Source organism: Scardinius erythrophthalmus (genome assembly GCF_964197995.2).
Source record: "Scardinius erythrophthalmus genome assembly, chromosome: 14".
In the NCBI taxonomy this organism is placed as follows: Eukaryota; Metazoa; Chordata; class Actinopteri; order Cypriniformes; family Leuciscidae; genus Scardinius; species Scardinius erythrophthalmus.
In genome coordinates this window covers 16,189,330-16,261,418 of record NC_138234.1, presented here as the reverse complement: position 1 = coordinate 16,261,418, position 72,089 = coordinate 16,189,330, and the positions used below count along the sequence as shown (strand labels likewise).

Genomic DNA, 72,089 nt, shown 5'->3' with positions numbered 1-72,089 from the left:
TATACGGCCTACGCTGTCCTCGTCAGCGTCCTCACCGTTAGGTCCACCAAACCTAGCTCCTGGAGCAAATTGTGAAACTCCTGAAACTCTCCGGAGGGTCTGGTGGACCCGAGTACAGCGACAGTGTCCCCTACGCAGCTGTTTCTGCTCTCCAGAGCATATACGAGCGGTGACTCTCTCGCTTAATGCTAATGCTAATGCTCAATAGACATCTAAAAAAGATGGCCGCCAACGGGTTTCGAAACTTTCGCCCTTGACATGCGTGACGCGCGTACATTTCGCTTCAAACTGTTGTTTTTACGCGCGTTGATTTCGCTCTTGACGCGTGAATGAACATAAAGTGGTCACGCATATAACTAGACGTGGCAGGCGCGAATTTAGACACATATTCGCGTTTGGTGTGAACGCAGCATCACAGACAACCATTAATCAAAGTGTTGCATGTGTAACGTATAACTCCTTGTGAAGATCAGAAGAATATCTATTAGCCTACCTGTTTATTTTAGTATGATCATTACATATATAGATGATAAAAAAACATAAGAAAAATAGCATTTCTCTAGAGCAATATTATATCGCAAGAAATATTGTTATCGCAATACTCAACAACAATATCGCATATTTTCCCAGTATCGTGCAGCCCTAGTACCGAGCATCATCATCTCCAGGTGCTCCCTTAAAAACCAGACCAAAAAAGTTATGTGCACCCTTGGTTATGGGAGTATAACCATGATGATAGTATCAAATTTATAGAGGTTGTTGTTAACTCTCTCCAGTTTATCTCTACTGGTAAATCACCTACCCCTATTTACTGGAATAATTATACATTAGGAAAGTAACAAACAAAACAGGACATACATATCTGAATTAGTGTTCACCTCTAATGGCATGTTATGTCACATAAATGTGTCACAAATCATGAAGCAAGTTATCCTACCTGTGAACACTGTAATCTGTGAACTCGGTGTGAATCAATCCAGGGTGTTTCCCTGTCTATGGCTAGAGATGCTGAGATAGTCTCCAGGATTACTGTGACCCTACAAAGGACAAGTAATTTGGGATTGGATAGATATCAGATTTTGTTTTGTTGGTAAATGTAGTTATTGGTTTCTTTCTGATAAAATATCAAGGTTAATTTCATGTTCTTTCCCTTGTCATTTCTCCAGTTCTTTATGATTTACTGAAAATTAAACCTTGTTTCCTTTTAGATCTGATGGATGACAAGGAGAGTGAAGAACTTAGAGAAGCAAAGGAGAAACATCATGTCAATGCTGGTGAAAAATCAAGTCGCTCACAGACTGAAATTAATTTATTGAGAAAATCTTTCACCTGCCCTCAGTGTGGGAAGAGTTTCACAGAAAATGGAATCCTGAAGAGACACATGATAATCCACACTGGAGAAAAGCCTCACACCTATGATCAGTGTGGGAAGAGTTTGGCACAACAAGGAATCCTTAAAATTCAGATGAAGTTCCAGACTGGAAAGAAGCGACAGACATGTGATCAGTGTGGGAAGAGTTTCAAAAAAAAAAGAGGCCTTAATGTACACATGAAAATCCACACTGGAAAGAATCTGCACACGTGTGATCAGTGTGGGAAAATTTTCTTAAAAAAAAGAGGCCTTAATATACACATGAACATCCACACTGGAGAGAATCTGCACACGTGTGATCAGTGCGGGAAGAGTTTTACGTATCTAGATAACCTGAAGAGTCACATGAGAATCCACACTGGAGAGAAGCCGTACACGTGTGATCAGTGCGGGAAGAGATTTGCACATGTAAGCAATTTTAAATCACATGTGCTTTCTCATTCTGGAGAAAGGCCATATAGCTGTGATCAATGTGGTAAATCATATTTTTCAGCATCATCCCTGAAAAGCCACCTGAACGTTCATTCAAAGGAGAAGCCTCACATGTGTTCTTTGTGTGGAAAGAATTTTAGTCAGCTGAGTGCTTTGAAATTACACCAGAAAAGACACAGTGGTGTGAAGAATTATATGTGCTTTGATTGTGGAAAGACCTTTGTTACAGAAGCTGTTGTGAAAAAGCATCAGAGAATTCACACTGGAGAAAAACCTTACAAGTGTTCACACTGTGACAAGAGATTCAGTCAGTTAGCATCTCTGAAAACACATGAGAGGATCCACACCGGAGAGAAACCTTACAAGTGTTCACACTGTGAAAAGAGATTCAGTCAGTCAGAATATCTGAAAACACATGAGAGGATCCACACCGGAGAGAAACCTTACAAGTGTTCTCATTGCGACAAGAGATTCAAATGGTCAGAAGCCATGAAAAGTCATGAGAGGATCCACACTGGAGAAAAACCTTATAAGTGTTCTCATTGTGACAAGAGATTCAAATGGTCAAAAGTCATGAAAAGACATGAGAGGATCCACACTGGAGAAAAACCTTACAAGTGTTCACACTGTGACAAAACTTTCATTCAGTCAGGAAACCTGAAGGCACACGAGAGGAATCACACTGGAGAGAAACCTTACAAGTGTTCACACTGTGACAAAACTTTCATTCAGTCAGGAAACCTGAAAAGACATGAGAGGATTCACACCGGAGAAAAACCTTACAAGTGTTCACACTGTGACAAGAGTTTCAGTCAGTCAGTAAACCTGAAAAGACATGAGAGGATTCACACCGGAGAGAAGCCGGATCACTGCCCTCCTCCATGAGGAAAGAGTTTCACTCATTTATCTTCTTTACAAGAAGCGACAGGACAACAAAACATCATCTGAAGTTTTTAGAGTAAACAGAGTTCATCTTTAAGACCAGCGGTTTCAAGTTTTACTTCAAATCAACTCAAAAGCTGCATCTCGATTCAGTGGCTGCAAAAGATCTTCAGATTTTTACTCAACTCCACTTCATCTCAGAGGCAAATATTGTACATTTTACGAAAAACTGACTTTACACATGGAAATTAGATTTTGATATTAGATATTGTATAAATAATATAGATACTCCAAAATATATCTTATAGATCAGGGACAGGTAACGAGTCATAGGTTGGTAAAAATATAAAAAATTAAAAATCATTAAAAAAATTTTATCATAAGTCATTAACTCAGGGGCCGCTTACATGACTTTTTTCTACTGAAAAAGAAAAGAAAAGAAAAAACGTTTAATGTGTTCTGGCCATTCAATTCAATTCCAATTTATTTAATTTTCCTGGTCCTCACAGACAATCAATCATAAAATAAATAAAGTATATCCTTATATATATATTCTGTGTATATGTGTATTATGTATGTACCTTTACACTAAAAGAGCCGGGCGTCTTTTTCAAGACGCCCCCTTTTTCCTAGAGGATCTCGCAGCTCTCGCGCTCGCTAACGGCGACCGCCCTCACTCCGAGCCGATTGCCTATGGTGACTCTGAGGACTCACCTGGCATCCTTCTCCGAGGCTGCTCCTCCTGGAAGCGGACGGTCGGGGTTAGTTTTTCTTTACGTTACAAGAAAAACTACCCTGCCTCTGCGCGTCATTCACCGGCGAAAGGAGAAAAGTGTGTTCGTAGTTACCGGCCTCTTTTCTCTTACATTTCCCAGTCCCCTGTCGGTGACTGGAAATGTCACAAATGTCTCACGCATACCAAAAGCCTGTATCCCCCTGTGGCTCAGTGGTGGAATGAAAGGTTTTTCGCATGGGAGACCGGAGTTCGTTTCCCGGTCTTGCGGCATATATTTATGCCGCCAATGCTCCGCTCGGTCAGTCCCCCGGGGGCGACTGCAGAGGTGCATTTTTGCAACCAGCAAGCGCGTAGTACCCGCTTGCCTGCAACCGAACACCGTTTCTACGGTTCCCATGCGTCACTGGCGAAAAGAGAATGGAGTGTTTTAGCCCCGCTTGAAACCGGGCGATATCCACTCTTCTCACATTCTGACACTTTTCAGGCGTCTGAAAATGTCAATATTGCATGTTGTGCTACACGCATGCCTGCAACAAACGCTAGTGTGGTTAATACTTGTGGTAACTGAAAGGCTATTGTCTGCCTCTGTGGTCCAGGGGTACATTCATAGCCTTTCGCGCAATCGACCCTAGTTCGATTCCCAGGTCCGACGGCAGAGAAATTTATGCCGTCACATACAATTTGCTCTATCAGTCCCCTGAAAGGCGACTGCAGATGTGAATTTTTGCAGGCGACGAGCACGTGGTACAACCCGTGCCCGCTTGTCTGCGCACGAAAGCCGTTCTACGGCTACCTAGAAAAATCCCATTGTCGAAAATGTCGATATTGCATGTTATGCTACCCGCATGCTTGCAAACGAATACTCGCGTTAACTGTAAGTCAATGTGTCTTCCACTGTGGTCCAGTGGTAGATTCTAAGGCGTTCACGCGGGCGACCCGGGTTCGATTCCCAGGTCTGACAGTAAAAAGTTTTTATGCCGCCAAATACAAATCGCTCTGCCAGAGCCTTGAGAGGCGACTGCAGATATGTATTTTGCAGCCGACGACCACGTGTTACAACCCGTGCCTGTTTTCCTGCACACAAAAGCCGTTTTACAGCTACCCAGAAATATCCCATATGGATGTATTTTCTGGTGCCACGGCCGATGGTGCTATAAATGTAGTGCTGATGCCCACTGTCCAGTGCCCATCACTACACACAAGCACAGCCCCTCACACGGGGCTCGCGCCCATAAATTCGACTCAGGTCGATCGCGCACCCAACATAGTAAATGTGCACATTCCCCAGTGCCACAAATACTATGTCACACGTGTCACGTGTTTTCTGTAAAACGAAACCTGTGCACACTCGCTCTGCTCAGGCAGACAGCGCGTCAAAAGCAGTAAATGTGCCCGCTTCCCCCCCACACTTACTCACAGACAACGAGTCCCACGAGACTCGCTCAGCCCTCCCTCTCTCGGTTAAGCACCATAGTGGGGTCAAGGACGAGCGCTCTGCCCGCTGTGATCAGCGCGCTCCCCGCCTCGAATGTCACAGGCATAACACCTATGTTACAGCACGCCGAAGCACCTCTGTCGCCAGAGGTTTCGGAATGGGTGCTAGACATTATAAAGAGAGGCTACTCGCTACAGTTTTGTCGACGCCCTCGCTGCTTCACAGCGCGCGTCGAAACTACGGTGAATTCAGAAGTAGCACACCTACTTCGTGCCGAAATATCAAAACTAATGAGCAAAGGGGCTATAGAGCCTGTATCTCATGCTCAAAGTGAGGAGGGGCTATACAGCAGATACTTTCTGGTTCCCAAGAAAGACGGAGGGTTCAGACCCATACTAGATCTGAGACGGTTGAACAAAGCATTGATGAAACGCAGTTTCAGGATACTCACGACCAGAAAAATTCTCGCGCATGTTCGCAGGGGAGACCGGTTCGTCTCGATAGATCTAAAGGACGCGTATTGTCAAATACAGATAGCGTCAGGTCACAGGCGATTCTTGAGATTCGCCTTCGAGGGTCAGACATAACAGTCAATTGGACAAAGAGTTCACTGAATCCCAGCCAAGTGACTTTGTTTCTGGGCACAGTTCTGAACTCACAGTCTATGACGGCACGGCTGTCGCCACAGCGCGTGCTAAGTATTCAGCGCGCAGCGAGCTCTTTCCGCTGCGGCGCGACCACCCCACTCAGGGAATATCAGAGGATGTTGGGTCTCATGGCCTCAGCATCGCCAGTTCTTCAGCTGGGTTTGCTCCGCATGCGCCCTCTGCAGCTCTGGCTGAGAGCGTGGATACCGCGCGGAGCATGGGTATCCGGTCGGCTGCGTCTCAAAGTCGATCAGAGCTGTGTTACAGCTCTGATGCCTTGGATATCGAACGGCTGGTACCAATCAGGTGTAAGCCTGGGGACTTCCTCGAGGGTGAGGGTGGTGTCGACGGACTCCTCCACCTCAGGATGGGGAGCGCTGCTCGAGGGCAGATTGTTCTTCGGCCTGTGGTCAGAACGAGAGAAGCTCCAATATATCAACTGCCTGGAAATGATGGCAGTGAACAAAGCGCTGATGCGCTTTTGTCCCCGAATCAAGGACCAACACGTCTTAGTCCGTTCGGACAACATGTCTGTGGTGTCCTACATAAATCGCCAAGGCAGTCTCAGGTCCAGAGGCTTGTGCTGTCTGGCAAAACGCCTCCTGAAAGCGGTGCATGTGCCTGGACTCCAAAAATTTTGCTCCAGACAGACTGTCCAAGAACAACATTCCCATGAGCGAATGGTCTCTAAACCCGCAAACAGTCCAGATGTTGTGGGAGAGATTCGGCAGAGCGGAAGTGGACCTATTCGCGTCCCGCGAAAACGCTCACTGCCCCGTGTTCTTTTCCAAAGATGAGAGCGTGCTGTCCCGAACGTGGCCGCGCTGCCCGCTATACGCGTTTCCCCCCGTCTCCCTCCTTCCTCAGGTGATAGAGCGGGTCAGGGAAACAAGATGCTCAATACTGCTTGTGGCACCGTTATGGAAGAACCAAGCGTGGTTCCCAGTCCTGATGCAACTAGCAGACATCGCTTCGTGGCCAGTGCCATTGAGGAGGGATCTCCTCTCGCAGGCCAGAGGTTCGATTTGGCATCCTCACCCAGAATTGTGGTCCCTTCACGTGTGGGCGCTCAACGGGTACCCGCTGATCTCGCAGAGGGAGTGATGAATACTATCACACAGGCTAGAGCACCGTCGACTAGGCGGCTTTATGCCTCGAAGTGGTCGGTTTTCTCCGGCTGGTATACAGCTCGGGGTCGATCACCCCTCGATAGCGACGTGACGGAAGTTCTCTACCGGGATCAAGTGAGGAAGGGGACTCGAGTTTTCTTTGCCCCATTAGGGCTTTAAGAGCTTATGTGTCTCGCTCTACTGTCTTCAGACAGACTGAGCAGCTCTTTGTCTCGTTCAGTGGACGTTCCAAAGGAATGGCTGTTTCGAAACAAAGTTTATCCAGATGGATAGTTGACGCTATAGCGCTAGCATACACTGCCAAGGGCCTCCAGTGTCCGTTGGGTGTTAGAGCGCATTCCACGAGAGGTGTTGCCTCATCGTGGGCTTGGTCTAGCGGGATTTCCTTACAGGACATATATATGGCGGCAGGCTGGGCCTCGCCGTCTACATTTATTAGGTTTTACAACCTAGAGGTTCCTGCTTTACAGGCTAAGCTGTTGTCGGTGTAACGGAGTCAGTTGTTTGATCAGAACTCTGACATCTCGAGCGCAGAGCGCTGCCGGCTGTCATATGGGCAAAATTATGTAAGACCCACTTTTTCCCACATTAGTTCAGGCTATCCGCCTTATATATGTGATGACGTGTTGCGTCTGCGGACGCTATAATATAGGAATGAGGGATCCCCCTTTCATTTCCAAGACTCTCTGTGAGTCTATATGGTGGTTGAGCACTGTATATCTGGACATTGCTTCCAGTAACCGGTGTTTTCACCCCAGTACACACGGCGTTTTACAATGCGTACAGTTCACTTGGTTCGCTTCGGCGATAAAAATCAAATGAATCAGCCTTTTCGAGCTCCCTTTATAGGGATAAGCCGGCGGGAAGTGGCAAGGAGAGCACGAAGCGCACTCATTGGCCTGACGTCATAGGCTTATGCAGTTTCCGCAGAACAGCCAATGAGCGAGCGAGCCGTCTCGCCATAGCTGTGTGCTGCTGCAACGCGTTTTACAATAATGACAAATTAAGGATAATTTTTTGCTTCAGTATTTCGTGAAAAAAGAGTTTTTCCCATAGCGTTTTTCAAACGCAGTACTCGTTCCCTCTTCTAGAGAGAACCGAGGTTACGTTAGTAACCGAGTACGTTTAATGTAACATTGCAATGGATTGTGACATTTTTCTTTTAACATGATTAATATGTGGTTTCCAACATAATTTATGATCTATTATAATGCCTAGAAATTTATTTTCATATACTCTATCTATTTCCTCATTGTTAATCCTAATTTTAACTTTATTAATACTCTTTCAATTACCAAATATAATGAACTTTGTTTTACTTAAATTCAGTGACAATCTATTATCATCAAACCATTTTTTTAAGATCATCAATTCAATTTCCACTGTATTCAGAAGCTGTTCCAAATTTTTCCCTGAACAATATAAATTAGTGTCATCAGCAAACAAAACCATTTTTAATATTTTTGACACTTCACAAATATCATTTATATACAGTACAAACATTATGGGGCCTAACACCGAGCCCTGTGGAACTCCACAAGTAACTTTCATTAAATCTGATCTAACATCATTTATTTGGACAAATTGATATCTGTCATCAAGGTAACTTTCTAACCAAAAACTTGCCTCTTATACCTCTCTAACCTTTGCCTCTTATACCATATCTTTCCAGTTTCCTCATTAATAGACCATGATCAATAGTGTCAAAAGCTTTTTTTAAATCCAAGAACACCCCCACAGTATATTCATTATCCATTGAAGTGGAAATCTCTTCTACCATTTCCATCACTGCCATTAAAGTTGACCTATTTGCTCTAAAGCCATACTGATGTTCACTCAATAGTTTATGTTTGTCTATGAAGTTGTCTAGCCTATGCACAAATAGTTTCTCCAAAATTTTAGAGAACTGGGAAAGCAGAGAAATTGGTCTGTAATTGGAAAAAAGATGTCTATCACCGCTTTTAAAGATAGGAATAATTTTAGCTATTTTCATATTGTTTGGAAATATACCTGTTAAAAATTATTGATTACAAATATATGTAAATGGTTTTACTATATATTCTATAATATTTTTTAATAATGACATGTCAATATCATTACAATCAGTTGAATTTTTATTCTTACAATTATTAACAATATCAAGTATTTCCATTTCATGAGTTCCCCTAATAAATATTGAATGGATATTACTAGGGATATCTACTTCATCTGGTCTTTCCTCATTTCTCTGCTCCACAATCTCTTGTGCTAACTTATAACCAACATTTACAAAATACTCATTAAATGTATTGACAATATCATTCACTTTATTTATAATTCCTGAGTCTTCATTTACAAAATAATTTGGGTAATCTACTTTTCCTCTATTCGTTTTAATTATACTATTAAGTACTTCCCATGTTTTTTTTAGTATTACTCTTATACTTATTCAATAATGTATGATAATAGTCCTTTTTACTAAATCTTATAATACTTACTAATTTATTTTTATAAATTTTAGAATTATTTTCAGCTTGTTTTGTCATTGTTGCAATAAATTTCCTGTATAATGCATTCTTCTTTTTACATGCCTTCTCTATTTCATTTGTAATCCATGGTTTGTCCACATTTTTTCGCTTCCTTACAAACTTCTTGAAAAAACAATGTTTTTCATATTTTTCAATCAGTATGGTTAAAAAAGAATCATAGGCTCTATTAGGATCTTAATTTTCATAAACCTCACTCCAGTTAAGTTTCTTTAAATCCTCCCCAAGGGCAGCAATGGCTTCTGGTGTTCTATGTCGAATCATTTTAACATTGTTTGTCTTATTTTCATTTGGTTTTGTAATTTTTTTTTTGAAAGATCGCAAAAACTGGAAGATGATCAGTCATATCATTTATAAATAATCCTCCTACAATTTCCCCTCCAATTTCATTTGTATATATATTATCAATTAGTGTAGCAGTGTCTGGTGTTATTCTACTTGGTTTTGTAATCACCGGAAATATACCTTTACTATACATTGTATCAATAAAATCAGATGTTCTCTTATGTCCATTTGGATTTAACAAATCAATGTTAAAATCTCCACATATAATTTGTAACTTGTTCTCATTCCATTTATTTAACACACCTACTAATCTATTCATAAATGTTTCAATACATGTTCCTGGTGTTCTATACACACAACTAATTATTATATTTTTAGATCTTTCAAAGTCAATTTCTATGGTTAAGCATTCCAGAATGTTTTCTATAGTCCATGACATACTTTTAATCAAAAGCTTTTAACGCTGTGTCAACATATAAAGCAACTCCTCCTCCTTTTTTGTTAACTCTGTTAATCGTAAACAAATTATATCCATCCAATTCCACATCTTGTGCTTTCTCATTATCAAGCCAAGTCTCTGACACAGCAATCACATCAAATTTATTAAACTTGCACAAAAAATCCTTAATTTGTACGAAGTTTTTATAGAGACTTCTACTATTAAAATGTATTATTGATAAAGCCCCTTCCATTTCCACATTTCTATTAAATTGTTCTTCTGTATAGTACTCACAACAATTATTATTTACATTATTGAAAAAGTGGTTTTCTGGGTCTATGTCATTATCAATCTCATACATTTTATAATCTGTGTGATTGAAAGTTTTAAAATTGAAATGTTCATACTTACAGTGACTTTGTAAATGACCAGACACACAGTCCTTATGAATATTAACAAACTCCCCATCGTCAATATCTCTAAATGGAAACAAGAAATCCTGATCAAGGTCCATCATTTTATATTGTTGATCCATATGAACAGTCCACATAGTTCACCCTTGTAGCCACGATTTACACTTATCATTTTAATATATTCCTCCAAGCAATCCTCACTTATCCGTACTGTTCCAATTCTTTAAGTTCTCTTATTGTGAGTACTTTGGCTTCCTCAGGTGTTCCATTTAGCCGTATCATCACTTTGCAATTCCTTGTCCATGTAGCTTGAATCTTGTTCTGTTTCCTCAGAGTACGTGCGTGTCTTGCAATGTCGGCGTTCTTTTTTGTAAGATGTTCATTCAGGTATACCCCCGTTCCCTTCAGCTTCTTTGCCTGCTTCAGTAACTCGGTTTTATGCTTGCGATTCATAAACCGAACAACTGGCGGGCTTCGTTCCGCTGTTTCTTCGTGGAAGGGTATGACAGGCCACAACATTATCGCAGTGGATGTACATATGTTTACTTTAAAAAAACTTGATAACTTGATTTTCCAGCGTTTGAAGTTCCTCTGGCAGGGCATTTTCACCAACTTTGTCTCTGGCCAATGCACTAGCATACGTTCAATGTTTTGTTTCCAGTCCGCTTATAATTAAATCATCCATTCTTGTGTATTGTTCCAAATCATCAATCCTTCTCTCTAGTCCTTCAATTCTCTTATCTTTCTCTTTCACAAGGTTCTTCAGTTGTTTGACTTCATCCATCAGATCAAGTAGCATAGCTTGTTTAGCAACTTTGCTCAATTCGTCCGACATGAAGTTTAGAGATTTCCTAATCTCCTCCAACTCTTCTTCAACTGCGCTACTGATTTTCTTTGGTGGCATTTTGTTTCTTTTTTTTTTTTTTTTTTTTTCAGTACAAATCAGCTATATCAATTTAGTTTAGTTTAATTATTGTCACTTTGTTCTTTCTGAAGTAACTGCACGCCACAAGGTGCCGCCATCTTTGAACACATTATTCATTTACATGATAGCAGCTTTTTGGTGACCTGAGAACACAATCTTTAATGTTGGTTTCAAAGTGCAATTATCATTTGTTCATCTGTATTATATGTGTTTTTTATTTGTTGACCATCAATTAAATTTTTACTCTTAAAGTTGTTTGAGTGTTTTTGTATTTACTAATTCTGGAAACAGACACAGTCTCTGTATGACGATATCTAGGTGAAAGAGTCGATATGTGATGGGTTTATCAAAATTCTGTGACGTGAGACATCAAGTGGACAGTCGGTTTAGCCAGTCTTTCTGCTAGCTGAGCCCCAGTTAGTCAATGTTTAACACTCAGACTATGTGCCATGTAACTAGAGAAGAGCGGCTGCATCCCTAGAGGGATGCCCGTTTGCCCCAAAAAACTTTTCTAATTATCAATGAAGAGGCTGGTATGTAACAGACAAATCTTTATTCTTGTTAATTTTGCATTCAATTTATAGTTCTATCTGCATAATTGTTCATGTTAAAATCTGACATCTCATTTTCTTTGAACTGTAGGGATTGAAAGGATGCTGTTTAAAGAAAGCCAATTTTTGTTTTGTTTTGTTTTTCAAAAGCCAAAGTAACACAAGTTTTTTTTTTTTTTTTTTTTACAAGTAACATTAATTGTCGGCAGATTCTACCTTTTGGAAGGTTGACATGGTATTTAATCATGGTTCGAATCAGTCTGCTGGTGTCACTATATACATGAACAAATGCCCAGGCAAAATCATTACTCACAAGGCTGATATAGTTTGCAGCGGTTGTACACTTAAAAAAAAAAAAATATATATATATATATATATATATATATTAGGGTGCATCAAAAAACACAATTCTTGAATTTTGATATGGCTGGGTGCTAAAAATGTTCCAATATATGTAGAAACAACACATGCAAACTAATTTTCCAGTACATGATGATTTAGGGGTGCCACCACACATCTGTTTTTGTTGGATAAAGTGCTTAACAGTGCTCAATGGTCACAATGGAGATCTGAGGTAAACAATACTACAGCTCAAGAAAACTGAGGTGATCTTTCTATTTGAGGTGCTCTTTCTGTGTTGGGTATGTATTATTACATAATTATTATCATATCTGTAATTGTGTGTTTGTATACTTATTTATCATAAGTCATTTAAGTCATATTAATAGGTATTTGGTGCTCATTACATCTAGCTAACGTTAGCTAGCAACAGTTTGCTAACCACAGTTAGCTATCTATGTTAGCTAAGCTATTAAGCTTAACATCAACAGTATTCTAGAGTGGACAATGTCATATTCAGGGTATACAGTGAGGATAACAAGTATTTGATACACTGCCGATTTTGCAGGTTTTCACTTACAAAGCATGTAGAGGTCTGTTATTTTTTATCATAGGCACACTTCAACTGTGAGAGAGGGTATCTAAAACAAAAATTCAGAACCGGTATAAAAGACACCCGTCTACTCACTCAATCAAACAGACTCCAACCTCTCCACAATGGCCAAGACCAGAGAGCTGTGTAAGGAGATCAGGGATAAAATTGTAGACAAGCACAAGGCTAGGATGCTAGGATGGGTGCGATTATTAGAAAATGCAATAAGGTGACGGTCAATCTCCCTCGGTCTGGGGAACCACGCAAGATCTTACCTCGTGGGGCATCAATGATCATGAGGAAGGTGAGAGATCAGCCCAGAACTACACGGCAGGACCTGGTCATGACCTGAAGAGAGCTGGGACCACAGTCTCAAAGAAAACCATTAGTAACACACTACGCCGTCATGGATTAAAATCCTGCAGCGCACACAAGGTCCCCCTGCTCAAGCCAGCGCATGTCCAGGGCCGTCTGAAGTTTGCCAATGACCATCTGGATGATCCAGAGGAGGAATGGGAGAAGGTCATGTGGTCTGAGGAGACAAAAATAGAGCTTTTTGCTCTAAACTCCACTTGCCGTGTTTGGAGGAAGAAGGATGAGTACAACCCCAAAAACACCATCCCGACCGTGAAGCATGGAGGTGGAAACATCATTTTTTGGGGATGCTTTTCTGCAAAGGGGACAGGACGACTGCACCGTATTGAGGAGAGGATGGATGGGGCCATGTATCGCAAGATCTTGGCCAACAACCTCCTTCCCTCAGTAAGAGCATTGAAGATGGGTCGTGGCTGGGTCTTCCAGCATGACAACGACCCGAAACACACAGCCAGGGCAACTAATGAGTAGCTCCGTAAGAAGCATCTTAAGTTCCTGGAGTGGCCTAGCCAGCCTCCAGACCTGAACCCAATAAAAAATGTTTGGAGGGAGTTGAAAGTCCGTATTGCCCAGCGACAGCTCCGAAACCTGAAGGATCTGGAGAAAGGTCTGTATGAAGGAGAGGGCCAGAATTCCTGCAGTGTGTGCAAACCTGGTCAAGAACTACAGGAAACGTATGATCTCTGTAATTGCAAACAAAGGTTTCTGTACCAAAGTTCTGCTTTTCTGATGTATCAAATACTAATGTCCTGCAATAAAATGCAAATTAATTACTTAAAAATCATACAATGTGATTTTCTGGATTTCTGTTTTAGATTCTGTCACTCACAGTTGAAGAGTCAACTTTAGAGATCAAAATGACAGACTTCTATATGCTTTGTAAGTGGGAAAACCTAATAAATCTGCTGTGTATCAAATACTTGTTCTCCCCACTGTAGATGTCTCATGTGTATTGAGAGTAGCATTGTAGTTGTTACAGTAAATTAACAGGGTAAGGCCACTTGAACATGTCCCATTGACCTCCATTCATTTTGTCTATAGGACAACTGAATGGACAATCCTATAGAACATGTTACTGTATAAAAGTTCACTGTACTCAACATTTCCAGGTCAACCTTTTGGCAATTAGACTAAAAATTGCACATTTTTCGAAATTTCGCCAAAGTTCATGTGTTAGGTGGCACCCCTAAATCTCAATGGAATCCCTCAAAACTTTGCAAAAGTCATTTTTATGTTAATTGGAACAAAATGCAATGCCAGCCAAATTGATATTTTGAAATTAAAATTTTCCATTCAAATTTGATGCACCCTAATATATATATATATATATATATATATATATATATATATATATATATATATATATATATATTTTTTTTTTTTTTTTTTTTTTTTTTTTTTAGTTAGGGTGTATGGGTATAATGTCCACAACCAGAATACGGATTTATTGGTGACAGAAACAAAAGTCATAATTGAATGGCCTCAAAGCTAACTATCCTACAAAATGTATTTTTATTCAAGGGGATTTTAACACGACAAAGAATGAATATACCGTATGTACATACTTCGTTAACTTGGAAAAGGCGACAAGAAAGAAATTTGATTAACAGTTTATTAGTAAACCTAGTAGAACATTCAAATCATAATACAAATTAGCCAATGAGGGGTTTAAATTTAACTCTACAGTGTCCTACTACATCTTTTTCTTTTTTCAGATGATAAGAAATAGCATCCTATCAACTGATAGTGTTTAGATAGTGAACTTTGTGAATTAGACATAACCTTACTAGAGCTAAAACAAAGCAAATCTGATAAATCACTATTTCCTGATCGATGCTTTAATCACAGATATTTATAAAAAGAAAATACACTATTTAAGTGTATAGGGACAATAGAAGAATATGACTTGAAAAGTATACCCTAGGTCCCTTTTCCTTTTTTTATTTAATCATTTATTTTTCTTTTCTGTAATGCCCTTTTGCACCTGTTCCTATCTTCATATTGTGATTATATATATTTTTTGTCGCAATGTTGTTAGTACATGATATTGAGGAAAAAAGTGCAAAGGGGCGATCGTCTCGCAGTGATGACGTCACCACCAGCGTTCTCTCACTCAGTCGAGGTGAGTAATTCACAGCGCTATGTTTATTTACACAATCTTGACAACAATAAAAAAAGTTTTTTTTTTTGCAACATTTTAGTGCTCATTTCTGTCTTCCCCCATCAAATTCTGTGCTATGCTATTTGTGTCTTTCTGGCGTCTGCCTACTGTAAACATTTAGCGTAGTAACGTTAGCTGGTCATTTTTTTTGTCTGTTCGTCTGTATGATTGATTTAAGGCTTGATGTAATGTTAACTTACTCATGATCTAAAAGTCAAGTCACTGTGTAAATGTTAAAGAAATTACTAAAACGAAGCCAAAACGTTATGTATTTTTATGTTTTGCTCGTCTCAGATTGTGGGTGAGAAATACTACTAGTATAGTGCAGTTTTATCGTCTTTTTCAGAATTATACCGACTCGTATTATGTGAAGTTATTGATAAAACGATAATCTCTTTATTTCATGACAACAAGTTCCGTTTTCACCTCAAGATCTCTTGAAAATTGTCTTTAGATCACTTGTAAATGGTCACAAGTAATTTCATTGGTGCAACAGAAAGGCAAAGCGATCAACACTTTTGAGATATTAAAGATACACCTCTTTTAACTCTATTAATTTTGTTATAGTCTGCGAAAAGACAAGTGAAAAGCTGAATTAATTTAAATATAAAACAATGTCAGTTAATTTTACATTCTGATAGATGGCTGGTTAAACATCCAATAAATGCTTAAAGTGTGAAACTCAATAAACTGTTTTTTTTTTTATTTATTTATCAGATCTACTTCTATTCTCCACAGGCATTCGCCAATCAAATGTTGGAATATTTTGATCATCTTACGAGTGAAGAAATAGAGTTTAGAGAACATGGATGATCCAGAACCCTGCAGAATAAAAAATGAAGAGACAGAAAATCAAAGAGGTTGGTGTTTATTCTTGATTAATGATTAATTATTGATACTGAAGAATATTAAGATTATAAAACTTGAAGTAGTTCATCAGATTTAGTGGTTGTTGTTAGAAGAACAGTTCTAAGAACTGTGAAATAACCTTTAAAGTAGCAAATACTATGGGACGAATTGGAAAAATAAATTGAAGGGGTGGATTTACTATCCCCTCTCTTATTATGTAATGAATAGGGAATCATTGCTTATATCCATTTATTCTGGAATGAAATGTTACAGGTAATGTCTGTAGTTTAAATCTGAGAAGTGACTAAGAATCTGGGAAAATGTACAATATACCCACTAAAACATATGCATACTTGGTGTATGAAACTCTTTTGGATTTACAGCACCATTGTTTGTCACATTATGTTGAAATGTGACTACAAATCATGGGTGGAAGTCTTTTTCTGTTAGATCGTGCCAAAACGTTAGTTTGGATGAATCTCCACATCAAAAAAATCAGATCTAGATTCACCAGGGCACCAAATTAATGCCAAAAGATATAATTCTTCTATAAGCCTGAGAGTTTGACTGAGAAAGCCAGAGAAGAGCAGAAGCAGAAGATAAAGTGATGACAATAAATCACTTTTAAGAGCAGTTTATTGAATAATCGTAGTTGCGTTTGTTTCAATGCTCAGACTTCTAAATATCAATCTAAATATCAATCAATCTAAATATTACTCTACTAAATGCTCTGACTTTGTTTGTCCAGTGCAATTCCAACCAGTGTTATTATACCAAGAAAAAAGCATGTAAATCGACTGCTTCACGACATTGTCCTGTGACTTTAAAATCCTTGAAATTGAGATATTCTCTTTTCTCTAAATCATGAAGACAAACACCCCTTCAAACCACACAATCATAAGATTGAACAAAAATAGCGAGCATTGCAAGAGCAAGGAAATAACAAGTAATATAAAGCAGATAATGACATAAATGATGAATAATAATACAATGATAAAATGAGTAAATTATGTAAATATAATAATATGAATACATGATCAATCAAATGATAACTACATGAATGACTAATGATCATAAATGATTATGAACCTACATATAAAAAACAAAGAAATTTAATCTACACCAATCTATGTTTGCTTAAAGTACAACACACAGGTTGTTATTGAAAACTCTTCGATCCTTCAGCTCAGGTTTGCTCTGTGTGGATGTATTGTTCTGTTCCACTGATTTGCTTTGACTCCAGAGAGTCAACAGCTGCCCAGATGAGTGTCCGCGCAGGATTTCTGACTCCCCTTTGACCCTTAAAATAATTGCTTTTAGATGAAAATTTAGTCTGTCAAATATGCTCTCTTTAAAATAACCACATGCTTAAAGATACACCATGTTTGGACATTGCTAGAATGGTCAATACTGTTAACCTTTCAGAACCTGTAGAAATGACGTCAACTGATTATTCGTGCCTATAAGTACTAATGTTTTTGTATGCTGAGTTAGTTCGAGGATGGATTTTCTGGATTTTCTTAAGGCCTCATTATACTTCTGCGTCGGACCTACGCCGGAGCCTATACGCCGTAGGCAACGTGTTGGTTTTAATTTATACTTCTGTGTCGTTGTCCGCGTTGACGCACACCTAGGGAGCATGTGAAACCCCGAGGGAGGGGTTCTGGCAGACCAATCACCGCGCTTGTGTCCGCGTAGAATTGACGCGTTGTTACATTTTTGGAGAGGTGCACGTCAGGGTACGCCGTAGGGTACGCGCGCTACACACAGCCTACGACGTAGCTACGGCGGCAGTTCGACGCAGAAGTATAAAACAGGCTTTACTCATTTTCTGCGGCCTTTGGAAATTTGGTCTTCAGTAAACTCTCTGTCAACTGATTAAACTTCAACTTTGACTCCTGGTCTAAGCTGTCTGCCCGAACACTGTACAAGAACCAAGTTAAATTCACTTCTTAATCAAGCAAGGCTTAAAATAAAAAGGATAAACTTTCGTGGCAGTGCAACATTTCAAGGTTTTGTGAGCGTAACCACGATGATAATTAAAACATTTGTCAAATTTCTACTTATCACTTATTTATATGGGTAAATTACCTATTCACTGGAATAATTATAAATTGTCAGGAAAGTAATTAATAAAACAGTTCATACATAATTGAATTAGTGTTCACTTCGAAAGGCATGTTATCAGATTTATACTTTTTTTTTTCTTTCTAGGATTTTATCACAAATACATGCTTGCTGACAGCACTATTTTTTAATAATTAAAGCAATACAAGTTATCCTACCTGTGAAGAAGAGCTGCACGATTCTGGATAACTTGGAAAAAAAATTAAAATTATTTCATTTTTTATTTTTTTTTAACAGAGATCACGAATCTCCCACGATTCTGAACAGACATCTAAATAAAATTACATTTTCTAGAGGTTCTGACAAATGTTTAATTTCTACAGTCAATTAAAAAAAAAATATTTAATTGTTTTTAAAAAATAGGTTTGAGTGGAAGATTCAATGAATCACTCTTAAAGATGATGTACTGGATTCATTACAGCCTTTTTTGAATGAATCTCTTGAATTAATGATTAAATGACAAATACTTTTTTAACAGTTACTTGTTGCCACCTACTGGCATAACAATGTAATCTATACAATTGTAATGTGAAGCGCCAAGTTACTTTCAAAAGGTAAGTAAATGATGATTTTTGGGTGAACTATCCCTTTAACAGAAACAGGCACATTAATGTAATTTATGAGATGAGATCACAATCTTTGAACGATTAATCGTGCAGTTCTACTGTGAACACTGTAATCTGTGAAACTGGTGTGAATCAATCCAGGGTGTTTCCCTCCCTATGGCATGAGACTAGGGTGACCAGACATCCCGAAAAATTCGGGACAGTCCTGATATCTAAGCTGTTGTCCTGAATCCCGCCCTAACTGTCCAGAAAATTATTATACAAAAGCAAAATCAGCAAAATCCTGCAGCCAGCCCCTGTCGGCTGCTCATTGGCTGCAGCATCTTTTTTTTTTGTTTCTTATTTTGAAGTTCTACAAAGATACTGTAGGTCCGAATTTAGGTATGCATTGATAAGCTAATTGACATGGCTGATGTACCGGAACCCCAACACGCCGCTAAAAAGCAAAAATATTTTTTTTTTCACTATGACATTTGTGAAAAATGCACCAATTAATGACTCGTTATAACGTAGTACAAACGTCTTCTATAATAAAATGATTTTGTATGATTTGTAACCAGGCACTAAAGCGATTACCCATAAATCGTGCTTTGAACCAATCGGATTGGTTGGGTCCTAAGCCCGGACTCATCACACCAAAGTGACCGGATTATTCACCACACCGGGTCTTCTAACTTGTTTTACAGTATTTACTGTAAGCTGTCTGGGGCCTGCAAATCTGATCGCTGTGACCCTAAATAGGACAAGCGATTTGGAAATGGATATTTATCAGATTAAATATAAATGGAAAAAGAAAGAAATAAGTAATATATGGAAAAAGTACTGGTAAAGGCAATCAATGGCCGATTTCTTAAATAAATGCATCAAAATAATCAATTTATAGTGGTTTACTTCATGCTATTACATCAGGGTTCACTTTTTAATGTCACAAATTTTTTATGATTTACTGAAAATTTAACCTTTCTTACTTTTATTTTAGACCTGACGAAAGAGAACAAGGAGAGTGAGGCGGAGGTGAAACATCATGATGTCAAAACTGATGAACATTTTTTGTGTCACTTTAATTTGCTGAAAAGAAGAGACAAAAAATCTTTCACCTGCCCTCAGTGTGGCAAGAGTTACACAGAACAAGGAAGCCTGACGAGACACATGAGAATCCACACTGGAGAGAGGCACACATGTGATCAGTGTGGGAAGAGTTACACAGAAAAAGGAAACCTTCAGGTTCACATGAGGATCCACACTGGAGAGAAGCACACATGCGGTCAGTGTGAGAAGAGTTTCACATACATACAGAGTCTTAAACTTCACATGAGAATCCACAGTGGAGAGAAGCCACACATATGTAATCAGTGCGGGACGAGTTTTTTACAAAAAGGAGGCCTTCAGGATCACATGAAAATCCACACTGGAGAGAAACCACACACATGTGATCAGTGTGGGAAGGGGTTTGCAAAAAAAGGATCCCTTAAGGAACACATGAGGACCCACACTGGAGAGAAGCCGCACACATGTGATCAGTGTGGGAAGAGTTTCAGAAAGGTATGCAGTTTAAAATCGCATCTGCGTTCTCATTCAGGAGAAAGACCGTTTCACTGTGATCAGTGTGGCAAAACATTTTTTAGGGCAGATGCGCTGAAGGACCACATGAAAGTTCACACAAAGGAGAAACCTTACGTGTGTTCTTTGTGTGGAAAGAGTTTTAGTCACTTGGGCACATTAAAATTACACCAGAAAAGACACAGCGGTGTCAAGAATCATGTGTGCATTGATTGTGGAAAGACTTTTGTTAGAGATGGTGAACTGAAACTGCATAAGAGAATTCACACTGGAGAAAGACCTTACAAGTGTTCACACTGTGACAAGAGATTCAGTCGATCAGAACATCTGAAAAACCATGAGAGGATCCACAATGGAGAGAAGTCGTATCACTGCCCTCCGTTTGGGAAGAGTTTCACTTAGAGGAAGTTGTGGGCCTAATGGTTAGTGTTGGACTTGTAACCTGAAGGTCGCGGGTTCGAGTCTCAGTACAGGTGGGGGAGTGAATGAACGGTGCTCTCTTCCACTCATTACCAACTACTGAGACATACCGGTTTACACCTGGTGTCTCTTTTGTAAACTTTCGACTCTGATCTCTTTGAGGGGATGGTAAATGTGTGAGCCTTTTTTTAGATCTTTCGATTTAATGGACAAAATAAGCTTGCTCAATTTACAAATGAACGTGAACGGAGACGATACATATGAAGAGCAGCAACTTTAATTTGCTCTGACAGCCGCATGACCACGCTGAACAATGTGAGTGTGTGTTAGAAATCAGCAATGGTGAGAGAACATTGTGCTTGGTACATTTTTCGTTTTCAAACCAAACTTGGGTCTTTAGCCAACAAAGTTTAAATTCTGTTTGGCTAGCATGCTTCCCAAAATGTTTATGCATTAAGTCAGTGGGCGGAGAGTAGGCAGTCTTTTGTGGCTGTTCGAATACATTTGACCACATGAGCGTTTACCAAGCGGCAACCTCCCCGTCTCTCTCTTGAAACCAACACGGAAGTGAGTTAAACTGCAATTCATTAACTGGCCGCTTGGCCTGGCTGCAGAAGTGAGTCAAATCTGTATCTCCCCATGTTAAAATTACCAACTTTACAGCAGAAAAAAACATGTTTACAGCCTGGATCTCTATGTGGCTTTGGTCTATACAGCTAATTTTGCCCTTCATAACAACTGTGAGGTGGGTGAATTATTTTATAACTCGTCCGTTCAGTTGATTAATATTTAAATTTAAGGGTGTGGCCAAGCCACTTGAGTGACAGATGGATTGCCGCTGTCAGTGCTAGCCGTTTGTCTGCTGTTACTAGCCGTCACTTCACCTCAGCAAATGTTAGCTGCTAACCTTGCCATCTCTGCAGTGTTTGTGCTTTTTTTCGGGATTATTTCATACAATTTAATACTTGGGTAACGTTACAAAGCCCACGTCTTTGGATTCCGTCGTTATCGTTCGAGAGAACAACCAGCGCTGTATTTTCTGTTGTTTTCCTCTATGAACATGCACTAATGGATGTCTGACAATTTCGTTGCTTTTTGGAGTTTTCAAATTTAAAACGTCAATAAATGCTCGTTCGTTCTGCTCTCACGGAACAGATGGATTACAATATGCTTATGTACCGTCAGATGAAATCATGCAGGCGTCGGCGCTTTCTCCGTCCGTGCAATAAATGCACATGAATGAGCGCGGATTTTCTAGCGCATTTACTGGCACTTCAAAGGCAATTATCTATGGTTTAACCCATTTGAGAGACGGCCAAAATCAGAATTTAAAATGGACTGAATAAAGCTCTCTACGAACTTGAGCGATGCCGCGCTGACGGACCATGAAAGAGTGACGGACATGTATGCACATAAATCACTGTCACACACAAACCCTCTCGAAGTAATACACAGTCTAACTTGTAGCCATGTCTTTTAACTATTATAATATTTCGAAGGGCAAAAACAGGAACTTTTAATTGGCTTTACATCATCAGCTAACTCGATCACGTCGAGCTAGCTGATTTCAGATAGCCAGGCTCCTAAGCTCCACTCACGCCCCGCCTGTTTGCCTATTTTCTGTTATCCGGGAGTGACGCAATGCCAAGATGGCGACGGCCGGCTCCGCCCACTTTAGGCTTCAAAAATGCTCTTCAGAAACCTACGGGTGACGTCACGGACACTACGTCCATATTTTTTTACAGTCTATGGCGTTTACACGACGAAAGCAATCTGGTCGAACTCATTTTCGACTACCTTTGGAAGTCGTGGAAAGTGGACAAACATTTTAGACTCTGTTTACACCCGTATTTAGCATAGTCCACTTGTGATCGGATTGATAATACCAGATGTAAACAGAACCTATGTGTTAACCATTTAGAGTCCTGTGCTCTTGGGACTCTTTCATAAATCACTGCTACATGTTTACTGTAAGTATTTTCTGAATGAGACTGTAAAGCAGAAACGGCCCATATACTGTGCTATTGATGTTGCAAACAACTTTCTTTTAAGTAAAATTATTGATTGAAATCCTTCACTCCTGGTCTATCAATCTTAACTGTACTTCCCCCTACAATATGCATCTTAGTTCATTTACTCTCTTTCATATAGGAAAGTATAGCATATTTTTATAGGCCTACATGTAAAAGTTCATTTTCATATCAGCAGAAAAAATCTGCTGGAATAAAATATAGCAGTTTGACTTAGCATGCCATCCTCCATGTTAATTTTGTTTGATATGTCATTTTATAGATATTTGTCATTATGAACAACATTTGGCACAGTTTTCATAATTCACTGTTGATTTCACCTCCAGTGATGATGTTACCACTATAGCGCTCTCACTCACTCAAAAATAGCCCATTGAAGTCTACTATATGGAGAAAAATCCTGGAATACTTTCCGATGTCGTTGGGGGTGAGTAAATTATCAGGAAATTTTAATTCTGAAGTGAACTAATCCTTTAATTTGTGTTCCGAAGATGAACAAAGATCTTATGGGTTTGGAACGACATGAGGATGAGTGAGTAATGACTGAAATTTCATTTTTTGAAATTACATAAACATACAATGTGTTCTACTACATCATGTCATGCATTCAAAGTCCTGCACTAAAGTTTCAGCTGCTTTTGATTGATTGTAATTCTGTCAGGACCACTATAGTCACAGATGATTGACATAAAGTTTGGATTGGAGGTATGGTTCTATTCTGGGCAAGAACTCCTTGTGCGTCCATGTATTCTAATGGATGCGCAAGCCAGGAGATCAGTGATACCCCATACCCATATATAAATGTAGTCCTGACTGGACGAGGAGGAGCTGTTGGTAGAGAGATGACATATCCTATAGGAAGATGTGGATCAGTTGAAAGTCAGCTGATGCGAGCTTGACTTACCAGAATGAATGCTATGCTTGATTAGTTGAGAACATCTGCATTTAGTAGTAAATATGAAATGAAGCTCTTAGGGGTTTTTGAACATGGTCACTGCTGGATACGGAGCTGCTCTATTCTGAGAGGATCAGAATCACTAAACCTGCCAATCATGCAAATGAGATTTTCACTTTAAACTCACAGTTTCATTCTTGGTTCAACGCTCTGAACTGGAACAGTTTCACCTTTGCTTATGAGAAATTAGTTTTCAGTTCATTATCAGCTTGTACAGTGACCGGGAGGGGACATGTTCGGTTCACTTGTGTGACACTTAATTCAGTTGTTACTCAGTTACTAAAGTAACTCAATATATTAATTTGGACCAGGATTGATAGGTTCGGCCAAGGAGATTGAGTGTCAAAAAAAAAAAAAACCTTCACAGAAATGGGATAATTAAAAGAAAATAAGCCGGCTTACTGACAAAACACAATAAACAATAAAATCAATCAACATGCAGTTGTCAAAAGAGAGTACCACTTCCTTTAAGTATTATTTAAATACCTGAAAAACACAGCAACAATAGATACGATCTAGGAATGTGTTTTCTCTCTCTCTCTCTCTCTCTCTCTCTCTCTCTCTCTCTCTCTCTCTCTCTCTCTCTCTCTCTTCCAAATCTGTGCATACTCCTCACTCCAGATCAATAGGTGGCGGTAATGCACCTTTTTCATTGGTTTGCCAAACCGCCATAAAACACCAGAGAAGAAGAAATACAGCAACTGGAAGCCGTCACATCCATAGACATCATATAGGTAGACGCCCTATCGACCGCTACTGCCTATTGGCACGGACGAGCCGTGGGGCCGCCATCTTAAACCGGTCAACCGCTCCGCTCAGTGTAATCGGTTTGCCAGGTGTCAGCACATTTAATTAATCATATCTCACTGAATACCGAACCGATTTTCACGCGGGTTTTTTTGCTGCAAACGTCATACATGTAGCTATGATACAGGACACATTGAATATTTTATTCACAAAATACAATCAATAGTACGGTAATGTTAAATGTTAAATCTAACTTGTGAAAAGTAATCCCAGAGCGATGGTCCGCCGATTTGAGCAGGAATATGCTGCACAGTGCTCTGGCGTCTACTGCTGCTATGCAACGCAAATAGGAGTATGACCGGTTTAAGATGGCGGCCGCATTTTTTGCGCCCAGCGGCCAATAGGGCGTCTAGCTATATATGATGTCTATGGTCACATCAGCATTTTATCCAAACTATATCATACTTCTCAGGTAACTGAAACAAAATGCACGTTACACACTTTGAGTATGAACACTGGTATATGTAATACTAATGGGCTGTATGTGTTGAAGGCAGTTTTTTTTTTCATTTAACCCCAATCAGAAAAAGTTGGGACACTACAAATTGTGAATAAAAACAGAATGCAATGATGTGGAAGTTTCAAATTTCAATATTTTATTCTGAATACAACATAGATGACATATCACATGTTTAAACTGAGAAAATGTATCATTTTAAAGGGAAAAATAAGTTGATTTTAAATTTCATGGCATCAACACGCATCTCAAAAAAGTTGGGACAAGGTTTACCACTGTGTGGCATCCCCTCTTCTTTTTATAACAGTCTGCAAACGTCTGGGGACTGAGGAGACAAGTTGCTCAAGTTTAGGAATAGGAATGTTGTCCCATTCTTGTCTAATACAGGCTTCTAGTTGCGTATGCGGTGCGTGTTGCAGTGTGTATGCGGATACGGTGCAAGAGCAGCACGCGCAATAGTGCTTTCACATATGCTGCGTTTGCAGTGCGCAACTGATCCGTGGCTGTACCACAAACACATATTATTTTTATTTCAAATACAGAAGTTATCAGCAACTTTTATTTTAACATATATATACAGCAAGTGGTAAAATATTTAACCATGTACTTATATTAAAATCGCATAACCTACATTTGAAATTAAAACTTGCAATTGACAAAAACAGCATACCAGACTCGTACCCTTTCTTTTGTATAATTTAAATATTTATACAATAAATCTTGCATGTCACAAATAACTTGCCTTTCCACTTCCACGAATGAGATGAGTGTTATTCATTATGTTGCCTAAATTTTTTATTTCCAAATTTGTTTAAACTTTCTTTAAATACCAATACATATTTAAAATGTAAGTACTCTGAAAACTAATCGAGTGTCTGTAGTCCTCTCAGGGCACATTAAACACAACTACTTATTTCCACTCAGAACAAATGAAATGAGTGTCTGGGCGTCTGTCACTCTCCCTCGCTACCATGACCATATCGAGGCGCCGGACTGGACAAAAGCGAAACGAACTGCACGAGCGAGTGACAGTGCTCGAGAGAGACCGAGTGTGTCTGCGCGCGAGAGAGACCGTGTAATATAATATAAAATAAAAACAAGAATTAAATTATTACCAATGAATTAGCAGGATGTAGCTTATACTTTCTTTCTCTCTTAACATACTGTTGTCTTTAATTCATATTAATTAAAACTTATTATTCCACAAACCAAACCCCAGTGCTACCCGTCCCTAAATAGAACCACAAAATTGGCAAATTACTGATAAATTACACAATTAAAAGAGAGACCTCACAACTCCGAAAACGTCAGATACATTTTTCAAATAGGCACTATCTTTATAAATAAACCACAGATTTGAGCTTTTAACAACTAAATTCTTGCCTGAAACACTCTTAAAATTACATCTCATGACACAATAACAGAAGTATGTTGATATTACTCGGGTTTTCTCCTCAGCTATTGATGCTTGCTGGTTGGTGCGATATGTATTCTGGGATACCTGGCTGTATCAAGTCCGCAGCAAGTCACCTCTCGATGCATCCTCATTAAAAGGGGCGGATCAAGAACACATCCGGGAATTTGAACTGGACTTGGCTAGATGTGAACTTTGAATTGGAACAGTACTTGGGCAGCGCCTGATGACGTTTCACAAGTCCACAAGAACACAAGTACAGACAAGAACGCAGATTGAGAAACGGCCTTTGTTTGAGAGCACTTTGTGGACTACAACTCTTCGCTGCTTTCGACGCGTTTGAAACGTCACCACCATTCGCACACGGACACAAGCACACAGATCCCGCTAAACATGGCTGTGCCTTCTCTCAGGGAGAGGACAAAATCGTTGAAGTTGGCGAAAACCACGGGTAAGTCAACTTTATGGGGTGACGTCACATATGCGACATGTAGTCTTTCTCGTTATGTCTTTTCCACAACTGCTAGCCGAAGAATCATACAATGTACTGTCAAACTCGTAACATGAAAAATTATATAAAAAATTCACAGACAACATATGTTCACATTCATGGCACAATTCAAACGGGACTGGAAAATAATTATTTTCTCCCATTCACTTGCATTGACGATTTTAGAACCTAGAGGGCCAGCGGGGTTTTACGGATGGGCGGGACTTAACGTTACCAGCTCTATTGCGCCCTGAGAGGACTACAGACACTCGATTTTTATACTCTCTTTTTCAGAGAACTTACATTTGAATTATGTATTGGTATTTAACCCTTTAACTGTCACCCCCCCCCCCCTTTTTTTTTCGCATAGACATGAAAATCACTATCCAAACTTAAATGGTTGTAATTCAAGAATGCTTTGGAATATAGACATATGGTTGGTCTTGTAAATAAAAAATTTTAAATAAATTATGAAAGTGAAACAGAAAAAAGTTATATTAGTTTGAGTTTATGAAAATATACAATGTAAAAATATAATTATTTATATTCTATATAAAATATATAAATTTTATTATTATACTTTATCTGTAGAAAAAGGTCTGAGGTTTTACATAAAAGGGGGAGCGTGGGGCACAATGTAACGCGCGGCTAGTTGTAACACCCTTGTTTTAAATGCTTCCACACATGCCAGCATGATGAAACTTAGTGTATTTAATAGTTGCCATATCAACATAAAGAGAAAATATTGCGCCAAAATTCAGAAATCTTTGGAAGATGTCACTGAACATTTATTTAACCATAGCAAAAGTAAATTTCTTACTTGTGTTCATTTTTCATCTCTATTTTTTTGTTCATTTAAAATTAGACGCATCTGAAATTATTTTAATCTCCAATATGTTATTTAACAGTTAATCTGATTATTTAATGCTTCGCTAACTAGCAGAACACACTAGCTGGATTTAGATCCCAGTCCTGCAGGTGGGGCATGTTGTCACACTACTTTACAATGAGCCCCTATTAGAACTATTCACTAATGTGAAGTGCTGCGCGCTGTGACTCAATGTTGCTTCGAGCTCATCATTCAATACTTTTGCGCAGTGAAAATTAAGATTATTAATGGTCTTTCTTGCTCTGTCCTATCTATCAAATGTTGTTGCTGCATGAAAAACCTGCGCTACACATTTAAAATAAATGTTTTTTCATTTTATAGTATATGTAAATACTTTTATTTGCTTTTCATCTATGTATTTTATAACAATAGAAAAAGCAGTGTTTGACATTTAACCTTTCATTTGTTGCTGAACATTTTCATCTCATTTGAACAAAACCGTGATTATATTGATAATTGTGATAAATTTGGTCACTATAATCGTGATATGAAATTTTCATTACAGAAACATTACATCCCTAGTGTGAATCAATCCAGTGTGTTTTCCAGCCTATGGCGTGAGAGGCTGATAGTCTCCAGGATCACTGTGACCCTACAAGAAAAAAGCTAAAATAGACTATCTGAAAAAAATATAAAATATTAATTATGGCCGATCTCTTAAAGTCCCCGTGAACCGGAAGTTGCAAACGACTTTTCTCCAGTGTTATGACGTATTTCCCAGTGAAAAGGAATATTGAACAGAGGGCAGGGTTTTACTCTAGCGCTCCTCCTCTCCATCTCTCGCTCATAGCAGACTAACGGTTTGAGGGGAGTGGTTAAGCGTTGCCCAAACCAATTCCTCAAACCTACGTCATCAGAGAAGGTCCTCCAATGCAGAGGGGAGGGGCTTTTTCAGATTTTGATTAAAGATTACCATGGTAAAAAAATTTTTTTTTAAATATTTTCTTGCACGGATTAATTGTTCACCACAAGACTAGTAATATGCGCTAACAAAGTAAATAGGGTCAATTTTGATTTCATGGGGACTTTAAATGGATCAAAATAATGTTATAGCAGTTATATTCTTTCTGATATTACATCATGTTTCACCTTTGTGTCTTTCCCTTTACATTTCTCTATTTTTTTGTTTGTTTTACTGAAAATGAACCTTTCCTTACTTTCATTTTAGACCTGATGGAAGAAGATGAGGAGAGTGAAGAACTGAGTGAAGCGGAGGAGAAACATCATTGTGGCGAGGGGGGCGTGGTTTTGCGAAGTCTGTAGCAGGAGAGAAAGGAGGGGGCCGATCGGTGAGTAAGTAGGTCAAGTGCAAAATGATGAACACCTGTGTCTGATTGCAATGATTGGCGTGGAGAGACCGGATATAAGCTGGCATTCGGGAGGAGGAGAGAGAGAGAGTTGGACTGAAACCTCACTGAGCGTCTGTGTCTTTTGAGTGGAAGCTGTCTTGTTGTTTTGTTTCTTGTTAAGCTGTGCGTGGCACGGTGAATGCGCTACGTGCGCCCTTTTTGTTTGTTTACTTTTATTTATAATAAACTGAGTGTTTCAGTCACGCCGACCCCTGTCTTCTTCCTTCCTTACCCATACGAACATTGAACCTTATTACACTGGTGCCGAAACCCGGGAAGGAAGAAGATCGCCGCCGCCATGCAGACTCCGCCAGGAACGCCATTTGCGGACATCATCCAATCGCTCGCGGGTCTTCACCAAGAACATCACCAACATCTGCTGGCCATAAAAGAGGAGCAGGACAAACGGTTCGAGGCGCTCCTCCGTGGCCAGCATGAAGACCGCGAGCTGTTCCGGAGCTGGATAGACCGGGAGGTTAGGGCCGTCCCCCCAACATACAAAGACTCGTCCTCGCCGATACCTCTCAATAAAATGGGTCCCCAGGATGATCCGGAGGCATTCCTGGAGCTGTTTGAGAGGTCGGCTGAGGACCGGGGATGGCCCTCGACGGACTGGCCAATGCGGCTGATACCCCTGCTGTCAGGAGAGGCGCAGGTGGCCGCTCACCAACTGCCAGTCCAGAATCTCCTGGTCTATCAGGATCTCAAGCGGGCCATTCTTCAGCGGGTTGGCCGGACTCCAGAGCAACATCGGCAGAGGTTCAGGATACTGAACCTTGAGGAGTCTGGCCGACCCTTCATCATGGCCCAACAGCTCCGGGACTCCTGCCGCAAGTGGCTGATGGCCGACGGAAGCGACGTCGAGGAAATCATCGACCGTGTGGTACTGGAGCAGTTCGTGGCGCGGTTGCCACGGGAGACTGCACAGTGGGTCCAGTGCCACCGCCCGACGTCGCTGAACCAGGCCATCCAGCTGGCGGAGGACCAAATGGTGGCGTGCCCGGGGGTCGGCGAACCCCTACCATCTGCTTCTCTCTCTCTCTCTCTTTTTAACCCCTCTCCTAAGCCCTCTCCCCTTCCCAGGTATCGGGGAAACCTCCCACCGAGGCCAGCTCCAAGGTGGAGGACAGGGGGAACCGCGGAGCCGGTAGCTTCCCCCAGGCCTCTTCCCCGGGGAGGGGGCCCATCGAGGGGGGGATTCCCTCCACAGGCGGCGCTACCTCTCTCTCCACGCCAATCTCTTGACCCGCTTCCTGCCACTGGAGCGGCGGGGAAGCCCGGGCCGGCTTGTTGGCGCTGTGGGGACCCGGGTCATTTTATCGACCGGTGTCCGGTGATGGAGGTGGGGACGCTGATCCGGGTCCCCGACGCGCCGCAAGCTGCCCCTGATCAAGCTGGCCTGTACCAAATACCCGTGAGTATAAAGGGGGGTACTTTTCAGGCTCTGGTAGATTCAGGCTGTAACCAAACCTCTGTCCACCAAAGCCTGATTCAACCTAAAGCATTGGATAATAGCCGCATGGTTAAGGTACGGTGTGTGCACGGGGAAGTGGTGAATTATCCGTTAATGCCTGTGGATATTCAATTTAGGGGACAAAAGCATAGTGTGGAGGTGGCGATTAACCCGCACCTCCGGCATCCGCTGATTTTGGGGACAGATTGGCCAGCATTTAATGAGTTATTGGGTCATTTATGTGCGGATGCTTCTTGGGTAAAAAAGGATAAGGGGAAGGTGGCGATTGCTCAGTTGGGAGAAGCTGATCCGGAACCTCTGGGTACTGGTTCAGGGGAACGGAGTGCACTGGAGAGAACCATTCTCACAGAGCGCGATGATTTTCCCCTGGAACAGTCCCAGGATGACACGCTGAAACATGCCTTTGATCAGGTTCGCTCTATCGACGGCCAGCTTCTCCACACGGACCAACCACTCACCTATCCGTATTTTGCAATCCTAAAAGATAAGTTGTATCGGGTAACCCAAGATGCCCAATCAAAGCAGGATACAACTCAGTTGTTGGTACCTAAAAGCCGTCGGGAAATGCTTTTCCAGACGGCTCATTCTAATCCAATGGCGGGGCATTTAGGACAAACAGCGACACTTAACCGTCTCATGGCCCGGTTCTTTTGGCCGGGCATTCACGAGAATGTACGCAAGTGGTGTGCGTCTTGTCGTGAATGTCAGTTGGTGAATCCACCGGCCAACCCAAAAGCACCATTGTGCCCTATTCCGCTGATGCAGGTCCCCTTCGAACGAATTGGTATGGACCTCATCGGGCCATTAGAACGGTCAGCACGGGGACATCGCTTTGCTTTAGTCCTGGTGGACTACGCAACGCGATATCCTGAAGCAGTTCCGCTTCGCAATATTTCCGCAAATAGCGTGGCGAGCGCTCTGTTTCAATTAATCTCCCGGGTGGGAATCCCGAAAGAGATTCTCACCGATCAAGGCACGGCGTTTATGTCACGAACGATACGCGAACTTTACGGATTATTGGGCATTAAATCGATCCGGACCAGTGTCTATCACCCACAAACAGACGGGCTGGTCGAACGATTTAACCGCACTTTGAAATCCATGATTCGAAAGTTCGTACAAGAAGACGCCAAAAATTGGGATCGGTGGTTAGAACCCCTCTTGTTCGCTGTACGGGAGGTCCCGCAAGCCTCCACAGGGTTTTCCCCCTTCGAGCTTCTCTATGGGCGTCAGCCCCGCGGGGTGTTAGATGTCCTTAGGGAAACTTGGGAGGACGGACCTTCAGCTAGTAAAAATGAAATTCAGTATGTCCTGGACCTGAGAACAAAACTCCACACTTTGGGGCGGCTGTCACGGGAGAATTTGTTACAGGCTCAGGACAAGCAAAGTCGGCTGTACAACAGGGGGGCTAGACTGCGTCAATTTACACCGGGAGAGAAAGTGCTTGTATTACTTCCTACCTCTAGCTCAAAATTACTCGCAAAGTGGCAAGGACCTTTTGAGGTTACGCGGCGAATTGGAGATCTCAACTATGAGGTAATACGAACAGATAGGGGCGGAGCACATCAAATTTACCACCTCAACCTGCTTAAAAAATGGTCTGAGGTGGAATCAGTGATGCTGGCGATGGTGGTGAGCGGAGAGGAGGATCTCGGTCCAGAGGCGAATGTCAAAACAAAATCTCTCGCCCTGGCCGCTGGGGGAGACCACCTCTCACCATCCCAGCTCACTGATGTGCATAATTTACAAGCAGATTTTGCTGATGTGTTCTCGCCCCTGCCTGGTCGAACGGACCTCATTCAGCACCGCGTTGAGACAGAGCCGGGCGTGGTGGTTCGCAGCCGGCCGTATCGACTGCCAGAGCACAAAAAGAAAGTTGTGCAAAGCGAATTAGAGTCGATGCTAGAGTTGGGAGTAATAGAAGAATCTAACAGTGACTGGGCGAGCCCGATAGTTTTAGTTCCTAAAACGGACGGCTCGATTCGGTTCTGTGTAGATTACAGGAAGGTGAATGCTGTGTCGAAGTTCGACGCTTATCCAATGCCAAGGGTTGACGAATTGCTTGATCGGCTGGGTACTGCTCGATTTTATTCGACATTGGACTTAACTAAGGGATATTGGCAGATCCCCTTATCTCCATTATCCAAAGAAAAAACAGCTTTCACCACGCCGTTTGGGTTACACCAATTTGTCACGCTTCCTTTCGGGTTGTTCGGGGCTCCGGCAACGTTTCAGCGTCTGATGGACAGGATTCTCCGACCGCACGCTGCATATGCCGCTGCCTACTTGGATGATATCATCATCTTTAGTGGTGACTGGCAGCGTCATATGCAGCAGGTGCGGGCTGTCCTGAAGACGCTGAGACGAGCTGGGCTCACGGCCAACCCGAAGAAGTGTGCAATTGGGCGGGTGGAAGTAAGATATCTGGGCTTCCACTTGGGTCATGGGCAAGTGCGTCCCCAAATTGATAAGACAGCAGCGGTTGCGACTTGTCCGAGACCCAAGACCAAAAAGGAGGTTAGACAGTTCCTGGGGCTGGCGGGTTATTACAGAAGGTTTGTGCCTAATTATTCGGACCTCGCCAGCCCGCTGACTGATCTAACTAAAAAGGAGGTACCAGATACGGTCCAGTGGACGGAGCAGTGTCAGCGGGCTTTTACCCAGATAAAGGCTGCTTTATGTGGCGGACCGCTTTTACATGCCCCTGACTTTTCTCTCCCTTTCATCCTACAGACCGACGCGTCGGACAGGGGGATGGGCGCGGTCCTGTCCCAGGAGGTGGAGGGTGAGGAGCGGCCGGTGCTGTACATCAGTCGGAAGCTCTCTAAGAGAGAGACGGTGTACAGCACCATAGAGAAGGAGTGTTTGGCCATCAGATGGGCCGTTCTCACCCTTCGCTACTACCTCTTGGGACGGGAGTTCACCCTCTGTTCGGACCACGCTCCCCTGCAGTGGCTCCACCGCATGAAGGATACCAACGCGCGGATCACTCGTTGGTATCTCGCTTTACAGCCTTTTAAGTTCAAGGTGATCCACAGGCCGGGTGTACAGATGGTTGTGGCTGACTTCCTCTCCAGGAGGAGGGGAGGGGAGGCTGCAGGCCGGATGGCTCCCCGGCCTGAGTCGGGCGGTGGGGGTATGTGGCGAGGGGGGCGTGGTTTTGCGAAGTCTGTAGCAGGAGAGAAAGGAGGGGGCCGATCGGTGAGTAAGTAGGTCAAGTGCAAAATGATGAACACCTGTGTCTGATTGCAGTGATTGGCGTGGAGAGACCGGATATAAGCTGGCATTCGGGAGGAGGAGAGAGAGAGAGTTGGACTGAAACCTCACTGAGCGTCTGTGTCTTTTGAGTGGAAGCTGTCTTGTTGTTTTGTTTCTTGTTAAGCTGTGCGTGGCACGGTGAATGCGCTACGTGCGCCCTTTTTGTTTGTTTACTTTTATTTATAATAAACTGAGTGTTTCAGTCACGCCGACCCCTGTCTTCTTCCTTCCTTACCCATACGAACATTGAACCTTATTACAATCATCATGTCAAAACTGGTGAAAAGTCTTTAAGTCGCTCACAGACTGAAAGTCATTTATTGAAAAGAAGAGCCAAAAAAATCTTTCACCTGCCCTCAGTGTGGAAAGAGTTTCACACGAAAAGGAAACCTTAGGGATCACATGAGAATCCACACTGGAGAGAATCTGCACACATGTGATCAGTGTGGGAAGAGTTTCTTTCAAAAACAAAGCCTTAATTTACACATGAGAATCCACACTGGATTAAAGCCGCACACATGTGATCAGTGTGGGAAGAGTTTCAGACAAAGTGGAACCCTTAATCAACACATGACAATCCACACTGAAGAGAAACCGCACACATGTGATCAGTGTGGGATTAGTTTCAGAATAAAGGCATCCCTTAAGGAACACATGACAATCCACACTGGAGAGAGGCCACACACATGTGATCAGTGTGGGAAGAGTTTCAGAAAAGCATACACTTTTAAAAGACATCTGCGTTATCACTCCAGTGAAAGACCGTTTACCTGTGATCAATGCAGTAAAACATTTGCTAGGGGAGATACGCTGAAGGACCACATGAAAGTTCACACACAGGAGAAGCCTTACACATGCTCTTTGTGTGGAAATAGTTTTAGTCAGATGAGTTCTTTAAATTTACACCAGAAAAGACACAATGGTGTGAAGAATCACATGTGCTTTGATTGTGGGAAAACTTTTACTACAGATGCTGAACTGAAGCTGCATCAAATAACTCACACTGGAGAAAAACCTTACAAGTGTTCACACTGTGACAAGAGATTCAAAACTTCACAATATCTGAAAATACATGAGAGGATCCACACCGGAGTGAAACCTTACAAGTGTTCACACTGTGACAAGAGTTTCATTGACTCAGTATCTCTGAAATCACATGAGAGGATCCACACTGGAGAGAAACCGTATCACTGCCCTCCGTGTGGGAAGAGTTTCCGTCATTCATGTTCTCTACTCTATCATACAAAAAACAAATGTTTGAAATCATTAAATCATGTCTGAATTCATCTTCGGATCCATCACATTCAAATCCGACACTATGTCCTCACCTAACAATAAAATTAAGCAATCAAATCTATCTCTATATAAATCTGCCCAAACTAGCCACAACAAGTGATGACAGGACAATGAAACATTCAAAGTTATTACAGTGAACAGAGGTCATCTTCAAGATGGAGATCAACATGAGTTTCTCCCAAATCAACAATATCTAAGAAGTTCTTGTATAAATGTTTACTTCATGATACAATAGCACATCATGCTTTTTTTATATTTAGTTCAATTTATATTTAAACATTTTATAATAGTGAATGGGAGTGAATTCTTATGCTCCATCGCCTTATTAAATCCTATCACTCTGTTTAATCAGCATTTATTAATCAGTATTATCTTTTATGCAGTGATTTTTCAATACACTGCAGTGTTTGTAGAAAGTGCTTCGCCGAGCTGTAAAATTGTTACGCAAATTGCTTGTTAGCTGTAGATTACTGGTTACTACAGTGTGCACAAAACCACGGTGGAAAGCAGGACGAGGACGAGGGCTGTGAGAGAGTCTCGTATCTCTTACGGAGGAGCGACGACAGTGAAGGATGAGAGAGGCCAGGCCTGGATTTTATTTGATGTTTTGTTTTTCTCTTTACTTTCATTTTTGTATTTGTATATTTTTTATTAAAATTGTTGATTGTTCGCCGGTTCCCGCCTCCTTCTTGCCATAACATCTAACCTTGTTACAACCACATTTGAGATTAGATTTGGATCTTCATTTAAGACAACATTATTGGATATACATAGCACTGATACAAGTCACTAAAATGTAATTGTAATTGTAGAAATTGGGAAGCCATAGAAACAAAAAAACAATTTTGTTTAAATTTGTTCATTTAAAAAGTGTTATCATTATTAGGCAAACACAGCAGTCATATATCATTAAAATTCAGGTCTAATTTATTTGTTAAAACCTGGAAGCCACAGAGATCACATTATTTTATAAAAAAAATTAATTAAAGACTACATTAGCGTTGTTGGAAACTTTTCCTTCATCAAAGCAGAGACCAGGAGACGTTGGGATATCTTTCAAGCAGAAGTTACTCTTTATTGAACTTTACTGAGAACTTGCTGTAGTCATCAAGTCTAACTAGGGCAGTAGACATTGTAGTTTATATACAGTGCTATGCATAAGCTTAGGCAAGTTGACTAAAAAGAGGAATAAAAAATCATCTTTTGGAAATTGAACTTAATGCCTTAATTTAAAAAATTAGGTAAAATCCAACCTTTAAGGACACCAATTTTCTTTGTGAATGAATAATGTATCGTAAATAAATAAATGTTCTTCCTTAAAGCTTTGGTTGGGTAGTAAGGAAGGAGGTTAACAGAATTGGAGTTGAAAGACCATGAAATTGCTCCTTCTCCAGCAATTCCCCCTTGGTTATTCCCTATGCCGCTAATAGACTTACAAATTCATGAAAGAATAAAAAAAAAAACAGAGATGAATATGCCAACTGTATTAGAAGTATACAATAGAATAGTATACAATAGAAGTTTCACAATATATGCAAGAGTATTATTCTGTGTTACAGGTATTTACAGATGGGTCTAAGGAACCAGAATATGGAAGAGCAGCAGCAGCAGTATATATTCCTACTTTTAAAATAAAAATTGCAAAAAGATTATCAGATCATGTGTCAGTGTTTACTACTGAATTATTATCATACTCAGTGGCGTCATGCCCATTCAAAGCGAGGGGGCACATGCCCCCTCAGATTTTTCCTCCCTGATAATTTTTTTGTCACAACTTTATTCCTATTACGCTCCATAATAGAGCCTATAACGACTCAATGTACTCTTCTGGATGTGTAATAAATTGGTCAGCATCAGCCCTTTTTCCTAATAGCCTATGGTGTCTGTGTATCAAATCGCGCTCTAGAATCTTTGCTGTGTATGTTCAAGCAACTCACTCGTCTCGCACGTTGAGCTGGCAATGTTTTACAGATGGTCTTGAAGTGGTAAGTGGGCAAAGCAACAAATCAGCATTGAATTAGTTATCGGATGATATTAAAAGGTAGTGGGATTATTTGTGGTTGACCTGGAAATTTTAACTTGATCAAAAAGTTATGGATTTGATATTAGCTGCGAATTCAGAGCATTAACTTAAGTTGTGTCAGTGTAACGTTATCGATAGCTAGCCTAGTCTAACCGTAAACTAGTTGGCTAACGTTACTGCCATACAAAGCCATAGTAACGTTATCTGATCGGTTTTGAAACATCTGTTCTGTTTTGTCTTGTGTCAAAGTCTCCAGCTGGTTCAATTGTTTTCAGTTTCATAGAAACGAGGGTGTTAAATTTGTTGTAGGCTAACTGCAAAATCCAACCTAACGTTATCAAGGCATCGACTTGATGTTTCTCCCATAGACTGTTATTCACGGTTATGAGGTAATGAGGTACTACTTGCCATAATACAACAATAATGCAGTAATACAAAATATATTATTATCATTAGTAAAAGAGTATGGCTGTAAGATGATAGATTCAATGCCTCAATATTATTCAAATATTATGCCAGTAAGATAATACAATATAGCCTATATGACCACTAACACATGTTAAAATGAGCAGAACGCTGAATTCTATTTGGTACCTGTCAAATATTAACCATTTTCAAATAAACGGGGTAGTGTTAACCTTATTCAGCACTGAAATCTGTCAAACTTCTTCATCACATATTAATATTAAAATAACTTAATTTCAGAGCACCACAAAGTCAGACCTCAGCACCTTTATGTACCTTTAATGTAAGATCGTTCTTAGGTCACATACCAATTTAAAATCATAACATAAAAACTGCAATGGTACTGTTTTTAAAATCATGTGTAGTAGGCCTAAGTGTACAGTAAGTGTGTGTGTAAACAAGCTTTTAATTAAGTAGACTTCAAAAGCTTTTGAATTTGAGCTTACAGTTCTTTCATCAACCTGTCTTTTACATAAACTTACAAAATAGATACTTTAACTTAGTCCTCAGATAGAGGAGGGTTGCTGCTAGCTCCATTAAGGTATTTCTGTCCCTCCCAAACTGCACTGAAATGGTATGTTTAAAAAATGTTCAGGGGGAGAACCCAGCAAACACAGAACGTTGGCACAACATAGCTGTCACGAAACTGCTCAGAGACACGAAGTAGGAGATACAAATGCAGCTTTATTGGCTGGGGCAATCCAGAGGCGTAATCCAGTGTACAGGCAAAAGGTCAAAACACAGGTAGGCAGTCCAAACAAACCAACAAAGAAGCAAACAAAACAGGCAGGGACCAGAGGCAAAAGAGTAATCCAGGGAACGGGGAAAGAAATCCAAATAAACCAAAACACAAGAAACCAGGGAAACCGCTCAGAAATGCAAACTAACAGTACAACAAGACTTCGCGGTGAGTGAATGAATGAACAAGGTATAAATAGACTTAGACTAACAGGGTGATAAGACAAAGGTGAATGCAATCAGTGAATGAGGTACAGGTGAATGTGATCAGTGATAATGAGTCCAGGCAGTGAGTTCTGGGAAATGTAGTTTGAGAGTGATAATGGTCTTATGTGAAGTGCCCTCTGGAGGCTCTCAAGGGCAACTCCAGCTGGTGATCGTTACATAGCCCCCCCTTTAAGGAGCGGATTCCAGACGCTCCTAAAACTGTCCAGGAGGGAGGTGGAGCGGAGGCGGACCTGGGGGCGGGACGGAGGGCCAGGCCCGTGCAGCGGGAGGGGACCTGAAGACTCTGGCAGGGCGGCAGGCCAGGGCGGAGCAGGCTGTGCAGGTGGCCAGGACGGAGCAGGCGGCCAGGGCGGAGCAGGCAGTGCAGGTGGCCGGGGCGGAGACGACCCTTCAGGTGGATCCAACGGTTCAGGAACATGAACGGGCTCAAGAACAGGAACAGGAACGGGCTCAGGGGATGCGGTGGCCATCTTGTCCGAAGACACAGGCGTGGAGTCGGCCATCTTGTCCGAAGACACAGGCGTGGAGTCGGCCGTCTTGTCCGAAGACACAGGCGTGGAGTCGGCCGTCTTGTCCGAAGACACAGGCGTGGAGTCGGCCGTCTTGTCCGAAGACACAGGCGTGGAGTCGGCCGTCTTGTCCGAAGACACAGGCGTGGAGTCGGCCGTCTTGTCCGAAGACACAGGCGTGGAGTCGGCCATCTTGTCCGAAGACACAGGCGTGGAGTCGGCCATCTTGTCCGAAGACACAGGCGTGGAGTCGGCCATCTTGTCCGAAGACACAGGCGTGGAGTCGGCCATCTTGTCCGAAGACACAGGCGTGGAGTCGGCCATCTTGTCCGAAGACACAGGCGTGGAGTCGGCCATCTTGTCCGAAGACACAGGCGTGGAGTCGGCCATCTTGTCCGAAGACACTGGCGTGGAGTCGGCCATCTTGTCCGAAGACACTGGCGTGGAGTCGGCCATCTTGTCCGAAGACACAGGCGTGGAGTCGGCCATCTTGTCCGAAGACACAGGCGTGGAGTCGGGCATCTTGTCCGAAGACACAGGCGTGGAGTCGGCCCTCTTGTCCTGACGTGAAGCTCTGGCTCGGGCTCGGGCTCGGCAGGACTGACGTGAAGCTCTGGCTCGGGCTCGGCAGGACTGACGTGAAGCTCTGGCTCGGGCTCGGCAGGACTGACGTGAAGCTCTGGCTCGGGCTCGGCAGGACTGACATGAAGCTCTGGCTCTGGCTCGACAGGACTGACGTGAAGCTCTGGATCGGCAGAAGTGACGTGAACAGTCTCTGGATCCGCAGAAGTGACGTGAACAGTCTCTAGATCAGCAGAAGTGACGTGAACAGTCTCTGGATCAGCAGAAGCGACGTGAACAGTCTCTGGATCAGCAGAAGCGACGTGAACAGTCTCTGGATCAGCAGAAGCGACGTGATGTGCGGGCTCAACCTCGCCCACTATGAAGGAAGACCCACAAAATAGCAAAACAAAATCTATATATTGAACCAGAGTCCATCTGGGGTCAGCCTCAGGCAAATAAAAACTCACGTCCTGATCCAGTCCCATCCAAAAGCAATCCTTGAGTTCCCCGTCGTCCAGCGGGGCTAGGTGGCAACAAGCCACAAACTCACCCACATAGTCCTCTATGGGGCAACCATCCTGGAAGATGGAACAGAGTCTAGTTACTGGGTCCATGTTGTCATTGCTGCTGGATCTGGGTATGGCAAAGTCTTCTGTCACGAAACTGCTCAGAGACACGAAGTAGGAGATCCAAATGCAGCTTTATTGGCTGGGGCAATCCAGAGGCGTAATCCAGTGTACAGGCAAAAGGTCAAAACACAGGTAGGCAGTCCAAACAAACCAACAAAGAAGCAAACAAAACAGGCAGGGACCAGAGGCAAAAGAGTAATCCAGGGAACGGGGCAAGAAATCCAAATAAACCAAAACACAAGAAACCAGGGAAACCGCTCGGAAATGCAAACTAACAGTACAACAAGACTTCGCGGTGAGTGAATGAATGAACAAGGTTGTAACCGCACTGGGTACGTACATTAATAGCTCAAATTATCTATAGGGAATTTGAATAATTAATCATGAATATGATTAATATTTTACATATTAGTTACATTAATTTATTCAAAGTTGAAAATAGATCGATTTGTATGAATAATCAATCACAACGAATTATAATTCATCATTCATATATCAAATCCTATTTTCAGATCGATTATGAGATAACCCTTAATGTAAAATTAATGTAATTATCGAACAGTTGTTTGTCCCGCAAACGACCTATAAGATTAACTTACTAACTTTCGCACTAAAGTTATCACTTCTTATAATTTCAAAAAGGAATAGCTTCTGGCCATGAAACCATTCCTTTTGTCCTTATAAAATTTAGGTTACTAAACCATAATCAAATTGTAAAGCCTGTAGCTAGATCAAGCATTTCATTGACTTGAAAATGAGCATTTAAAACAGAGACAATCAAGAATATATGAAATTTAATAATTGGACAAATACATCGAACTAAGGAATATATCAAACTACACAATACACACAATTATATGTCTATGTACATAAAATACAGTTAAACAATACAAGATAACGAATAACAGTTAGAGAGAGAATAAAATGATCAGAATTAGAGATAGAATGACAGAAAAGGATGAGAGAGAGGATGAGAGAGAGAGAGAAGGATGAGAGATGATATCGAAGTGAAAGCAAAAATCTGCGATCAGAGATCGCAGTAGGCTATGGCAAAAATCACAGACAGTAACCTTTTTAGAGAGACAACAAGAAATCCCATCAATCAAATCAAAACAATCATTACTTGCGTATATGGTTCTCTTTGCATCTGCTGAGGAAGAGCTCCTTTAAGAGCTGGGCGTGTTTCATCGTGTCTTTGGGGCGAGCATGACTCGCGCGAAGTTTTAAAGGTTGACCGAACGTGAAGTTACCAAAGAAATGATTCAGAGTTCATCTCCCTCGAGGGAGATGCGCATATGAAAATAAAACATAGTAAAGAAAAGAAAGGAAAGGTCGGGAGTGACGCAGAGGTGCGCGTCCGAAGATGGTGGCCGAAGCCGGTCCGCAGCTGGTGTCTTCCTGAAGTTTTTCTGACAAAGAAGAGAGGGCTTGTACCGTGTTTTAAAGGAGCCACAGTCACGCCTTCCTCCCGTGTCTGGCAATTATTTGGGAGGACACGTGGCGGTACAATGTCCTTTGATCACGCGTGGTCAGGGATGAGACTGTCTGTGTGTGTGTGTGTGTGTGTGTGTGTGTGTGTGAATCAGGATCAGTAATTTAATCAGGTGACAACGCCATTTGCTTTGTGTCACAGTTCAAGAAGAGAAGAACCTGTGTTCGTTGATTGGAATCCAGTAATTTAATCAAATGGTGATACCATTTGCTTTGTTTCACAGTCCAATAGGACAGAGGTGTTTTTGGTGAACTAGGAACCAGTAATTTAATCAAATATGGCAGAACTGACCATCTGCTTTGTGTTACAAGGTATAAATAGACTTAGACTAACAGGGTGATACGACAAAGGTGAATGCAATCAGTGAATGAGGTACAGGTGAATGTGATCAGTGATAATGAGTCCAGGCAGTGAGTTCTGGGAAATGTAGTTTGAGAGTGATAATGGTCTTATGTGGAGTGCCCTCTGGAGGCTCTCAAGGGCAACTCCAGCTGGTGATCGTTACAATAGCCAACCTTCTAACAACGTTTTAACAACATGGCCAAAAGGTTGCTATAACTACGTTGTGTAGTGAAGGTTGTTACAGCGTTGTCACAATGTTGACATTAAACCACCGTTCAGGGCCATTGCTTAAGGTTGTGCCGAGGGTGTCTGGACAACCACTGGACTACATACAGTGACGTACGGTCTGGGTAGGCAAACTAGGCACTGCCTACCCTGCCAAAATTCAAAAATAAAATTGTTTATTAAATAATAAACTTGTATTTGTATTTTTACTGTTTATTCTTGTGATTTATATATTCAATATGTGTTATTCCAATTATTTAGACGTTATGATGACAAATGTAGCAGTTATGCATAATCAAATAAAAAACAAATCGTAGAATAAGCAGTGCTTTTACTGTCCATTCATTGCAGACGGCAAGCGAAAAACCCATGTTGCGCATGCGCACTTCGATCCTGTATTCTTTAAAGCAGTGGTCTCAAACTCAATTCCTGGAGGGCCACAGCTCTGCACAGTTTAGCTCCAACCAGCTCCAACTCACACCTGCAAGGAAGTTTCTACTTCTAGTAATCCTGAAGACCTTGATTAGCTGGATCAGGTGTGTTTGATTAGGGTTGGAGCAAAACTGTGCAGAGCTGTGGCCCTCCAGGAATTGAGTTTGAGATCACTGCTTTAAAGGCACAATATGGGATTTTTTCTCCTCTAGGGGTCGCTAACCCTAAGAATTATGGAACTTGTCGTCAACGCCAAGCCGACCGATCTAATAATGTTTATGGATGACTGAATACATCGATGTTTTTATCATGACTATGATATGAAGCAGTTCGGGATTGCTAAGAGACAGCTATCAGCTCCACAATACAAGCGACGCGAGTCCCGCGGATATAAAAGGAATATGGGCATTTCATTCTACCGAACTACACGCAGAATTACAACTTACAGGTCAGTTTATTAGACAAATTAAACTTGTGAGGTAACGCAGCGCTGTTTCACTTGGTCTAACATTACATTTAGCACACTAAACTGCATTTGAATGTGTTGAAATGTATGTGTTAGTTTGTCTGTTTGAGACTAGCAGTAAGCTAGATCAACATTAGAATAACATACAGATCATATTCTAACATTTTATCATTGTTGAACTATATAAAATTGATTAGTTTTATGTAAATGTGCTCACCTGTTTAATAAAGTACATGTAGAAGCGGTCGAAGTCTCGGACGTGGAGCTCTCGTTTATATACTGTCTATGGGAGCTCTCGGCATCTCGAAAACACCGCGCTGATATTGATTCTCGTTTTAGTTCTCCTTTTTTATCCAAAGTCTGCTTGCCATGGTCCATGAAGTTTGAACAAAACAACAACAGCGTGCAAATAGACATTGCGAACTCCACAGTTGTCTGCGTCTGTCGCTTTGGTTAATCAGAGGGCTCTGCTCATAGCTCTGGTTACCATGGCAGTACGAGCGGAAACCAGGGACAACGCGGATATGACGCCATTGACTGCGACATAACGGAAATAAAAGCCGTTTCTCAATACCAAGTACGCAAAGTTCGGACTTGAGTCCTTGGTAGTTCGGACTGACAAGTTCGACTCAGGAGAACGAGCTCCCGAGGACGGGAGGACACAAGTCCGATAATTCTGAAATGGAACAGCAGCGTACTTGATAGTGTCACTCATGCAGCTCGCTCTGGCTACTCCGGTTATCTCTTTATATGCTATACAAAATATGTTATAAACCACCTTTGCCTCTTTTCATTTTCATTTAAATAAAACTTTAACATAATGGCCACACAAATGTGGTTCAGGCAACGCAATTGATTATCTTAACTGCATATTTACAACAACACGAAATATAAAGCACAACCCTGACTCTTTGTTTTCATTTTAAAAATATGATGAATAAAAACATTATAATATTGATCATTAAAACGAACATTTAGCAAAAAGAGACAGGGTTGTGTCATATGTACAGTGAAGAGAACGTAGGCAACATGTAGGCTATAATAAAATATTTTATGTTTTAAATATATATAAAATAAAATGGCATAACCTTTTTTTTTTGTTAAATGTCAGTTTTAATGATCAATAATAGCCATTCTAAAAGTATAAGTAGCCTAAAAGGTATAAGAAGCTATAGGCCTACAATAATAAAGCAAACGATTCAGTCAAACATAAGTCAGCTCTCTAGGCTACATCGTTAAAGTTAAATAGAGTTATGAAACTTCACTTTGCCCTCAGCTAAAACGTTTTGCCAGGGAACAAATTATACATTAATTAGACAAATAAAATAAATAAATCGCCTGTTGGATATACAGAAGACGATTTATATCTCATGTTAAACCACTAGACTAGAGACATCCGAGCCAGCGGCAAGTCAGCAGCAGTAGCCGAGGAAAGATTGTTCTCGGCGGGGTACGAGCGCCGCGCGTCCGATTGCCTGGTTCTCACAACTCCGAAAACGTCAGATCAAATTTTCAAATAGGTGCTATCTTTATAAATAAACCAAAGATTTGAGCTTTAAACAACTACATTCTCGCCTGAAATACTCTTAAAACTACATTTCATGACACAATTATAGCAGTATTTTTAAATTACACGGGGTTTCTCCTCTGCTATTGACGCTTGCTGGTTGGTGTGCGATGCATTCTGGGATACCTGGCTGTCTCGAGTTCGCACAAGTCACCTCTCGATGCATCCTCGGTAAAAGGGGCGGATCAAGAACACATCCGGGGATTCGAACTGGACTTGGCTAGATGTGAACTTTGAATTGGAACAGTACTAGGGCAGCAACTGATGACGTTTCACAAGTCCACAAGAACACAAGTACAGACAAGTTCGCATATTGAGAAACGGCTAAAGACACGTGCTGAGTCCCAATTCGCATACTATCCGTCCTAAATAGTATGCGAAACTAGAATTAGTAAGTCCCAAATCGTAGTATGTTGAAAAGAGTATTCCAAAGATACCCGGATGGTCTACTATTTCCGGTTAGAATTCGAAGTGCAGATCAATGCACACTCTAACGGCTAATATTGCCCACAACCCATTGCGTGCGGGAGGGAGGAGCTTTGTGGTGATGGTGGTATCTATGGTGATGTAAACATGGCAGCCGGATGCAGCCGCGGAGATTCGCCCTCAGTTTTTAAGTGTAAGAATTCAAATGTTGAACCCTTATTAAAGTTATATTTTATTGTCTCGTAATATTAATGGGGTTATGTTGTGCCAAAAAGTACCGTGTTTATCTTGTAGGGACCGATTAAATAAAAAGTACAGTGTCATGCAAGTGTCTTTTTTTAATGTATTTTTTCTGATGTTTCTGTCTTAGATTTATAAGTTACCTTACTATACACCCTTATGAAAATAAACACCTTTTACTACACTAACCATAGTTTAACCACACTGACTTATTTGTTGTAATACTGTGGCTGTACAAATGTTAACTTTGTCAATCCAACCAAAGAAACATGGTTACTACACTTTTACTATAGTAAAAGCATGGTTCATTTTCATTGGGGTATTTTTGAGTATTATACATTAGTATAAAATACGTTAAACAATAGTTATACTATAAACTTTAAATATTTTAGCTTTCATTAGCTACACACATTGCACATGAACGTCAGAACCAGCCGCCTCACAAACGACCTGCGTTTGGTTGATCTACGACGACAGCCTGCTTCACTCCTCAATTTGGTAGGACACATTGTAAATGTATTTTGGAAAAAACTATGAGGAAAAAAAGATGGGAATAGTAAATACAGTTATATTGGACATATAAGAATGAATGAAATGTAAAATGTTTTGTTAACAGTCATGGTGTGCGTAACTAGGCAACCACGTTCTCGTTCACGTTGCATGACATCATCGAAGTATGTCCCAGAACGTGCATACTCTTTTGCTACACACTCAAAAGTATGTACTTTTTCCTCACAAAAAAAGTACATACTTTTAGGTCGTAGTATAAGTAGGCGAATTGGGACTCAGCCACGGTCCGTGTCTTCGAATTAAAATATTAATTTCTCTGGATTTAGAAGTTAATTGGAACTGTCGGGATAATGTAAATACACAACTTTAAAAAATATATAACATAGATATAGTGATTTTTTATATTTTTAAAGCAAAAAAAAAAACATATTGTGCCTTTAACATGTACGTCAAAAAGCACAACTCTGCTGTGCCTTTGGACGTAAATATGGTATGCCCGTAACATCTCCGTAACATATCAGACATGGACAAATTAAAATCGAGATAGTACTGGACATTTGCGCAGCTAACATCATTAACGTTACACCACAGCTAGCCGACGTGCCTAATCCCCGTGCCAAATTCAAAGCCAAAATGACAGCACCGGAGTTAAAAGGCCGTCATCACACATGTTTTAAATTGAGAGCCAGAGACTTTGCAAACTGAAGGCCCGTAAAGACGAGTTTTACAAAGCTGTGATCGACGTCTTCACGAGGAAAGGGCGGCGGATGAATTTTATGTACCGATTGGTGAGTCAAAAACTATTTTGGGCTTAATATTGAATTGATAAATATGGTTGAATTAAGCCATTTGCCTTCATATTCATTTGAGCGTGTGTGATTTTACTTTTACTTTTGGCCGCTGTGCAACAATAAGGATTAATAATGGTTGCATTCTAATGCTGGAGTGGACATAAACTACCGTTACCGGTGTGTGCCTGTGCCGCGCTTGTGTGTGTGCGACGTGCGTGTATGTACAGTGAGGAAAATAAGTATTTGAACACCCTGCTATTTTGCAAGTTCTCCCACTTGAAAATCATGGAGGGGTCTGAAATTGTCATCGTAGGTGCATGTCCACTGTGAGAGACATAATCTAAAAAAAAAAATCCAGAAATCACAATGTATGATTTTTTAACTATTTATTTGTATGATACAGCTGCAAATAAGTATTTGAACACCTGAGAAAATCAATGTTAATATTTGGTACAGTAGCCTTTGTTTGCAATTACAGAGGTCAAACGTTTCCTGTAGTTTTTCACCAGGTTTGCACACACTGCAGGAGGGATTTTGGCCCACTCCTCCACACAGATCTTCTCTAGATCAGTCAGGTTTCTGGGCTGTCGCTGAGAAACACGGAGTTTGAGCTCCCTCCAAAGATTCTCTATTGGGTTTAGGTCTGGAGACTGGCTAGGCCACGCCAGAACCTTGATATGCTTCTTACAGAGCCACTCCTTGGTTATCCTGGCTGTGTGCTTCGGGTCATTGTCATGTTGGAAGACCCAGCCTCGACCCATCTTCAATGCTCTAACTGAGGGAAGGAGGTTGTTCCCCAAAATCTCGCAATAAATGGCCCCGGTCATCCTCTCCTTAATACAGTGCAGTTGCCCTGTCCCATGTGCAGAAAAACACCCCCAAAGCATGATGCTACCACCCCCATGCTTCACAGTAGGGATGGTGTTCTTGGGATGGTACTCATCATTCTTCTTCCTCCAAACACGTTTAGTGGAATTATGACCAAAAAGTTCTATTTTGGTCTCATCTGACCACATGACTTTCTCCCATGACTCCTCTGGATCATCCAAATGTCATTGGAAAACTTAAGACGGGCCTTGACATGTGCTGGTTTAAGCAGGGGAACCTTCCGTGCCACGCATGATTTCAAACCATGACGTCTTAGTGTATTACCAACAGTAACCTTGGAAACGGTGGTCCCAGCTCTTTTCAGGTCATTGACCAGCTCCTCCCGTGTAGTTCTGGGCTGATTTCTGAACTTTCTTAGGATCATTGAGACCCCACGAGGTGAGATCTTGCATGGAGCCCCAGTCTGAGGGAACTTGACAGTCATGTTTAGCTTCTTCCATTTTCTAATGATTGCTCCAACAGTGGACCTTTTTTCACCAAGCTGCTTGGCAATTTCCCCGTAGCCCTTTCCAGCCCTGTGGAGGTGTACAATTTTGTCTCTAGTGTCTTTGGACAGCTCTTTGGTCTTGGCCATGTTAGTAGTTGGATTCTTACTGATTGTATGAAGTGGACAGGTGTCTTTATGCAGCTAACGACCTCAAACAGGTGCATCTAATTTAGGATAATAAATGGAGTGGAGGTGGACATTTTAAAGGCAGACTAACAGGTCTTTGAGGGTCAGAATTCTAGCTGATAGACAGGTGTTCAAATACTTATTTGCAGCTGTATCATACAAATAAATAGTTAAAAAATCATATATTGTGATTTCTGGATTTTTTTTTTTAGATTATGTCTCTCACAGTGGACATGCACCTACGATGACAATTTCAGACCCCTCCATGATTTCCAAGTGGGAGAACTTGCAAAATAGCAGGGTGTTCAAATACTTATTTTCCTCACTGTATGTATGTATGTGTGTGTGTGTGAGTGAGAGAGAGAGAGAGAGAGAGAGAGAGAGAGAGAGAAAGAGAGAGAGACTGAGAGAATACACGCGATATACATCCTGATTTGTACATTTCTTGATATGCCGCGCTTGTGCGTAATGTTTACTGTTATTGTGTATTATTAGCCTAAACAATAAATCAGGTAATCTGGCTTTCATAACTCAGTGCCTAGCCTCTTTAAGACATCACCGCACGTCACTGACTACATATGTACTCGTCACTGCCCTGAAGCGGGAAAATCAGCCTTTTAAATTCTGTCGTGGAAATTACTTTCACGACTTTAAATAATAATTGGAAGACAGCTGGAAATTTCAAAAGTTATAAAGATCTTTATTTCTTGCAAGAAAGGCTGTTCACACATCAGTCAGAGTCTGATATCAGTCAGGCGCTGACTTCTTTTTTCCCAGCTTATATACCCTTAACACATCCTGGTCTGTCTCAATTTTCTCTATTCTCATCAAAGCTGCGCACATATTTTCACACTTAAAGTACACAATAGGTCATTTGGAGCACACATAGTCTACTAAGTCTCCTATAACCCAGAACATTTTGTTCCTGCAAGCTTATCTTAACTTATGCATTTCTAAAAACTTGGTTACATATCTTTTAATAATGTGCTTTAGCTTATATGATTATATTTCTTTAAATGCTTATGAGTAAAAATAAATGTTCAACGTTAACACAAGTTGCACACACCTAAAAGTAAAAGAACACATCTAAATGTAAAATTTCCATTACAATTCCAACCACCTGTTGGGCTCATTGTGTTCTCATATTCATCGTCAAGCAAGGATATGAGTATTGCGTTTAGCCTACCTCAGCTATCAAACACAACCTACAACTTTAATTTCTAATGTGATTAATGTATCGCTCGCACTGTTTAGTTTTTCGTTTGATTTTTCTGCTATTTAGTCTCATTCGTTTCTTTGCTCCTCTGGATTTGTGGATGTTTCCCCGGTGACACCGGCTTTCGGCTACTGTCCGCCATACAGATTTTGTTCATTAAATGTTCTGATCTGCCTTTGCTTTTTATGTTTTATTTATTATACTTAAAATAAATTTGTATATTCGTTTATTTTTTTTATTTTTTTTTTCACAAATGTATGACTTTTGGAAGTGTAATTTGATTATATGTAGTTTTAATAAAGTTGAATTAACAAAACCTGTCATTTTTACTCTTCAAAGTGTAGGCTACACTTGCAGGTGTTGATAGCCCCATTAAATAATAATAATATAGATAAACAAAAAAACGATAAAAAGTATATAATTGCAACGTCTCAGATTGTGCCCCCCCAGAATTTTGGCTTGCATGACACCCCTCTCTACAGGGGATCGAAGAAGTTCAACCAGAAATAACTGTGATATGTGGTGACTCAATGGCTGCTCTCACCAGTCTACTACAGTGTAAGTGGTAGGCCTACATCTGAAGCTAGACAAGACTTAGCATTTTAAGTTTTACAAAGTTTAGAGGTAAATTTCCTCTGGGTGCCTCCACATGTGGGTGTGGATGGAAATGAGGAAGTAGACTTGCTAGCTAAGAAAGCATTAAATCATCCACAAATAGAAATGAAGTTATCTCAAAGCTGAATTCAAGAGAGTGATAGCGTTTGAAGTAAGTAAGAAATGGCAAAAGTTATGGAATAATGGATCTAAAGGAAGACAACTTTTTCAGATTCAGTATGTTGGAAATGAGAGAAAAAGACTTGTGGAAATAGGAAGAAAGATGACATTATTTCAAGACTAAGAATCGGACATACAGCATTAAACCAGTTGATAAAATTTATTTCAAGAGTTCATGAAATATTATTTAAATACCTGAAAAACACAGCTACAAAACATAGGATCTAGGAAGGAATGTGTTTCTCTCTCTCTCTATCTCTATCTCTCTCTCTCTCTCTCTCCCAAATCCCTATGCATACTCCACACTCCAGATCAGTAGGTGGCGGTAATGCACATTTTTCTTTGGTTTACCAAACCGATAAAACACCAGAAGAAGAAGAAGGAGAAATACAGCAACTGGAAGCATCAACATTATATCCAAACAATATCATACTTCTTTTCAGGTAACTGAAACAAAATGCAGTATGTATCACGCGTGGTCAGTATGAGTATGAACACTGGCATACGTAATACTAATGGGCTGTGTTGAAGGCAGTTCTTTTCACTTTATTAATAGTTTGCCATGAGTTCAGTGCGGCTGAGTAACGTTACATAGTGAGCATGGGTCCTCGCGGTTAGCGGTAACGTATTTGTAATAGATGGTAAAAATAGCGATGCAATTCGAATCAATAAGAGTTGATGTTGTTTCAGAGTTACGAGTTATCTTCAACTTACAAATTCGGTCATTTAATCCCCCCTCCCCCCTGATGTCTGTTAACTGTGACGTCCGTTTCACACTCCGTTTGCAGTGCGTATTTTTTTTCCCGCACCATGTTAACAGGCTAGAGCTTTCACACTGCACGCGGTTGCGGTCCGTCGATCCGTTCCAGGAGCGGTGCAGGTGCAGCAGTGTAGCGATCGTTTCCACACCGACACCGAGTGTATTTCTGCTGTGTTGCACGCGCTGAATTAAAGTGACCGCGCATGGTTCGTGGTCAAACTGAACACAGATTGACATAAAAATGCAGTAATTTCACCATAAATGCATTTAATTAAATGCAGTGTAGTAATCTCACCATAAATGTATTTAATTAAATAATTTGTTCATCTTTTTAGGGGAGAGTGGGGCACAAAGTATTGTAACGCTTTTTGACTTTCTCAGTTTGTGTAGCCTAAATCTACTTATGGTTCAGAGTATTTATTTTTTCCCACATTAATTTCATACATGTCTAGAACAATTGTGTCTAGTGAAGACACCAAACCTCAATCCTTTTATCCAGTTTACAATGTTACCATCCGTGATGTAAATGAAGTTGCTGCTTTTGCACAGTTTTGGTCTTTTTAGTAATTAGGGGAGAGCGGGGCACAACTTTACACTTTTTGCTTTTTTCTGTTTTTGTAATTCTACTTAGGGTTAAGAGTATTTATTTTTTCCCACATTAATTTCCCACATGTCTAGTACAATTATGTGGTTTTGTTTTATTTATACAGTTTTTCTTTCTTACCCCGAAAGAATGGAAGTGAAATGTGACAACATGCCCCATAGTTGGGGCACATTGTAACATGACCATATGACAGCTTAAAAACAAACAAAAAAAAACAAGACAAAATAAAATATTTTCTAAATAAAATAAAATAATTAACATTTTCATAAAAAATAATGCCATTTTTTAATAATTAAATATAAACTCATTTTTGAGTTTTGACTACGAACACAGGAAAACAGCGATTTCCGAAAATTGACTCAGTCTTTATTCACCATGTTTTCTCAATAGAATTAATAAAAGTATAGAATATAATAGCATATTTCTAATAGGGGCTCATTGTAACGCAGTGTGACAACATGCCCCACCTGCACTGGGATTTAAACCAGCTAGTGTGTTCTGCTGATTAGCGAAGCATTAAAGAACCATATGAACTGTTAAATAACATATTGGAGAGTAAAATAATATCAGATTTGTCTAATTTTAAATAAACACAAAAAATAAAGATGAAAAATTAACTTAAGAAATTTACTTTTGCTATGGTTTAATAAATGTCTATGGATATCTTCCAATTTTTTTTTTAATTGTTTCTAGTGGTCGACCGATATGGGATTTTTAATGGCCGATGCCGATATTGAGAAAGCAATCTGGCCGATTGGGCGATATGAGGCCGATACAATACATGTGAATATAGTAAATGAGAGACATAAAGAATATTGGTGAAACTAAATGAACATTTATTGTACATACTATTTATGCACAATTCTTTTTGCAATAAAAAAATATTTACTAAGAAATTAAAATGTAAACAAAAAGGTAAGGTAACACTTCAATAAATAAAGTTTTAGTGCAGCTTCTTGTCTGCTTTAATATTTACAGTAGAGCTGGGTGATTTTTTCCCCTAAAAAAAATCTGTGATTTTTTTTTTATAAAAAACTCGATTTACGATTCGATTCGACCCCCCCCCCATTTAAAACAAAATAACTGCGAACTGTAAATATATTTTAAAAATTTATATTTATTGTATTTAATTAAAGTGCATCAACATAAACAAAATTGCAAAGGCAAACCCTTTCACTAACTGAAAAGTCACTGTGCAGTGTGCAACAAAGATTGTTAAACATCCAAATTATTTATACTGTATTTGGATTCAGCTAATAAAACAACACACACACTCTCACACTCACTCGCAAACACACACTCTCACTCTCCCTCGCGTGCCGTCGGTGGAGGACCGTTAAAAAATTAAACATGCTAGTCTTTTTGTCGTGATGTCGTGACTCGTGAAGCATCGAGGGCTGCATTGAGGGTTCTACAGAAACCCTGAAGGAAGATTTGGCGAATGCAAAATGTATGTGTTGTACGCTATACTGAAGAGGGGGAGAAAAAAAAATCTAAAAAATCGATTTTTTTAAAATATGAATCGATTTGACCTACCAACTCGATTTTTAAATCAAATCGATTTTTTCCCCAGCCCTAATTTACAGTAATTTTTTCAGTCACATAAATAATTACTGCTGCTTACTGCAGGTTACAAATAACATTTATCATTAATGAACCAATCTAAACAATATTCATAAATTAATGACAAAATAGTATGTGAAATTACATAGGCCTACATTTTATGTACAATACATAGTTAAATATAAATCATACATAGTTTATTTACACGATTTAATTTAAACAAGTTGTTTTACTTCAAGTACAGTGCAATGCATAAGTGAATACACCCATGCTAAAGTTGACTAAAAAGAGGAATAAAAAATCATATTTTGGAAATTGAACTTAATGCCTTAATTTAAAAAATTAGGAAAAATCCAACCTTTAAGGACACCAATTTTCTTTGTGAATGAATAATGTATCGTAAATAAATAAATGTTCTTCCTTAAAATACATGGTGCATAAGTGAGTACACCCCTATGTTAAATTCCCATAGAGGCAGGCAGATTTTTATTTTTAAGTATTTTTAAAAAAAAAAATTTAGGATACTATGCACCCTGATAAAGTTCCCTTGGCCTTTGGAATTAAAATAGCCCCACATCATCACATAGCCTTCACCATACCTAGAGATTGGCATGGGGTACTTTCCATAAGATCATCTCTCAATGCAAATCAAACTAGCTTTTAGGCTAACTGAAATAAAACCATGCCAATCTCTAGGTATGGTGAAGGCTATGTGATGATGTGGGGCTATTTTAATTCCAAAGGCCAAGGGAACTTTATCAGGATGCATAGTATCCTAAAAATTTTTTTTAAAAATCCTTAAAAATAAAAATCTGCCTGCCTCTATGGGAATTTAACATAGGGGTGTACTCACTTATGCACCATGTATTTTAAGGAAGAACATTTATTTATTTACGATACATTATTCATTCACAAAGAAAATTGGTGTCCTTAAAGGTTGGATTTTTCCTAATTTTTTAAATTAAGGCATTAAGTTCAATTTCCAAAATATGATTTTTTATTCCTCTTTTTAGTCAACTTTAGCATGGGTGTATTCACTTATGCATTGCACTGTATATTTAAATAATAATGATTTATGTGTTTAGTTTTGCTTGTTTGTTTCTTTAAAACGTTGCAAGCCGTCACATGTATTTGCATGACATACATGAACATATGAAAATGTAAACTACACACTATATTACGCCAATCATGGATAAATAAATACAGTAGATACTATAGTGCATAACATTTTCAAGGATTTATTTTCAAACGTAATATTATTGCATAGTGTTCTCCTCTCATCCACCTCATGCGACCACTGATCTGTAATGCATGCGAGTGACGCGACCCAGCTTTTCTGTGCACGCAAGTCCATTGGAAAACAGTGTCTAGTTTAAATGTAACCCAAGAACAATGCGCGTATCTGAGGAACAGCCAGTCACAGGATTTTTGACTGTTTGTGAGGTAAAATGTTTTCAGTTTTGTTTGAATTCGTTTATATCACATCTGTGACCCCCACTGGAGCTACAGCTGGGCTGTGGATATGACATATTACGGTACTGTTTCAATAGACTCTTCTGCACGCCGGAGTGTAGTGCTGGGCGGTTTGACCAAAAATCAACATCACGGTTTTTTTCTAAATTATACCGGTTTCACGGTTTTTACCGTTTTTTTTTTTTTTTTTTTTTTAAGCATGATGGGTGTTAACCACATTTTCTACTGAGTGAGAGAGGAAATACTGGAGTAGATTTACTTATAATGCCCTATTTTATTGTCATGAGTGAATATTATAGAAAAAATCCACACTAATATTAATAATACAGGTTTGCAAGGCTGTTTACAAAGAGGTGCCAGCAGGACGCGCTTTAGGAGCGGCAGAAACAGTGGTTTCCCCGGTAACGGCTGTACACAAAGCAGCAACGCTCATAAACACTGCTTTATCAGGAAAGATAAAGAAAGATTCAATCGTAATACCAAAGAAACTTTTCTAAAGACCGTCAGTTCACTTCAGGTACGTTAATACAGTATAAAAACACGCGCGCCGCGAGAAAAAAAGACACTCTCACCCCCACACGTCTCGTGCCCATTCTAGTCAATGCTTGTGTTTCAGATCGAAGCTTCCCAGAAGCGGCTCTCCGCGCCGCTTCGCTAAATATAGGCGCCTAGTCTATTTTGACGCACCGCGTGGAGGACGGAATAAAACTTTGTCGCAGCTGTAATGCGCCGCAGACGTGTGTTGTAAATGAGACTGTGTCGCGCTGCGCGCAGCGCCGCGTTCCGATTAAAGCGACATACACCGGTATTGCGGTATATTAAAAATTCATATCGTAACAAAAATAAACACCGGTATTCGGTTTGAACCGGTAAACCGCCCAGCACTACCGGAGTGTTTTTGTGTGTAACACAATAGCATCAGGTTAGAAAGCGAATGCGAATGGTCATCTGTGTCTGTCAGATGTCTGCTTCACTTCTGGGTGGCTTGTTTTACGGTGCTGGGCGGAGCAGAACGAGTGTATTCAGTTAATTCACGCTCGCTCTGTTCGCGTCAGTGGAAAAAAGCGCTAATGCACAGTCACAAACTGTTTTGAAATATATCGGCCAAACGGAAAGATTTATCGGCTGATGCCGATATCTAAAAAATTCCAAATATCGGCCGATATATCGGCCTCGGCGATATATCGGTCGACCACTAATTGTTTCTCTATATAGTGTTGATATGGCAACTAGTAAATACACCAAGTTTCATCATGCTAGCATGTGTGGAAGAATTTAAAACAAGTGTGTTACAACTAGCCCCGCATTACGTTTCACAGCATATGTGAAAGCACTATAGCGCGTGCTGCTCCTGCACCGCATACTCACTGCAACACGGATCACATACGCACTGCACACGGAGTACGTGTGTAACGGGCGTTAGAATACTGCGTCTGTAAAAACAAGCACTCTTGACAATTTGTGAATGGATCACCTTGCAATTAAATTTTGATGTGGGATGTAGGTTTTTTTAGTCTGTTTTAAAAAACATTTTCTTAGAGGAGTCCTTATATGTGTGTGTCAGTGATGTCGCAAGTGTTAGTCTATGTGGTGATGCCGTAATGAATTTAGGCAAGGCAAATTATTTAGTTCCTAATATTAATTTAATAAAATACTAGCTTTGTATTAAAAATAATAATAATTTAATACATTAATGGGAAAACGAGCCAATTATCGCATTGATATCATCAAAGGCATCTGCCATCAGTGATATCTCTGACTATCCTCAATACACGATACTATCGTCTATCGGCACAACCCAATGATGAATGCATTCATAATTTTTATTTTTGGGTGACCTAACTAGGGGTGGGAATCTCTAGGCACCTCACAATAGGACTGTCGTGATAACCGCAATTTTGCAGTACCGCGCTACTGACAAGCCAACCGCAGAGGAATGCAAGTAACCGCAGCAACCGTGATATTCCTGCGTTTTCTTTTTTCATAAAATAAATGTCTTTTAATTTTATAATATATGTAAATACATTTATTTGTTTTTCATCCATGTATTTTATAACAATAGAAAAAGCAGTGTTTAACATTTTACCTTTCATTCGGTCCAAACTAATTTTTTTCCCACTATAGCAACATTTGCTGCTGAGTAATCCACAAACCTCATTTATAATAGCATTTTAATGAAACGAGAGAGTGCGTCCGCGGTGATAGAAGAGATGTGCGCTGTGTTATAATGCGCTGCTAATAACAATGTCATATAATTTAATGTGTATACTTAAAAAAAGTGCATAGAGCTGCTAATTATATTTGTTGTTTGTTGATTTCCAAATATAAAACTTGTTGAAATGTTTTCAGCGTGCGTATCTGTTCTTTTTAAACATTTTCATCTCATTTTAACAAAACCGTGATATTGATAATCGTGATAATTTTGGTCACTATAATCGTGATTTGAAATTTTCATCACAGAAACATTACATCCCTAGTGTGAATCAATCCAGTAGGGGTGTTGAAATTAATCGTTTCTACGATGCATCACAATGCAGACGAGGATGATTCGGTATCGGTTCAGTAATAGACCATAACCGATTATAATGTACTGACGCTTTTCTGATGTCATTTGTTGCGGTAGCATACAATGGCAGAGGGAGGTGAGACGCGAGTGTGAGAAATTAAAAAATGCTCCAACTACTTTAAAAGCCTACATCTGGGCACATTTTGGCTGGTTTAACCCTCCCTTGATTTAAGTATCCGCAACCGATGGTCAAATTACAATTATTCTGTGTTACGCGTGATTATAAATGGATGATCGTCACCTTCAACAGCGGACTCGGCGACTGTTGATGCGCGCATCTTTAATGGTAACAATACACTGATTAATGAGCGCTGCTTTTAAATGAACATTTCTTCAAAAAAAAATTTATTTGACAGATTTTCCTTTTCTTAATGGCATAAACAAGCTTTACTCCCATGAAACTTAAACTGGAATGTCACTGTTTCTGTCACTGCAACTTCCCGATCACTTTTGAAGAAAAAATTAAAATTGAGGATGCAATGCATCGTGATGCATCACGATATCTAATTGAACTGAATCGATGACATGATAATCATAATCGAACCGAACCGTGAGACCAGTGTCGGTTCACACCCCTACAGTGTGTTTTCCAGCCTATGACGTGAGACGCTGATAGTCTTCAGGATCACTGTGACCCTACAAGTGATTTGGAGATTGATGTAGGGCTGTCGCGGTGAAGGATTTTCCCTTGCGGTAATTATGAGTGGCTCATAGCGCGATATGCGGTTTTACCGCATTTATTAATTAATTAATTTGATTTGATTTATTTGTTGCTATATAAATAAGTGTTACGATGTGGTCAGCATGCACAAAAACGAGTACATTTTCAGTAACCAATAAACCGAAACTAAACAGCGTATCTGCGCATTGAAAGCCTGTCACTCAGCGTGAGTCAGTGAGTGAGTCATTAAACCATTCATTCAACAACACGTTCAAAAACGCTGATTGATTCATTAAAAGATAGTAATGAAACAAGGTTAATTATTTTTAACTTTGAGCTCCACTTTTCAAGGCTCCGCTGACCAGCAATGCGTTGCATAGGTAACGCTGAAGCTTTGAGACAAATGGCATTGATTCAATGCGTGACTCACTGAGTTTTGTTTCCCGCGACCGCGAGTTCCTCGCGCTGTGGATGCTGACCAGCGCTGTCGCTGATGCCATTCATGGTAAATACCCTTTATTTTAAACGTTAAAAGGATGACAGGACAAATATTAAAATTTTCTTCGGAAACGGCAACCTTTTCACAAATATGACTTGACCTCAAAGACAGACGCAGGTAATCGCACGCGCTCAGTTGATCTCTCTCATTCACTGTCTGTTTAGGCTTAAGTGCGAATCCACGAAGCCTCTGTACAAATCACCATGATAAAACCATGATCACCACGTCTTATTGTCATTATTAACTTATTTAACATTCAATACACTTGCACGAAGTTCAAAACAAGAAGCGTATAGCCTTATGAAATAAGAAAACACGCTAATATTGCGGTTGCTGCGGTTATTTGAATTCCTCTGCGGTTGGCTTGTCAGTAGCGCGGTACTACGATATTGCGGTTATCGCGACAGCCCTAGATTGATGTCAGATTAAGAAAAAAGTTTAAATATACTATCTGAAAAAAAATATATATATATTGATTATGGCATTTATTGGTCAATCTCTTACATAAATGCATCAAAATAATAATTTTATAGCGGTTATATTCTTTTTGATATACATCACCTTTGTGTCTTTCCCTTTACATTTCTCTATTTTTTTGTTTTACTGAAAATGAACCTTTCCCTTACTTTAATTTTAGACCTGATGGAAGACAATGGGGAGAGGGAAGAACTGAGTGAAGCGGAGGAGAAACATCATCATGTCAAAACTGGTGAAAAGTCTTTGAGTCGCTCACAGACTGAAAGTAATTTATTGAAAAGAAGAGCCAAAAAATCTTTCACCTGCCCTCAGTGTGGAAAGAGTTTCACACGAAAAGGAAACCTTAATGAACACATGAAAATCCACTCTGGAGAGAAGCCGCACAAATGTGATCAGTGTGGGAAGAGTTTCACACAAAAAGGAAGCCTTAATGAACACATGAAAATCCACTCTGGAGAGAAGCCGCACAAATGTGATCAGTGTGGGAAGAGTTTCACACAAAAAGGAAGCCTTAATGAACACATGAGAATCCACACTGGAGAGAAGCCACACACATGTGATCAGTGTGGGAAAAGTTTCACAGTAAAAGGAAGCCTTAAGGATCACATGACAATTCACACTGGAGAGAAGCCGCACACATGTGATCAGTGTGGGAAAAGTTTCACATTAAAAGGAAGCCTTAAAAATCACATGAGAATCCACACTGGAGAGAAGCCGCACAAATGTGATCAGTGTGGAATTAGTTTCACACAAAAAGGAAGCCTTAAGGAACACATGAGAATCCACACTGGAGAGAAGCCACACACATGTGATCAGTGTGGGATTAGTTTCACACAAAAAGGAAGCCTTAAGGAACACATGACAATCCACACTGGAGAGAGGCCGCACACATGTGATCAGTGTGGGATGAGTTTCAGAAAAGTGTACACTTTTAAAAGACACATGCGTTGTCACTCCAGAGAAAGACCGTTTACCTGTGATCAATGCAGTAAAACATTTTTTAGGGGAGATGCGCTGAAGGACCACATGAAAATTCACACACAGGAAAAGCCTTACACTTGCTCTTTGTGTGGATATAGTTTTAGTCAGATGGGTTCTTTAAATTTACACCAGAAAAGACACAATGGTGTGAAGAATCACATGTGCTTTGATTGTGGGAAGACTTTTACTAGAGATGCTGAACTGAAACTGCACCAAAGAACTCACACTGGAGAAAAACCTTACAAGTGTTCACACTGTGACAAGAGATTCGCTACTTCACAATATCTGAAAACACATGAGAAGATCCACACTGGAGAAACAACTTACAAGTGTTCACACTGTGACAAGAGATTTACAACTTCACAATATCTGAAAATACATGAGAGGATCCACACTGGAGAGAAACCGTATCACTGCCCTCCGTGTGGGAAGAGTTTCACTTATTCATCTTCTCTACTCAATCATACAAAAAACAAATGTTTGAAATCATGAAATCATGACTGAATTCATCTTCGGATCCATCACATTCAAAATGCGACACTGTGTCCTCGCAAGGGTTGTGCCGATGGACGATGGACGGTCAGCCATCACGATGGACGATGATATCGAGAGCCACCATCGTGATGCCACGCCCCCCTCTCTGTCAGACCCCCCTAGTCTCACGGCAGTTTAATCTATTAATTTAATCTATTGATTCGTGTACACCAGTGGTTGTGAACCTTTGGCTCGCGAGCCATACCTGGCTCTTTGGCAAAAATCATGTGGCTCGCAAGGTCTCTCACCCTTTACCAACAAACGCTAAAAAAATTAAGATACATCAACAGAGATCGGCTCTCTGCAGAAAAAGCAGCCAATTACAATTCCCTTGTTGTAGAACCTATCGAAGTTAAAGAAAAGTTTATGATAATAATTATATTCAAGTTGTACCAGCAAAAGTGTGTGTACAGTGCTGTTCACGAGTGTCACGAGTCACCACAGCAATCAACTAACCGCTTACGTTTCTGTGTTAAGTTGTAACCTACAGCTCCTGTACTGGGATTCAAGCAGCGGCAACTTGTTAAAGGTAATGATAATTTTGATAATCCGTGCAGATTTCAGTTGACGATTCAGGTTTATAGTTATTAATAACAAAACATGAATGAAAGAGAACGAAAAGAGCAGGATGTGCTTTATATTGAAAAGAAATATTAAAAGTATGATAAGTCGCGAAAGAGAACAGAATTACACTGACAGGATTTGTCTTCGGTTGCACGCCTAAATGGCCAAATAAACCGAAATATTTCGAAATGCCAAGTAGAGTATTCCAGTAAACACAGTAGATGTAAGTACTATGTGCATTCTCTCTCTCTCTCTCTCTCTCTCTCTCTCTCTCTCTCTCTCTCTGTGATGGTCAGCACGTTTCAGTAGCATTAAGAGATATCACGATATCATCGTCCATCGCGATGTTTTACTGTAAACATCGTCAACTGCCAATTTAGGGGACATCCCCCCAACCCTCCTCGCCAAACAATAAAACTAAGCAATCAAACCCATCTCTTCTATATAAATCTGCCCAAACCAGCCACAAAAAGTGATAGGACAATGAAACATTCAAAGTTATTATAGTGAACAGAGTTCCTCTTCAAGACCGAGATCAACATGTGTTTCATCCAAATCAACAATATCTAAGAAGTTCTTGTATAAATGTTTACTTCATGATATAATACCAAATCATGCTTTATTATGATTTTTATATTTTGATCAATTTATATTTAAACATTTTATAATAGTGAATGGGAGTGGATTCTTAAGCTCCATCGCCTTCCCTTTTCCTTCTTATTATATCCTTTTACTCCATGTTTAATCAGCATTTATTAATCAGTATTATCTTTTATGCAGTGATTGAATAGACTGCAATGTTTGTAGAATGTTCTTCGCTGAGCTGAAAAATCGTTACGCGAAATGCTTGTTAACTGCAGATTACTGGTTACTACAGTGCGCATAAAACCACGGTGGCGAGCAGGACGAGGCCGAGGGCCGTGAGAGAGCGGGGCGAGGCCGGTGGCGGGATCACTGATGAGTGACACCTGTGAGGCGCACCGGTCTCGTATCTCTCATGGAGGAGCGGACGCTTAAAAGGAGGAGTGACGACAGTGAAGGATGAGAGAGGCCAGGCCTGGATTTTATTTGATGTTTTGTTTTTGTCTTTACGTTTGTTTTTGTATTTGTATATTTTTTTATTAAAATTGTTGATTGTTCGCCGGTTCCCGCCTCCTCCTTGCCATAACATCTTCATTTAAGACAGCTTTATTGGGTATACATAGCACTGATACAAGTCACTAAAAATGTAATTGTAATTGAATTGTTGCAATTTGGAAGCCATTGAAAGAATACATTTATTGCAAGCTTTATATTTTGTTTACCTTTGTTCATTTAAAAAGTGTTGTCATTATTAGGCATACACAGCAGTCATATATTATTAAAATGTAGGTCTAACTTATTTGTTGAAACCTGGAAGCCACAGAGATCACACAATGTTACATTTACTTGAGTATTTTTTTTTTTGAAAAATTGTACTTTTAAGAGTAGATTTGAATGTGGGTACATTTTACTTTAACTCGAGTATATTTCTAATGAAAAAACTGTACTATTACTTTATGTTGGGCGGCGTTCCTCTCGTTACTTTATTTTAATGCAATATGTGTTGTTAAATGTGAGTTTATTCCAAGCGCGCTGTATCTTTTTTCTGGGCTTGAGCGATGCTCAATTCAAAAATGAATCACTCTTTTGGGTCGATTCTGTTCAAAGACTTCATCAAACAAGTTGGCAGATCTGTCTAAATCGGTTCGCGAATCAGTTTGAATGATCTGTTCAGTTCCTTGCAAGCACTGAATCGTCTGAAGCGATTTCAATTCACACTCGACTCGAGTCATAACAGGAAGATTTAAAGGAGACGTATCATGCTTTTAAATCGTTCCTTTTTACATATAAATCCTACATTTGTGGTCTATATAAAGCGGAACTGCAATGCTTGGGTCTGAATTCCTCATTATTATAGCTCCACAGGCCCCTTTTCTCTACCCCTTTTCTGATGTGCGTCTGAGAGCAACTCGTTTTGGTGCGGTCTCTTTAAATGCCAATGAGACACTTCATACCCCGCCCCCTCTCTAGGTTGCAGAGGTGACACCTGGTTCAACTCCACCCCATTCGGACATTTTTGTAGTTTGATAGAAGAGATAAGATTATCTAGCGACACAGAAAGTTTTTATTCACACAGATAAGTTGTTTTAACCATTCATTAAAATGAATCGGTTCAAAGGGGTCATTAGTTCACGAATTGGACGTGTCATGCGCGCTGTGTGATTATCCCAGCAGTTAGGACATGGACATCCAAGATTTGTGTCAACACAGAAAACATTTCATCATTGGATAGTTTTTTCATTTTTATTAAAGTGTTGTTTTATGTCACCTTAAAGGAGAACTCGGTAACTCTAGCGAACTCTAGTCACTTCTTTGCTGATTTTCCCTTTTGTTGTCGCATGTTTTCCCCACGAGCTCCCCCTACAGCTGTGGTGGGGCGTATATTTCACAACACAGTCGTAAAAAACTCACTTGCGCGGCCTCCTCCCCTTCTCTACCGCTGCTCATGTGCGTATGTTTTGATCGGAGCAAGCCAACTGTATCGCGTGGAGCTAAATACTATTCGTTTTCTCACACAAACCGCTCGTTTCGTGTCTTAGGCCATCAATGTGTACTTATGATGGGGAATTGTTTAATTTGGACGATGGGGAATTGTTTTAATTTGGACTTTGTGCATGCTCTTTGAGACAGTGACCATAGACCTGCATGATATGACTGACAGACAAGAACGGTTTGACCTAAAAATATCAAAATTGAAACTACTGCGGAAAAAAAGACACCTACATCTTGGATGCCCTTGAGGTAAGCTAAAACATACCAAAATTTTATTTCAAAGTGAACTATCCCTTTAAGTTAAAAAAGTTACCAAGTTCTCCTTTAATGCCCGGAACGCTTTTCAGAAAAGATAAGGCAACTTATTTAGCACAATTCACACGGTAATTCAGGGGGGAAAAAAATCTCCGAATGCTCCACATGAAACTTTGGTCTTCCGACCTTTTACCACCGTGTCGATTTATTTTGATTAATATGTGCGAGGGAGAGAGCAATACAGCACTTAGTTTGGAGACGGTGAAGTCTTGTTTACACTTTCGCCTGGCTCCGAAGAGAGAGAGTGCGTGCGCGCGACTGGGTCTCTCTCTCTGCTCGTTCTTTCAGTTTAACATGCGCCCTGTCACCCTGAAAAATAAAACTCAATCAGGCACTTCGAAGAGGTTCTGATGCTGGGAGACGGTGTAATGAAGCCTGTGGGTTAATACATCCAACAACCGAACATTTTGACTTACCCTCTCGTAACTTTTGCATCCTTGAGCTTAGACTACAAAATCGCAGCGAGAAATCAAAATGGCGGATTGCTCAAAGTGTTGGGCTGAATGAGGTGGAAAAGTAGGGGTTTTCGGTTTTCTGTGGCAAAAACAGTAAAGTAATATGTTTTTCAAAAAAGAAAAATAATCCAAACTTGAATGTCAAAATATACGGTTACCAGCTGAACAAGTTAATGTAGTGAGATTTTTGGATATGTGGATGGACTATAGATTAAATTTTAGAATACATATTCAGAAAATGATAGAAAAATGCAAAAAAAGGAATAAATATTTTAAGGAGCTGAGTGGGGGACAAACTGTCAGACATTAAAAATTATTTATTGTGTTTCGAATGCGCATGCGTCGCGTCTGAACGCGTTGTTGTCTTTGGAGCTCCATCGATTGGTTTATAAGTCTTGATTTCTCTTTAAACTCACTTGCAACGAACATTTTCTATTTTTCCTCACCTCATAGTTACAACGCGGACTGTTGAGCAGACGTGTCTCAAGCCTAGTGATCCAACGCTGGATACTCTTATAGGTTACGTCCGTGGATCACGGCTGAACGCGTCTTCTCCGCACTCATTTATAAACAAACTTTTTTTTTTTTTTTTTCGCCTATCGTGCGTCTACTCCACACCCGTACCACTAAAAAGACGGATTATATCCAAGACTTAAGCCATAAATTAGTATTAATATTGATAGCATCACTGGTAGCGTCGTTGCTAACTTAACTTACTGTCCATCTGTTAAAATGGCGAATATATCAGATGTAAGTAGTCTACCTTGGTGCAGGTGAGGATACATTTGAGCTACACGCGTTGCAGTCTGAGCTGGAAGCTGTTGAGAAACAGATCCACGACCTTTTAGTGAGAAAAGCCGAGCTGATAGACCGGCGGTTAGCTCTTGAAACATCACGCGCCGATGCAATGGCACACAAATCAGTGATCAACGTTACTAACCCGCTGACTCCGACCTCGTCTACTCCGTGCGTTACTCAGCATCGGTCACGAGCGTCGAGGCCGCGATCAGCTATGGTCTCGTTTACGCCGGCTCCAACATGCCACCACGAAGCCGGGATATTTCCGCAGGGAAAACGCAAGTCAGGTCTAGACCAAGAAAACTCTCTCCGACCCTCCCGGTTTTCGAGATATCCACACAAAACCGCTTCTCCCCTCTTAGCGAAACAGAACGCGATGCTGTGATCATCGGTGATTCCATCGTTCGACACGTACAAGCTACGTTAAATAAAAGTAAGGTGCATAGTCACTGCTTTCCTGGTGCTCGTGTTTCTGAAATCGCTGCTCACGTTCCCGAGATTCTGAACGAGCGCGTCGGAACTGTGGTCCTGCACGCGGGAGGGGCCGACATCAGGCTGCGACAGACAGAGGTTCTGAAGAAAGACTTCAGGAATCTGATCGATACGGTACGCAGCACATCGCCTGATATAACGATCATTGTGTCAGGACCGCTTCCCACGTACCGACTAGGTCATGAAAAGTTTAGTAGATTATTCGCGCTAAATGAATGGTTAATATCATGGTGCAATGAGCAGAAACTGCTCTTTGTAAATAATTGGAATCTGTTTTGGGAGCGTCCTAGGCTTTACCGTGCTGATGGCTTACACCCAAGCAGATTCGGATCGGATCTTCTGTCAGATAACATCTCCAAAATGTTAAATACCTTTTGACTAGTAACCAAAAGTTCAAATCATAGTCTCTGCTGCACCAAATTAACTGATATAAATAGTGTAGAATATTGCATAGAAACTGTGTCTATTCCTCGTTTAGTGAGATCAAATAATAAATCTACTGCAGGATCTAGAAAAAATCTAATTGTTATTAAACCAGAAAATGTTGCTATTAGTAACCAAAAACAATTTCTAAAGCTAGGTCTTCTAAACATTAGATCACTCACACCTAAGGCAGTTATTGTAAATGAAATAGTCACGGATAATAGCTTCGATGTACTTTGCCTTACTGAAACTTGGCTTAAACCAAATGATTATTTCGGTCTAAATGAGTCTACTCCATCAGGATACTCCTATAAGCACGAACCCCGTCTGATTGGTCGTGGCGGCGGTGTTGCAGCGGTCTATAGAGATATTCTCAATGTTACTCAGAAAACGGGTTATAAGTTTATTTCGTTTGAAATACTTGTACTAAATGTTACGCTCTTAGATGTTAGAAAAAAATCCATATTATCTCTAGCCTTGGCTACCGTATAGACCGCCTGGGCCTTACGCTGATTTCCTAAAAGAGTTTGCAGATTTTCTCTCAGATCTATTGGTCAATGTAGATAAAGCATTAATTGTTGGAGATTTTAACATACACATAGATAATCCAAATGATGCGTTAGGGGCTGCATTTATAGATTTATTAAATTCCTTTGGGGTCAAACAAAACGTCACCGGACCAACTCATCGTCTTAATCATACACTCGATTTAATTATATCATATGGAACCGATCCAATCGATATAGATATCATTCCACAAAGTGATGATGTCACTGACCATTACTTGGTAACTTGCATATTACGTACTGCTGTAATATGTCATGCGGCGCCGCGTTTTCGACCAGGCAGAACAATCCTTCCATCCACCATAGATAATTTCTCGAGTTGCCTGTCTGATCTGTCTCAGCTGCTGCCTGAACCCAAACAAACAGATGAACTAGAAGAACTAACTAGCACTATGAGCACCATTCTCTCTAGAACATTGGATGTTGTTGCACCCGTTAGATTAAAAAAGGTTACAGAGAAAATTAAAGCACCATGGTACAATAATACTACGCATGTTCTAAAGAGAGAAACCCATAATTTAGAGCGTAAATGGAAACAAACTAATTTAGAGGTCTTTAGAATCGCGTGGAAAGACAGTATGTCACGTTATAAAAAGGCCCTAAAAGCGGCCAGGGCTGAGCATCTCCGCAAACTAAAAGAAAACAACCAAAACAATCCTAGGTTTTTATTTAACACCGTGGCTAGACTAACAAATAAACAGACGTCACCCGAACAAAATATCCCGTTACAGTTTAGTAGTAATGATTTCATGAACTTCTTCACTGAGAAAATAGAAAACATCAGAACCACAATTGTAAACGTTCAATCCTCAATCGCGCCTTATAATTCAGCTTCAATTATCACCCCGCAAGAACAATTACAGTGCTTTACAACTATAGAACAAAAAGAGTTAAATAAACTTATCACTTCATCTAAAACAACAACATGTTTATTAGATCCTATACCAACTAAACTACTGAAAGAAGTGTTACCTGTAGTGGAAGAGCCTCTCCTCAATATTATTAACTCGTCTTTATCTTTAGGTCATGTTCCAAGAACATTTAAACTGGCAGTTATAAAACCTCTCATTAAGAAACCACAATTAGATCATAATAATCTAGCAAATTATAGACCCATTTCAAATCTACCTTTTATGTCTAAAATACTAGAAAAAGTTGTGTCCACTCAACTGGGCTCTTTCTTGCAAGAAAATGATATCTATGAAAAGTTTCAGTCTGGATTCAGGCCGCATCATAGCACTGAAACTGCGCTCGTTAAAATCACAAATGATTTACTCTTAGCTTCTGACCAAGGCTGTATCTCAATACTAGTTTTACTTGATCTAAGTGCTGCGTTCGATACTATAGATCATACAATACTCTTAGATCGACTACAAAATTATACTGGTGTTCAAGGACAAGCATTAAGCTGGTTTAGATCATACTTATCTGACCGCTACCATTTTGTCTATTTAAATGGAGAAAAATCGATCATAACTCCAGTAAACTATGGAGTGCCGCAGGGATCTGTGTTAGGCCCTCTGTTATTCTCAATATATATGATGCCACTTGGAAATATTATAAGGAAACATGGAATTAGTTTCCATTGTTATGCTGATGACACTCAAATATATATTTCATCACGGCCGGATGAAAACGCTAATTTATCCAAATTGACAGAGTGTGTTAAAGATATAAAAGATTGGATGACGCGTAATTTTCTTTTATTAAATCCAGACAAGACAGAGGTAATACTTATCTGTTCAAAAAACCGCCCACAGAACCTCTCACAATACAACTTTGACATCGTAGGATGTCCTGTTACTTTATCCTCTACAGTAAAAGACCTGGGTGTTATACTCGATTGTAACCTGTCTTTTGAAAATCATATTTCGTATGTTACAAAAACTGCTTTTTTCCACCTTAGAAACATTGCTAAGCTACGTAATATGCTATCAGTTTCTAATGCAGAAAAGTTAGTTCATGCATTCATGACCTCGAGACTAGATTACTGTAATGCTTTATTAGCCGGTTGTCCTGCATCCTCAATAAACAAGCTACAGTTAGTCCAAAATGCAGCCGCTAGAGTTCTTACTAGATCAAGAAAATATGATCATATAACACCGATTTTATCATCACTACATTGGCTACCTATAAAGTTCCGTATTAATTATAAGGTATTGCTACTGACTTATAAAGCCCTAAACGGCTTAGCTCCAGTCTATTTAACGGCTCTTCTATCACCCTATAATCCATCGCGCTCTTTAAGATCAATAAATTCGAGGCTTTTGGTCATACCTAGGATATCCAGATCAACCAAAGGAGGGAGAGCATTTTCACATTTGGCTCCAAAACTCTGGAATAGCCTTCCTGATACTGTTCGTTACTCGGACTCACTCTCCCAGTTTAAAACTAGATTAAAGACGCATCTTTTCAGCCAGGCATTCATATAATATTGTTAATCTCACAGTTTCAAACTACAATCCGGCCTCTAGTTCATAAATGCCAGAGGAGAACTGGCCCCCGACTGAGCCTGGGTTCTCCCAAGGTTTTTTTTTTTTCTCCATTAGGTCACCTGATGGAGTTTTAGGACACCATTAGGTCACTTGATGGAGTTTTTCGGTTCCTTGCCACTGTTGCCTTTGGCTTGCTCAGTTGGGGATATTTTGGGGATATTTAATTTTATTCTATCAATCAATAAATTCCACTAGAAACAAACTTTGTTGTATTATTTTATTTTAATACTGTGAAGCTGCTTTGATACAATCTGTATTGTAAAAAGCGCTATACAAATATACTTGATTTGATTTGATTTGATTGTGCTGTGATTAGGTCAAACATAGATTATTATGGTAGTGTAGTATACAGTAATACAAGAGGTGTAGAGGTAATACAAAATCAAGCTTTGCACATCTGCTGGTGCATTTAGATCTTCTCCGGTGGCTTCATTACAAGTTGAAATGGGAGAATTGCCTCTAGAACAGCGTAGGTTTCAGTTGCGATTAAGGTACTGGTCTGGTGTAAATGGACATATGGAAAACCATCCAGTTAGAAGAATACTTCTGAAAGATTGTTGGGAATATGAATACAAAGAAATAACAAGCTTTGGTTGGGAGGAAGGAGGCTAACAGTTTGGAGTTGAAAGACCATGAAATTGCTCCTTCTGTTGCTATTCCAGCAATTCCCCTTTGGTTATTCCCTATGCCACTAATAGACTTACAAATTCATGAAAGAATAAAAAAAACAGAGATGAAAATGCCAACTGAATTATTAGTTCAACAATATATGCAAGAGTATTATTCTGTGTTACAGGTATTTACAGATGGGTCTAAGGAACCAGAGTCTGAAAGAGCAGCAGCAGCAGTATATTCCTACTTTAAATAAAAATTGCAAAAAGATTATCAGATCATGTGTCAGTGTTTACTACTGAATTATTATCATACTCGCTCTACAGTGCATCAAAGAAGTTAAACCAGAAAGAACTGTGATATGTAGTGACTCAATGTCTGCCCTCACCAGTCTAGTGGTAAATCTGAAGCTAGACAAGACTTAGCATTTGAAGTTTTACAAAGTTTGTTTAGAATAAGACAGTTAAGGATAGAGGTCAATTTCCTCTGGGTGCCTGCACATGTGGGTGTGGATGGAAATGACTGAGGAAGTAGACTTGCTAGCTAGAAAGCATCATCCACAAATAGAAATTAAGTTAGCTTTAAGTAAAGCTGAATTCAAGAGAGTGATCGCGTTTGAAGTAAGTAAGAAATGGCAAAAGTTATGGAATAATGGGTCTTGGAAGACAACTTTTTCAGATTCAGGAGTATGTTGGAAATGAGAGAAAAAGACTTGGAAATAGGAAGAAAGATATCATTATTTCAAGACTAAGAATTGGACATACAGCATTAAACCATAGTCTTTATAAAATAGGTAAGCATGAATCGGGAAAGTGTGACAAATGTGGAGAGTTCGAAACAGTGATGCATATTCTCTTTGAGTGTCCTGCATATGAAAGGGAGAGTTTTCAGTTAATACAAGAATTAGGATGGTGGGAGTTGATAAGATTTCTTTCAAGAGTTCATAAAATATTATTTAAATACCTGAAAAACACAGCAACATAGGATCTAGGAAGGAATGTGTTTCTCTCTCTCTCTCTCTCTCTCTCTCTCTCTCTCTCTCTCTCTCTCTCTCTCTCTCTCTCTCTTCCAAATCTATGCATACTCCACACTCCAGATCAGTCGGTGGCAGTAATGCACCTTTTTCGTTGGTTTGCCAAACCACCACCAGAAGAAGAAGAAGAAATACAGCAACTGGAAGCATCAGCATTCTATCCAAACTATATAATACTTCTTTTCAGGTAACTGAAACAAAATGCACATTACACACTTTGAGTATGAACATTGGTATACGTTATACTAATGGGCTGTATGTGTTGAAGGTGGTTCTTTTTACTTTATTAATAGTTTGTCATGAGTTCAGTGCGGCTGAGTAACGTTACATAGGCCTAGTGAGCATGGGTCCTCGTGGTTAGCGGTATTTGTAATAGATGGTCAAAATAGCGATGCAATTCGAATCAATAAGAGTTGATGTTGTTTCAGAGTTAGGAATTATCTTCAACTTACATATTTGGTCATTTAACCCTCCTGTGATGTCTGTTAAACTGTGACGCTATACAACACAGTCAAAACAAATAAATAATTAGTAATTTCTGAAAATTGACTCTCAGTCTTTATTCACATTTTTTTCTCATGTTTTCTCAATAGAATTAATAAAAGTATAGCATATTTCTAATAGGGGCACATTGTAACGCAGTGTGACAACATGCCCCGCCTGCACAACTGGGATTTAAACCCGGTGTTACGGATCAACTGGGGATCATTCATGTTAACTGGGGACGCGCGCGTGCACGCAGATAGTTTTACCTGGATTTCCAGCAGATGTTGAACGGTGACAGATTCGTCACAGCGAATCTTTCACTGAGCAGATTTAAAAGCTTTCAACGTTATTGGTAAATGTTTGTATCATATTAAGACACTGTTGTTTACTCTGTCTCTGCTCCGCTGAATGTTTCAGACGCATTTAAGGGAAGTTTTAATGTGTTTTAATTTCACGACACAGACCACGCCCACATTATTTTGTTACATTCGTTTCAATGAAATTGAATATCTGATGACAACTGTAAGTAGATTAAATAAATTATGCTATTGACATTGTCTCTTTGCAGTGCATGTGTATTCACAGATTATTGTTATGATGCCAATTTGTGGCTTAATTTAAATTGAGCAGCAGTACTGCTAAAAGGGATGTCAAGCATTTATTTATTATTTATTTTAATGTTACTGAGGAATGAGTTAAAGCATAAAGCATACAGTAGGCTACACTCCATAAATGTTCCTAAAGAGTGTTGAAAATTGAGAAGCCATAGTTTATGAATCCAGTGAATTACCCACAGCATTTATTCAGGGATATTCATATTCATTAGCTAACAGGTATGAA

The 72,089-nt window shown here is 40.1% G+C and overlaps 4 protein-coding genes across 6 annotated transcripts in view; all 4 read left to right on the top strand.

The window, feature by feature from the left end:
• LOC308702550 (uncharacterized protein) overlaps positions 1 to 11,469 on the top strand; it is a 24,170-nt gene extending 12,701 nt beyond the window's left edge. The window contains exon 3 of the mRNA XM_081385493.1: positions 1,209 to 11,469. Coding sequence (XP_081241619.1) covers positions 1,209 to 2,689 — 1,481 coding nt within the window. The 3' untranslated portion in view covers positions 2,690 to 11,469. The remainder of the gene's footprint in view (positions 1 to 1,208) is intronic.
• A 3,647-nt stretch (positions 11,470 to 15,116) lies between these two features.
• Positions 15,117 to 24,090, top strand: LOC308702559 (uncharacterized protein). Of its 2 annotated transcripts, none has more exons than XM_081385511.1 (3): positions 15,117 to 15,200; positions 15,978 to 16,099; positions 19,761 to 24,090. In XM_081385511.1, exons 2-3 carry the CDS (start codon positions 16,045 to 16,047, stop codon positions 20,741 to 20,743), a joined length of 1,038 nt encoding a protein of 345 aa, XP_081241637.1. In that variant the 5' UTR covers positions 15,117 to 15,200; positions 15,978 to 16,044; the 3' UTR covers positions 20,744 to 24,090. The 2 variants fall into 2 exon arrangements, with proteins under 2 accessions (XP_081241637.1, XP_081241638.1); XM_081385512.1 differs by having other exon boundaries at positions 15,150 to 15,200; positions 15,957 to 16,099; positions 19,761 to 23,003.
• Positions 24,091 to 24,426: 336 nt separating this feature from the next.
• LOC308702537 (uncharacterized protein) lies at positions 24,427 to 34,090 on the top strand. Of its 2 annotated transcripts, none has more exons than XM_081385461.1 (3): positions 24,427 to 24,965; positions 26,469 to 26,875; positions 28,972 to 34,090. In XM_081385461.1, the coding sequence occupies exon 3, from the start codon at positions 29,451 to 29,453 to the stop codon at positions 33,837 to 33,839; it is 4,389 nt and encodes a 1,462-aa protein (XP_081241587.1). In that variant the 5' UTR covers positions 24,427 to 24,965; positions 26,469 to 26,875; positions 28,972 to 29,450; the 3' UTR covers positions 33,840 to 34,090. The 2 variants fall into 2 exon arrangements, with proteins under 2 accessions (XP_081241587.1, XP_081241588.1); XM_081385462.1 differs by lacking the exon at positions 24,427 to 24,965 and having other exon boundaries at positions 26,625 to 26,875; positions 28,972 to 29,092; positions 29,432 to 34,090.
• Positions 34,091 to 50,685: 16,595 nt separating this feature from the next.
• LOC308702551 (uncharacterized protein) lies at positions 50,686 to 62,291 on the top strand. Its single transcript, XM_081385494.1, has 2 exons — positions 50,686 to 50,761; positions 59,082 to 62,291. Exon 2 carries the CDS (start codon positions 59,087 to 59,089, stop codon positions 60,392 to 60,394), a length of 1,308 nt encoding a protein of 435 aa, XP_081241620.1. The 5' UTR covers positions 50,686 to 50,761; positions 59,082 to 59,086; the 3' UTR covers positions 60,395 to 62,291.
• Positions 62,292 to 72,089: the final 9,798 nt, after the last annotated feature.

Bases quoted from the DNA above. Each gene is read 5' to 3' on its own strand.
- LOC308702559 (XM_081385511.1), top strand. From the start codon at position 16,045: ATGGATGATCCAGAACCCTGCAGAATAAAAAATGAAGAGACAGAAAAT. The intron at 16,100-19,760 runs GTTGGTGTTTAT...CTTTTATTTTAG, and splicing joins AGAGACAGAAAATCAAAGAG to ACCTGACGAAAGAGAACAAG.
- LOC308702537 (XM_081385461.1), top strand. From the start codon at position 29,451: ATGCAGACTCCGCCAGGAACGCCATTTGCGGACATCATCCAATCGCTC.
- LOC308702551 (XM_081385494.1), top strand. From the start codon at position 59,087: ATGGAAGACAATGGGGAGAGGGAAGAACTGAGTGAAGCGGAGGAGAAA.